Source organism: Lepisosteus platostomus, chromosome 3, assembly GCF_059453375.1.
Source record: "Lepisosteus platostomus isolate fLepPlt1 chromosome 3, fLepPlt1.hap1, whole genome shotgun sequence".
Taxonomy (NCBI): Eukaryota; Metazoa; Chordata; class Actinopteri; order Semionotiformes; family Lepisosteidae; genus Lepisosteus; species Lepisosteus platostomus.
In genome coordinates, this window is record NC_142613.1 from 4,996,380 (window position 1) to 5,068,468 (window position 72,089).

Consider the following 72,089-nt stretch of genomic DNA (forward strand, 5'->3'; position numbering starts at 1 on the left):
GGATCTTGGCCGCCCTGGCCTTGAGAGTTCTCCTTTAGCTCAGCCAGCAAGTTACCTGTTGTGTGACTCCAGAGACCTGGGTTCGAGCCCCAGTGGTGGAGGGCTGACCTGAGGTAGGAGCGGCGAGGGCACATGCCCAGAGAACCCAAATCTGTTACACTACCATACTGTAGATATTCTTTAAAAAGACTCTTTACAACATTACCCACACTAATCACAAGTGTTTGTTTTAGTTTAATCACTGAAAGGATATTACAGTAGTATACTCCTAATTCCTGAAATTCCCAAAATCCTTTCTAAATTATTACTTGTTAGGCTATGACAAAGTGACTAGTCTCCCAAACTGTAGTTTAATGTTTCCCAATCCTGATTCCTGGTGACACATCTGTCTTTTGCTATAGATTTTAACAGTAAAAGGAGTAGAAAAAGTAAACCCAAGGAACTGTAGTATATTAGGCTCTGGTCCAGAGTGATCTGTGTCTCCTTGAGGTTTTGTTCCAGCTGGGTTCTTAATCACAGGCTATTTTATTTCAAGTTTCAATTTGAGTCCTTTTTTAAAATTTGCTTTCCGAACTTTAAAAGCTGAATGAGATTTGGTATGAACCCTGTGCTAGTTTGTCCTGTGAGTTTTGGGACTGCCCTCATTCAGATGCAGTACCAGAAACACAACCAATTAGACTGCAGCAGAAGGAAAAGACACTGACTCACTGTGGGGGAGTCTGATATAGTGTCTGTTCGTTGCTCACCGGTTCATCACCAATTTAGCTGTTTGGTCAGAACTAAGGAGCAAATTCTTAATTAACAAGTTGGGCAGATATTGCATAAAGTTGTGTTTGCTGAAGATTGGAAATAATGCACTTTAGCAAGGTTAACCTTGCAAACAAGCAAAGTCTAAACCAGAAAACAGATCAGTTAAGGGCACCAATCTGTCACACCCTCTACAGCTAGAGGGCGCTCCTACTCTGTCTTGTCCCTAGTTTCCTGTGATTTGCTGTCCTTCCGGTGTGTCTCTGTTTGGGGCTATATATTTCTGGGACATGCTTTCCTCCTCGATCAGCATTGAGGTTTGAATGTCCTGAGACCCGCCTAGCACCAGGTCGCCCCACGTCCGTGGCCAGAGGGCATTGGTTTCTATACAGCATTTCCTGAACAGCTGAGCCTGGGCTGACCCCCGTCCCACCGCCACACATAAGGTCTTTTTTCGCTCTCCTGCCATTCCACGGTTGGTCCCTTCTGACATCTGTGACACAATCAGTACAGATCAAGGACTTAATTGGAACAAAACCAACAGACACTGGAGCCCTCAAGGACCAGGACTTAGAACACCAGCTGTGGTGTACCACCTAGTGTTACAGACTCAAAGTTGTTTTGTTTCTTCAAGCACATTAGAATATGAGAGGGACACTGTCTGCTTACCATCTGATGGATTGACAGTCCAAAGCTCTTCCATATGCTTCAGCAATTTTAGTTTGAGACTATTTATCATGCAGCACCACCTCCTCACCCCTCAGTGCACTGATGCCTTGCATTTACAAACAAAACATTGCGAACCTGACTGCAGACGGGCTGTTCATCTATGTAAAATGCAATGATCACATGAGATTCAACTGTTGAAGTGTTAGTGTTAGTGTTTAATTGTGTTGTGGGATGTGTGTAATAATTACTGGAATATGTTGACTTAGCCATGCATCTTTGTACCAGTTACCAAACTGCTTCATAGCCTGTTAAAGTATGATAAGACCTGACTTTGTGAAGACAACAGTAATTGGTTTGCTCCTAACGAGGATGTCAAGAGAAAGAGTGATCAGCTTCAAAGAACAGGTCAAAAACCAGAGCCTGAAACAAACCAACCTGCCATGAGGCAATAGAGTATAATACGTACTGTAGCTCTAGCAGTTTGTTTGCTCATCGAGGCAGTCCCAATGCTGCGTTGCTGTATGTATTATGCTCAAAAGAAGCTGACTTTGACATGGCTAACACTCCTCTGTTGAAGAATTTCCCTCAACACTGTGCAGAACAGAACTTTCAATTGACAGTAACATGGAATGACAAAATGCCCACCCAAAACCTATGCAATATTTAAAGGAGATAGCCATGTACTTTCAAGTACTTCTTTTACCAATAAATGAACTGTCAAATCATATGACTTGGTGGTGCATAAAGTGTTTTGAAGTCTCTTCTACTGGGTTAATGTAACTGGAGATAGCTTTATAGGCCCTTTGCATGACAGGTATACAATACCCTTGATTTAGCTTTCTTTCTCGTACGGCTAGTGTTCAAAGTACAGTTTTCCAGCATTGGCTCAGAGAATAACAATTAGCTTCTCAGCTATCAATTGAAACATACATTACCTACTGCGACTTGATGAAAATATCCAATGTTTGTTTACTACTTTCACAGCGGTATCAAAATAGCTTTCACCTGCAGTTATCCATTGTTCCATTTATTCCCCCTAAACCTCAAGCTTGTGAAACCGAATATTAGTCTCGACAGCTGAGCATAATTGTGGCTGAAACAAAAACGGCCAAGCCGAAATGCCAACGGTTTAGGATGATGTGAAGAAAAAGTAGTAGATCACAGATCTGCTGTAAGATATTACACATATTATATTATAGATCTCTAAGATATTATATATATATACTGTACTGTATAGATATTATAGATTTTCTTAACCTGTGGCAAGGAGACTTGAGAAATCTTTGCTCATGAAAGCTTCAAGTTCTGACGTGACTTTAATGTCCAGGTGGCAAATGTTATTTCATACATTTAAATGAAAGAGAATAAACAAAAGCAGAACTAAAAGAAAAAAAAAAGAACTAAAGCACTAGAGAGAGTGGCTATAATCTCCCATCATGATCTTCTGCTGCATTAAATTTGCTATTACTGTAGATTTACAGTATGTATTTTCTGGTATGAATACTAATCAATATACTGTATGTACTCAGGTGTTTAATTTACTCGGATGTTAAATTTCAATTAAAATCATAAAATGCATTAATATGAAAGGGTTCAGATTGGTTACTGAGACCCAGTCACTTCTAAATACTGTACATTACCAGTAGCGTTTAGCAGTGTCACAAACCTGATCCTGGAGAAGCACTGTGTTGTCTATCCTTTTTTCTTAAGCCACGTTCTGATTCACAGTAGGAGTAATTTCTACTTTTTAAATTTTATATATATTATATTAAATTTTTCCAAAACATTTTTTGAGGCATATTTCTAAATTTGCTTTCAGCTCTTCAAAGATCAAATGGGATTTGTCATGGGTATCATACCTGTACCAATTTCTGAGTTTCAGAACTGCCTTCCGTTAGGTGTGTTGTCTGAAATGTAACCAACTGGACCTCTGCAGAAAGAAAAAACACTCATCTGTGGCTGATACATTGTCATTCCCACCTCAGGTACTGTAAGTTCAGTTTATTTGTCATATGGACAAGTACAATGAAATGCTTATTTGCATGTATGCTCCAATGCAAAGACATTAAAGGAATCACCAAAAGCATAAACACAGAACAGCAGGAACAACAATAACAACTTAAGGAAAATACAGTTAAAAAAAAAAGTCAGACAAGCAGTACTGTATGAAAAAAACATCAGTGTGAGCCAGTGGTAGGGGTAGAGTTCAGTAATCTGACATCTTGTGGCAAGAGACTGTCTCTGAATCTGGAAGTTTGTGCCTTTATGCATCTATAATGCTTACCAGAGGGAAGGGGGGAGAAAAGTGAGAAACCAGAAATATACTTCCAGCCTTCCTGAGACAGCGAGTTGTAAAAGCCTTCCCGAGACAGCGAGTTGTAAAAACAGCGAGTTGTTCTGTTCATCATCATCTGTGTTTGTTCATCATCAAACATCATCAAACAAAAGGGAGGTATTTATACAGAAATAATGGCCAACAAGTCGAGGAGGGGCTGTATAAAGTTTTGAATAATTATGATGTTAGAAACAATACCTTTGAAGTAGATGCCTGATCTAGTGAAATGCTGCAGCACTTGCAAGCAAGTTGGTTGTACAAGTTTTCTGGAAGAGTCTGATAAATCACCGCAGTAACAGAAACCATATGCTTTACACCAGCATAATGGAGACCCCTGTGTGAAGAGAACAGTCATAAAGGCACTGTGATGGATGTAGCTTTCTTTCTTGTGGGCACCTGATACTCAATCAATCTTGATAAAAACCCTTGGAAGGTGGTCCCTGCAACAACTGTTTTCATCACCCTGTATTTCTTTTTATCAAAAGACCGTGGCAAAGCTGAGCCTCTCAGTCCAAGGTGTAGTGTGAAAATTGAATTATTCTAAATTTTAGACATTAAATGGGGAACAATATCTTCAAACTCCCTTTAACAAGGGGGTGCATCTATTTTTAAAGGGGTCTGCTTTTGAGCAACAAGGGGAAAGGTGTCTGTCTGCCTGCTCATTCTAAGCACTGAATATCCAGAGATCAGTGCAGAACTGAGGGCCACTGGGATGTTGAACCCCTTTCAGCAAAAGCTGATCAGCTATAAGTCTTCATTGCTTTTCTCTGTGTGCATCCCATAGGAATCCTTAAATTGTAACTAACTGAATGGATTCATTAAGACCATGAGAAAATGTCTGAATAAGTCCTGTGAGACCATAGGAATGGTTACAAATGAGGATGCAATTTGGGCCCCCTAGCTCATTTGCTAGTTAGTAGCTAATCCGATGCTTGACATACAGTAAGCAAGTCATCCAGCTGTTTATTGAAAGAAGCCCATTTGACTTTGTCAACATCTTTGAAGATAGTAAATAAGGTACTTTCTACTAGTCTATTTCTCACATACAGCATGATCATAACAACAATTGTTTTGTGCCCAACCCAAAATGTGCTCACAACTGCTTCCTGTGTGGACTTTTCCGAAAAAGTGATTCTCTTTTATCACCTTATAGTCTTTTTTCTCTGTGTTGCAAGCTCCGTAAATTACCAAACAAAGGTGGCCTGTCCACTTTTCATGTGTATTATACATCTACATCAACAGCAGGATTCCTGTGGTTGTTGATAAATGAAAGATTTCCATTTTCTCCTCAGCACCGTGCTGCTTGGTGCTATAGCTTCCATACTTAATTACCACACACAGCCATTCTAGAAGAAGGCAAAACAAGAACAGTGCATGTGAAAGAAAGCGATGATGCCAAATAGCAGGATGGTGTGGTGAAAGTCAGCACTACTTCAGATAAATTCACTGATTCCTTATTTAATGGCATAATGCAAATATGTGATGTCATTACTGCAAGGGAGGGCAATACACCCACCTAACTATGTACCCACATCAAGTAACCCAGACAGCATACTTTTTGAGAAGGAATGCAGTGGTCTTAAAGGACTGGCAAACAATTGACTATTGTTTTTCCAGTGTGGGAGGAGAGTTTTACAGCAAGCAATCAGATACACGGTAGCTTTGTTATTTTTTAGACAATTAAAATTCCAATTTAACATCTTACCCCTCCTCCCCTTGCAAATCAAAACACACAGGCTGTATTTAATGTTCTTTTCTGAAAGCAAGTTTAAAGTATATAGTGCAGAAAACAACACATGGAAGGGATTTGTTGCAGGGAAACAGTTGAGAAAAATGCATCTGTAGTCAAAACGGTGCATCACATTTTACAGAGGGAGAAAAACAGGGCTTGGAAGCCTCCCTGCAAGCAGTTCTCATTTTGCAATTCTGTTTTTTATACCTCCCCAGTGCTCATGTTGTTTCATTCCTGCTGCCTGCAGCATGTATATTTCCATTTCCAATGACAGCTTTTCTTTTTCATTTATCTGCAAATTCAGATGATAAGTCAATCAAGTGTCTCCAAGCCAAGCTCCCAAGTAAGTTATTCAGTTGTATCCTGACAACTGTTTTTTTTTTTAAATATGGCAATCAGTTTTTTATTTATATCAGTGATCATTGCTTTGGGCAGTATTCCAGGAAAAAACGAAATACACCCTGGAAAAAGACAAGAAATGACTTCATTAAAAAGTTTGTGGATTGTGGAAATGACGAACCAGGGATGCAAAAGGTGTTTTCTAAACAGTCAGTTTGTTTCCCTTTCAATTTTGTGAAAGACATCTGAGAGGAACCAACTTCATAAAGACAACATAATCACATCTTAATAGTTATAATACTTAGATTACTGATAGAAAGGGGGGGAAGGTTCAGTGAAGAACAACAAGAGGAATAATTTTACCTGTTTCCACTAGTCTAAATTCCTTTCATAATGTGCTTATGTACTACAAAGTACATAAGCAAACATTTGAGGTAGAAAGGAGAAAAAAGTAACACTACATTCACTTAATCTCTGTACTTGTTCGGGGTATAACTATTTGTTTAAACTGAACAAAGTAAAATTGTATGTATATATCACAAGCCATCAGTTTTTAGTTGCTTTCCTTTTTCTTGATTCCACATTTAAAATGCTGAAATGAATTGTATCCTTCAGAAGTCTTGAAAGAAAATCAAGAATAGCAGCACCAACAATGGCTGAACACTGCTGTGGTTTATAACACTTCAGAAACTCCCTAGACATTAACAAAGGCAATCTGAACTCCAGAATTTATATTAAAATGATCGTGTGGGTGAAGAGATGACTTCCTCGGTGAGAATAAAACTCTGTAATCCTGTCCATTTCAAAATGTTCCATTGAGAGCTCCTTCTTGCAAATCGCAAGGTTAAAACTCCACATGAAAAGCAGAGCTTTTTAAAAGAGAAATAAGCCTTATTGTATTCCTTCTCACACATACTGTAGTCATGTATTTAAAACAAGAAAAAAAAAGATCAATGTGTTTATTGGATACATGTGAATTCACCATATGAGTGAAGATAATATAAGATAATAAAAATAGGAATCAATTCAGATGGTTGTACATTCAAATTCAGGCTTGTTCTTAACATGCTGTTTTTGCAGGATGTGCAGAATTCTGACTAAAACATTTGGCACAGGTTTAAATGAAATTTACGTACAGTACTTGGTTCTCCTGACTTGATATTATGACCAAAATCTTTTTACCCGAAATTATTTTAGCCAAAACCCAATTTGAAGAATGTAATGCATGTTCATCTCATCCAACCTTTCCATGAACTATATCCAGGAGGTATATCTATATCTGAAGTTTAAAGCGGAGGCACATTGTGTTGTAATGACATTATTTTCCATTGGCATTTAATCCTCTGCTGGCCATACACACTAGAGTACCAACCACCACCAAACATTTCAAATGTGTCACCCCTTTCTGTGTAAACTTGTAGATGTTATTTTGTAGCCGCTTGTAGAAGTGACTTTTGAAGTTAAAAGAGTATTATACACAGAAGCTCTTCTGCTTTAACAGTACAATTCATATTATAGTCTGCACCAGTCCAGTTTCTGAGTGAGAGGAGCAAGAGTCAAACAAAGCGATCTCACCTTCTGGACAAAAAGTCCACTTCTATCAGCAAGCGTATCTGTCACACAGCAAGATGTGGGATTACAGCGAATGTTTCAAAGATTAAGCTTTTGATCGTGAGCTTGCAATTGATGCAACAGCATGAGCCTCATATGCGGTCCGATCTCCTTCCTGCTAATGCTAGGCTTCTGCAGGAGCCCACCTCTCTCGTGCATAGCAGGTAACATGTGGATAATGATAATCCGGATGATTCTCCATATCAGACAAAGAAACTACAGTTGAATCTTACTGTAGATGAACAGCAATTTCACTTCAAACTGCCATGAAGTAATGGAAGGGAGGTAGTGTAGACGTGGCTTCGGCTGTTGTTTCATTGCTTATGTTCGGGGCTTTTAAAATAATCTTACAAGACTGCTGATTATGCAACCACACACTTTGCCCTTTATATCTACAGGCCTTCTCCTTTCTCCTGCTTGTTTACATTTTTTTGGCCTTTTTCTTTGGAATTTAAATGTATTTTTTATACAAATGTAATGTTTCTTTTACCAGCTCTCCTTTGTTTTCTTTTTATTTCCTTTTTTAATTAAATCAACTGCCACACAATGCTTGCTTTCGGGAGGCAGCAACAGTCCCCTGAAAGCCTGGCAGCAGACCTTGAGCTTTATTTATTGAGTTAATTTCCCCATACAGCTTGCTTGCAGCTGGCTAGCATTCAACTGCTTAATATTCTCCGCTGCCACTTAATTGTGAACAGATTTGCCCATAACTGAATTAATATATGTTCTCCGCATAAAAGCTGTTCAGTATCACAATGGCAATCAAGGCAGCCTTGTTATGAGGCAATAAAAATAAATTAATTTGTTGGGGTTACTAAAGGCGAGACATGGATGAAGAACAAACACCTCAAAGAAAACCATTGCGAAGCGTCATGGAAGAGCGGATGTACTGTATGTTGCATTGAAATCTCCTCCTCCTAGAAATGGGAGACCAATGTACAGATAGTGAAGAAAGACCAAAGATGACTCCAATGTCTCAGGCAGTTCAGAAAGTTTGGTTGTGTCACAGGGAGCCATTTCTACAGGACAACCACTGAGTGCGTGTTACAGTACCTTGTTCTGTGACGGTCTGGTTTGGAAAGTTGGTTACTCAGGACAGGAAATGGCTGGAGAGATTGGTTCACTCTGTTTCTAAAATAATTGGCCGGGACTGACAATCTGTTGCTTAAGCACTCCCATCCAGCTTTTCCCCCATTAGAGGCTAAACTGCAGCAAATCCAGGACAGAGCTGTTCCAGCAGAGCACCTACCCTGAGGCTATTTGGTATAAAAATATTTATACAGTAGTACTTATTGATACTTTGTTTTCATTTGTGAATGACATGAAGTATTTATTATTTTTCTTTCTCTTGTTGTATCTCTCTCTTTTTTGTATCTATGTTATTTTCAGCACACCACAAAGAATTCCTATCCCTCCAAGGGGTTGGTTTGGCACTAAAGTTGATTTTGACTTTGACTTTAAATGTATTTTTCAGATAAGATGTGGTTGGTTATTTGGTCACCAGTTGAAAAAGTTGAGGTGCTGATCCTGGGAGATTGTTCATCCTGTCCGTCTGTAGTCTGATTTCTCATTTCTTAACCTTGTGCAGCATGAGCCAGAGCTGAAGAAAAGGCAGCTGGGTTACAGAAACACAGGCAGGCGATTAACTCCTATTACCAGAGTTCACTGAGTCATGGATTAGACAGCTGTGGCCCTGATGACATTTATTCACCTTAACCGACTTTTCGATTTGTGCTTGCCTTTGCGTCCGTCAAGTCAGGTCAAGTCTTAACCCCCTCATTCTGAAACCTCTTTTTCCTTTATTTTATATTGCTCTCCTCACGAGTCAGCTATCCTAAATGTATTCAAACATCTTCTCAGCTGCATGTAACGGAGAGGATTGGAGTGGCTATCACTTGGGTAGTGGTGAGAGACAAGCATGCTCATCACGCATCAATACTTGGTATCAAATCTCACCTACTGTACAGACCGAAGAATGATGTACTGTAGCTCATAAAGCCATTCTGCTCTGCTAACAATGTGCATAGCAAATGCATAGCAGGCATTTCACACACTTGACAATGTTCAGTTCTGACTGCTTCACTATAATGGAGTAGACGCTTGGCTACTGTGTTTTCCCCCCAGGCCGAGACATGACTTTCCCATTTCCTGCAATCTGTTATACTTTTTTATTTGTGTTTTTTTTGTCTGATGTCACTACTCTGTATTCTGAGTACAATGCCGTCTGCCATTTCAACAGCGACAGTCATTAAATAAGGTCAGTGTTTCTAGTGTCGTCACTGTTCACTTCTCACCAGCAGGCAACATTAAAGCATTTATTTTTAGAGCTGTGTGCGGGAGAAGTTTGGGAGGACTTTGCAACTTTATGATCTTACACTCCGTTTCATCTGGAATTGAAAAGGAGGAACCACAATTTGTCACGCCTGACATCCCTCCCTAGAGGGCGCTCCACTACTCCTGTTATTGTTCCTGTAATTGTTGCTAAGCTCCCCAGGTGTACCCCCTTATGTGCATTATTATAGTCCTCGGAGCTCATCATTAGGGTATGGATGTCGCGAGGCCCGCCTAGCACCAGGATACCCTATGTCTGTCTCCTGAGGGCACAGGCCTCATTCCCGACACCTCCCTCTTCCTGAGCCCGGGGTCTGGAGGATCTCGCAATGTCACCCTTGGACCTCCATGTTTTGTCTGTTCGTGTGTTCACCCATCCTGGGGATTTTATCCTTGTTGCGTCAGAGGATGGATTAACTGTGGATGGACTCCTGGACTGTGCCCTGACCTGTCTTCAGACCTGCTCGGATTTGTATGCCATTCTTGTCATCCCTGCTCACTGTCACACGGACTGGCACTGTTTTTTGGTGCACTATTAAACCCCTGTGTGTTTTCCCATACCACGCCTCCTGTTTTCTCCAGCTCTTACCGCATCACATAGGGTCTACTACAAGACCTGACACGGATCTCAGTCCGTGTCCGTAACACAATTATATTAAGTGGATTTGTTGTTCTCAGTGTAAACGACACTATTTGCATCATTTTTATGCTGACATAAAAAAGAAGAAACCCAGTATTGTTGGAGAAGCATTTTGGAGTTTATAAAAGAATAAAACATGATGAAATTATTAAAATATGAGTATATTGGATTTCACATAAAAAACAGTAATGCTTTTAATTATGTTTCCACACTGGACATGCACAATTAGGCTTCCCTAAATTCCTTCCTTAATTCAATTGGTGCAACAATTTCTCACTTCTCCACCTGATCTGATTGGGGCTGCTGGTATAGTCTGGCTGTCATGCGTCTCCCAGTTGGAGCTGCACTTCAATGATGGGAAACACTCCCATACAGTAAGTGAAACTCTTTTGAATCCTTTGGGATGAAAAGCACAAGCAAATGCAAGGAATTATTAGTATTGTTATGAAGTGTAATAGTCACACCAGTAGAAATACTGTAAAAGTACGATATGGCATACTACCAGGTACAGCTTTAAAGATCGGTGGCTGTGTGTTTTCAGCAAAGGGACTTGACAGCTGGTACTTTTCTCCAGAAAGCAATTACAAACTATTACACACCGCAGAATGCATCACAAATGTCATTGTATTTAACTATCACAAGACTGTGTAGAGTTGCATAATTTACAACAAGCTCATTTCAAACCCCCCCCCCCAAACGTGCATAAATATTTCAAATAAAGGTTAGCAGACTTTGGAAATGATGAATAGAGATTGGATAACCTATATATCCATCTGAACATCTTCACTTAAATTGTAGGTAACTATAAGCACATCGTTTCTTAGCCTTTTTAAAAAAAATGTGCACTTCATGTAAGCATGGTTTTAAATTTATGCATTAAATACTTGACTAATTGAACAATGACTATGCTTGCTCCACTGACAGATGTGCCTCAGTGTCACTCCAGGGTCTTCCCTGCAGAGATGAAGCTGGATGCTGAGGACTTTCTGGAGATTAATAATCATAATGCATTATTAATAAGGCATCAGCGTTATGTTGTAATTGCAGTAGTGGTAAAAGCTGAAAGTATGATGGCACAGCAACATTTGTAGGCGATAACATACAGCTCATACTAAAATGGAGAGCAGAAAGGAAATCAGGTTAAGTCAGGTGCAACTTGGAGGTGGGGATGAGATGCACAGCAGTTTACGCAATCAGCATACTACCTCCCCAGCCTGTAGCAAAACATCTTAGTCTAGACTTCAGCCTTTTCACTAACCGGACAACCAAAACTAACAGGTGAATGAGAGATTGCCAAAGAATCGTAGAACCATCCCATCAGATAGACAGTATGTTTAATTGGTACTGTAGGGAAATGGAATTGGGCTTGGAAGTCATGCAAGAAAGATATTAGCAATACAAATAACAACTAAATATAGACAGCACAATAAGAAAAACCACTCCCTAGTGCCAGATAGACAGATAACAAAGGAAAATATAGAGTTTGCACACAATACGTATGAACAATTGCAATTACTAACAAATTGCAGCATTTTGCGCAGCCTCCATGATCTTTGACTGTGCAGTTGCCCTCTGAGCTTCTCCCTAGCAGCTTCTACATATCCCCCCTGCACCCTCTCTAAAGGGCAAATCTAGCTTTCCAGTCTTTACACTGCATGGCAAGCTACAGGAAGCTGTTCTCCCCTTTTCAATTCAATTCAATTCAATTCAAGGTGCTTTATTGGTATGACCAATTAGTAAATCAGTGTTGCCAAAGCAAAACAAATACAATTAACATAAAATCTACAGACATTTAGACATTTACAATAAAGACACAATCAGAAGATATTTACATATAGACATATGGAGCATGATTGGGAGACAGGCTCACTGTTCCTCAGGCTATGTCTCCACTGTCCCTTCCTCCTTCTCCCCCCAGGTGAACAGGACACTCCTGTAACCTAAACGCCCTGTCTTGTGAAGCTGCAAACCTGCCTCCTGTCTAGTCTGTGTCACCATCCTCCATCAGACCGGGTTTGGGGTCAATTCACCACAATATTATTCACATATACTGTAAATATTGTAATTAATAAAGGAGAACTGGGAATTAATGCTAATTAATAGCAATGGGAATCTATGACATAAGATGTGTTTCTTCCCTGAAATAATCATCTCAAAATGTCCTCAGATGAGGCTAATACAGCTCTTGTGGCTCTTATAGCAGGGTAAAGAAGATAACAGACTGCTGTTTCTGTACATCCATGCAGAATGTTACTAAACTTTTAATAGCCATGACTGAAGCATAATGAAATGAAGAGGAGTACATGATAATGAAATTTATAATTATAGAGAGTAGTTTAATGTTTTCACTTTCACTTCAGTCCAAAGGCTTATTACTGTAAGAGCTTATTTCAACATGGCTAAATATGCCATTGAACTATAATATCTTTTGCTCTCATCTAAAAGGCCTTTGATCTTTGGATATGGGGAATATGCTCTGTTTCTGTGATTTTCAGTAAAGGAAAGGGATTTTGCAACAGTCCAATTAGAATGATTGAAATGCCTGTAGTGTCAGAAGCACTGAATGAAACCATATCTGTAAGGCAAGCTAGCTGGTTTTCAAGAAACTAGCTTTTCCATATTATACAACAGACCAATGAAGTTATTTCATGGTTCATGAAATATATGGACTCAGGTTTGAATGAGCAATACAGTAAAAAAGAGATGAACCATATACTGCTGTGCAAAAGCATTATACAGTATGCTCAAGACAAGGGGTCCGCAGTCTTGAGGTCACCTAAAATCTAGTGATCTGTTCAATTAGCAGAACTCATAGGGATTCATAGGGACAGAGAGATTACATATAAATTATTAAGACTCTTAACAGAATTAACTCAATTAATTGTTCACACAGAAGTTACTGTAGGCATTTGTTCCAAAACTCTGTTTAGTTGGGACCTACTGTATACAATCTGTTGGACTGGGGCTTTCCAGGATCAAGGTTGGAGACCTCTGCATTAGACACAGGCAGGAGTAACAACAGGTAAATGTTAGAAGTTTCAATAAATTAATCACTCGTATTTTTCTACTACAATAATAACTTTGTTCGTTATGTAGTAACAGATAAATAAGTTCTGGGACCCGAGATGAAATTTTAACAACTGAGTTTATTGCATGTAAAGAACAATAAGACCAAAGTATTGTTCGAAATATAGGAACAAAACTACCAGTTGATATAGCAAATTTTAGCCGCTTCTGACGCAAATTCAAATTGTTACCATGGTATTGGGGGGGGGGGGATACCTGTGTTTGGACATTCCCAAGACCTTGAACACTTTTAATGGTCGGTTTTATCTTTCCTTAGTTAGGGAGTCTCTAACTTGCACTTAGAATTTCATATCAATTAACTCCCATCCCTGCCATGACTCAAAGATGCCTAAGCATGGAATGTCTTGTGCCACAAGAAGTCTTTGTGCAGAAAGAAATAAGTTAACCCCTTTTTCACATCTTATATCTTTCTTCAGTTAGATCAAAGAAACCAAACTTGTGATTGAGCAATCTTTCAAACTTTTATCACAACTGCAGTAGGTGAAGTTTACATTACGTTACCAATGAAATGTACTGAAATTAACTCATTGTGTACTGTACCTCTTTATAAATATTATTTGTTTCTCTTTAAAACCTCCATGAATCTAAAACACCACTTTTTTGTAACAGACATCAGGATTAACTGTTAGCTCACATCAAAATGGCTAACATTTTAATAGAAGTAACTTTGAAACATCATGGAATTGAATTTGTGAAGAAAGAAATAAAAAAACACTGAGTGAAAACTGAAAAAGTGTCCAAGACAGACTTTTGCACAAGAGTTTATATCAAATGTTTTTTGACAGCTTTTTCCCCCACAAAATTGTGTTTAACATACGAGTGAGACACATTTATATGTTTTTGTTTTGATTGTATGCACTCTAATCATGGTTAGACAGAATTTGGAAGTACAGTACATACTGTTTTTGAGAAGATACTTGATATTCTGTGTAGGTACATCACTTTCACTTCACACCCCATATCATAACCAGCACTTCTTGACAAAAAAAGCCTGCAAACTGGAAAAACGACATTTTTAATTGTATTGTATAGTGCTTAAGACACTATGCAAAATTAAACAGATACTGCGTTGGTCTCATTTATCACTCAACAAGTCAGCTGCCTTTATTTGCAATAATGCAGAGCTTTGCAATGCTTTTATTTCTCTTTTTTTCCTGTCTCAGTCAAAGCCTTCATGCTGAAACATTTTGAGAGGTACCATGTGTATTACATAGGCTGACAGGAGGTTACTTCTATAGCCTCAGGATCTTGTGGCAGCTGCAGTTAGAGGGAGGTGTCAGCTGATTTCCTGGATCATACAAACATCTTTACCTGATAATCATCCACAATGTCTCAGAGCTCATTAACTCCAGGTTATGTCTGGACATCCTCCACCACAGTAAACAGCAAGGTGAGTTTGTAGGGCAACACACTTCCTGTGAGCATTGCAGTCTCTGAGGCCAACTGATGAATATCTAACCCTTATCAAGAAAAGCATCCCTTGACAGTAACTTATATTTTATTCTTTTGGAGAATTTTGCTGTTAAGGAAAGAATGATGAAAAAAAACTATTTTTATAAGGTACGATGCAGCCCCACATAGGATCTTAATTTCCTGTACACATCTGCAGTGCCAGCTAGCAGTTGCGATGTTGATTTTCTAGACAGGTATTAAAGTTTTGTCCTAGAACCTACAGTTATGTTTTGTGACATATTAGTCAGAAACGAGTTATCCCAGGGGGTTTGAAAATGAGTCTATAACACTTTTTCACCAACTGTCTCTAGTAAGACTACACAACAGTTTATAGATGACTAGCCTTGTGCACTACTGAGGTGCATAGCTACAGTAGATGGGAGTTCTTGGGCTCGTTCAACATTTGTTGAAATTCATCACCAGCTCACACACCTTATTGGACAAAGAACAAGGCATGGGTGTGAATCCTTTAATAATGTTAGGGTGGAAGTTCAAGGAGAGAACATTCATATTGACAGAATAAAATATGACAGTCGTAATACACACTAATGCTGCTAGTACTAGAGCACAACAAAGACATGTCATCCGTTTGCCGTTGCCATTGCCATTATCCAATACAGGGTTACAGAATCCCATCAAGCAACAAGGACAAGGCAGGCTACACCCTGGAAGAGACACCAGTCCATAGCAGGGCAGACACAGAAATACAGGTACACACTCACACACAGCCACAATCACTACCACACTCACAACAGGAACAATTTTCCCAGAAGCCAATTATCCTGCCAGTTTGTCTTTGGTCTGTGGGAGACAACCTGGGTACCTGGCAGAAATTCAAGCAATCCTGGAGAAAACATACGAACGTCATGCAGATAGCAGCCCAGGACCTACAGTACAGTAAGTGCTGTGAGGCAGCAATGCTAATCATCCACCATGCACCTCTAACAAAGACATTGCTAGAATTCGACTTCCTGGCGTTAGGAAAAAAGGTTGCCCAAATTCGCTTGTAGCAGTTTTACAGAGAAGCAATTTGATTTTAATACTAAACCTTTTGGTATTTACTTTCCTCTAGCTTTTAAATGTCCAACAGGGTGAATAAAAATATGGCAAATGAAAATCGAAATGTTGGTATTTTACTTCTTCAGTAGAATCTCTGTTTGACATAGTAAGTATGTGTTGTCATGATAAGACAACCTGGTGACATTTACAAATGCTTTACTTTGATTTTTTTCTATTATTTTGTAATTGGATTTCCTGCAGTCTGTCCTGTGTTGGGAGATTATTTATACCAATTATGAAGCTTATCAGTCTGGGATTTGCAGTCAGTTAAACTTGTGCATTTGTGAAAAAGCTTAATATCATACTAATGTAATATATTGCAATCTCTAAATGCATCTTCCTCATGTTTTTAAAGGAGAGGAGCAGCATATCTTATTGTTCTTTATGTGATGTACAATTTATGTATAAAAAAAGTGTATGAGCCAGGGTGGAGTTTGTGTATTTGCACATTCTAACATTCTTTTAACCTGGTATAATTAATCAATATGGTGTATAGAGTTTCTGCAATAAGTACCTGCATAAGAAAAATGCAGAATGAAGAAGACAATACTTGCTTTATTGGATATTATCTATTAAAGGCTGACAAGGCAACATGAAAAATTCCCCTTAATATAGGCCCTCAGCATATTATGATCTGCAAAACGTCAGGGGGAACAGAGCAGTTGTATTAAATCTTACAGTTATATTGTACATGTACAGTATATGGCATGCGATCCTAACAACTTTAAAACAACAGGATAAAGACAATATAGCACATCTGTTTTTGAGTCAGAAGAACAAGAAATGATCAGACTTCTTCCCAACCTCACTTCGTCAGGTTCAATCTGAAACTTTGGAGAGTCATTTGTTGGAATTTTATTTAGGATAGGGAAAACAAGGCTGAATAAAAATCTGAAAATACCTAAGACTTCAAGTGACTGAATATGATCTGAAAATGTTAAATTAAGCACAGGAATAAGCAGATAACATAAGGCATGCCTATTTATTTTTTAAGGCTTGACATTTTACCCCTATTTTACCTTTTTAACACTGTGTATAAAACTTCTATGAGGAGTACTGTCAACTGTTAGTTATCTGTATAAAATCATCACTGAAAAAGGTCTTTTCAAAAACAATACTACCTTCTTCCAGTAATATGAAATTTTGAAGCTAAGCTAAAGCCTGTAAAAGCGACTTTCTTCAACATGGGAGAAAAAGTTAAAGTTAAGTTTTACAGTTTAGGTATTGCTCCTACCTGCACTGTGCTATTTTTTCTTTGGATAAGAACATCTACTAAAATAATAATATTAATAATAATAGCATTTTTAACAGACGAGTTGACAAAATTAAAAGGCTTCAATGCATATCTTATTGCTTTGCTCTGTCGATGAATGCATTTCTTTTGACACTTAGGGTAACACAGTCTTTTCTTCTCACTTCTAAGCCATGTTTATCACAATCTTTTTGTAAAATTATGGAAGGGAACAAGGTTTAGCAGGGATCCTGCTAAAGAAGCTTAAAAAGTCTTTAATTTAATTAACAGTAAATGCAACTTAGTGCAGTAACATCTTCAGCTGGAAAGTTCTAAATGTTGAAAAATTTAAGTAGCTTATGTAAATATAAACATTTAATTTACAGTAAGTAGTGCTTTGCTGTATTGTCAAGAAACAGCACATGCTGAACCAAACTGCTGCCATTTTCAGTGAGAATAAATTTTCAGTGTGCACATAAATTGCAAAAGAGAATTAAAAAAGACTCTGCTCAAGTGATCACTATCCAAATGTTCAGGCAAAAACATGAACGTGCCTTGAAAATGTGAGCCTGCAGTATCTTCCAAACAGGGATGCTATTTTAATTTTTTTATGCATCAGTCAATTCAATCCTAAGATCAAAGTAAATGAATGTCATCAACACAGAGTTGACATCCTGTTTCCCATCACACATTGTTTTGTGCATATCAGCTATTATAGGATTTAAATGGTGAAACTGATGGTGAAACTCAAAATTGGGGATGGCCATTTTCATCAGATATACCAGTTCACCTGCTTGGCTCTTTGTCTGATCTATCATACAGTATATCAAGTTTCTTACTCTTGCAGAGGGAGTGACATTTTATTGAATCAGTCCAAATGTTTATTCATAAATACCACACCTTTCCTAAAAGGGGCTACATTGAATTATTGCATTAGATTTATTTTTAAACATAATAAGTGCTAATAAATTTAAATCCGATTTCCACTCAGCTACTAAAATAAGATATTGAAACACTGCATAGGACAGAGAAAATAAAGATAAAAAACAGTTTAAAGAATTAAAATAAAGAAAATGCTATGCTAAAGTTTATAATACACTTTTAATTCCAGAAATGTTGAACAGATGGATGACATCTGACAGAAGGAAGCAGTGCTTTTCACAGAGAAACTATGGTCATCATTTCCCCCTGGAACTATGCGGAAGTCCTTATAATTATTAGAAAGCTTAGTATCAAAAAATGCTAACCTGCTCTTTTTACTTACTTAGTCATTTTTAAAATCAATGCATGCAGTGGGTCATTTATCTCCAGCTATCAAACAGAATTACACTTGGAAAAATGAGATGTCAATTGGTTAAAGTCCCGTCAATGCAGTGTAAGAAAAAAACCCTGATGGCAAACACATTACAGAGAATGGAAAAGGCAATTAAAATAAAAAAGGAAAATATATCCGGGCTGTTTAACCTCATCTCGTGCTCATCTTTCTGGGTCATCTCGTGCACTTGTTTGATATGCTCCTCAGAGAAAGTCTATTACCACATTCAGCATAATTACTCAAATTCCTCATTGTGCCATCAGAGGTACAAGGGTTTGGCGACATTCCTGAAACTGCTTAGCCAGCTGTGAATGCCTGATACAGCGAGAAGCAGCTTTGGTGGGAAGAAGGCGAAAGAAAAAAGGAAGGAAGAAATCTGTGTTCATGTTTCAGCAAGAAATCTTGCTGTTGTGGGAAAAAAAAAGGAATTAAATGACAAAAAGACCAAAGGGAAATGCCCTTTACAATGGCAGGCTGAGTGCTGTGAAAAATGAATTTCTAGGATGGAGGAATGAGAATGAGAATGGCACATGAACACAAGGTAATCTGGGAGATGCTGGGGTGAAGCAGCATCTCTGAGTTTTAATGAACTCTTACAGAAATAGGTCACAGTAACTGACCTAATAACTACTATCTGCTGTTGTAGTTGAGATTCTTTTGTTTTTAAACTAAATTAGGCTCATGGTGGTGCAAGTGTACCTCTCCATATCATTGGTCTTTCTCAAGGATTATGAATAAATTATTCTAGAAACTTTATACTATTCAGAAAGGTTTCCAGTATTTGAAGAGCTTACTATTCTGATTTATACTATTCAGTATGGTGACCTTTTTATTAGGTGATACAGCCTGATTTTCTAGTCTTAAATTGGAAGAACACTGTCTTGTTAATTTGTTTCTCATAGATATGTGTTTTGCTACAGTATATACTGTACTGTAAGAGGGTGGTACTGTAGGTGGAGACAATATGGCGGTTCTTCACTGCATTACCCAGAAAGCATTGAGGGCTGCTCTGCTGTCCTAGGTCACCTGACTAATTGGTTGATGACAATTGGTTAAGTGACAATCAAAAACCTCCTTGGTTACCTGTATTGTTATCTTTCTGCTGTCTGAAGAAAGAGGGCAAATCTTCTTTAGTGCATGGTTCTAGGAAGAAGGAGATGAGTTAACAAACAACAAATACGTGGATTTGTCCTTGGGTATTTTTGGAAGCTTCAAAAAGAGACTGGCATTTGAAAGCCGGTAAACAGCTTAGCTGCCCAGTGTGTTTACAGAGAGGGTTTTACAGTGAAGAACCACAATTTTTTTGAATTTGATAGCATGATATTAATAATAATAATAATAATAATTGCTTACACTTATATAGCGCTTTTCTGGACACTCCCCTCAAAGTGCTTTACAGGTAATGGGGATCCCCTCCACCACCACCAATGTGCAGCATCTACAGTACCTGGATGATGCGACGGCAGCCATAGTGCGCCAGTACCCTCACCACATATCAGCTATCAGTGGGGAAGAGAGCAGAGTAACGAAGCCAATTCATGGATGGGAATTATTAGCATGAGACTGCACCGTAAAAAAAGAACACTCTTTTTTGCCTTACAACTGTGTTTCTGTGCGTGTCCTGCCTTGAATTGCCTAGGTAAGTATGAGCATCTCACCACCACCTACTTGGATCTTAATGCTAATTTTCGCCATTAAATATTGATGGATTACATTAATTTGCTCAAATTTGTCAGAACCTTAAATTTCTGTCCAAACCTATTTTTCCCTTTTCACATGTTTTCTGCTGCCTGTGTGTACTCCATCTTAAATGATGTATATTCTTAGTCCCAACCTCCTGCTAATGCACTTTTTGCTTTAATCCCTGCCTTGAAAATATGACATTTCCACACTAGCAGAGAGGTTTCATTATGAGTGTGATTCTGACAGAATGTAATGCAGTTTGAAAGGCAATGCAGTGCTTCCAAATGAAAAGGTACCTGTAAACCTTTCCATTTTTTTAAATTACATGCCAGAGCCAAAGTACTGATGGCAAGTCAAGCATTTATTCAGGAGGCTCGCAAGACTATCAAATCACACACACACAGTCCACACCCAAGCACAGAAGCTCAAAAGGCCAGAGTTTCTCCTTGTTTCAATGTTGTGAAGTGGACAGAGAGTATTTCAATGTACTATCAATGTCAAAATGATTGCGTTACATTTCCTACAGTATGTCCTTCCAAACTTCCATATTGGTAATACTGTACGTGAACACAGAGAAAATAGGCCATGCAAATAATGATCCATTGTCTAACAGTCCTTGATTATGCTTTTTTTTATTTTCTGAGAGTGTAAAAAAGTATTATTTAATACATAATCTGTTAAATTAGCCAGATCTGAGGAATAATTAGAAAGTAATTATTTATTAGCAGAATGTTAAATAGTATTTATTAATATACTAATCATTGGGCATTCATCAAACCATATGCAGATAATAAAGGGGAAAATGTCTGAAAAATGATTAAATCATATGATACTTAAGTACAACTTAACAAAGGTTTATACAGTATGTCAAAAACATAATAAAGGACCTCTGAGAAATAAAATAACTTTTTCAGTGTTAATATTTCCAGAAACAAAAAACACACCTCTATGAATTCTACAGACATATACAATTTGTTTTTTGTTCAGCATCTGAATTGTACGACTGTTCTACTATGGCTTGATGCATATTTACGAACTCCCCAGCTTTAACTCTTTGAACAAAGTTTATACTAATGTTAAGATTGAACAGGTCTGTGCTCCTTACTAGCTAGTTTAGCAAAAAAAAAAATGTAACTAATTTAAAACTGGTTTATCATGATTAAGAGATGCCAAGAGGCAGACCTACTGTCATATCAACACTATGCAGCATTCATTATTTTTTCTGCCAAATATTTAGAAGAGATTTCTTTATTTCCTAGAATATCCATCAGTTTTTATGTTATTAAAAAGCACTCTGTCAATAACTGTGCAATAAATGCCACAATATATCATGATGTATGTGGTGATTTAATCATGAGATGTGTAATTTCCGAAGCTATGTGGAACTGGGTGGTTCACTTGATTAGATCGTACATGCCTGGAGAGTTAAATGCTGGAAACAGATAGATTATGAAATCTGATTTGACGGCACGATTAAACACCAAAATTTCATTTGAGAGGAGGCTGTGTAAATTCCTGGGTCTACAAGCCAAAAGAAACATATAATTAACAAGAAATCGCTGTTCCTTGAGTTATTATTTCTTTAACAACCTCTCTATCTTTAAGAACATTTTTGAAAGCCTTCTTCAGAAAGGCTTTTACTTAATGGGTTCTGTGTCTGCCCCCTTACATCTTCTTCTGCATTCTAAACCCTTGGTTTTATTGTGCTCCTTTTATTACCTCCTCTCCTTGTTAACTTCTTTCTTACTGTAAAGCACTGCTAATGGGCCCATATCAATTATTATTACTATTATTATTATTTGCTGTGCTCCAATCTGACAGGGATCACCGTATCTGGTCAACTATGTGTGAGGTCATCAGATTTGGAGGCTGAGCAATCTCCTCCGCACAGCATCAATGGCTCCTTATACAAATTGGGTGCATTGCCCCACTAGAAGTATCTATTGCATACTGCTATTTACAGTAGCAACCCTTTGAAAATCCCACTGTCTTCAAAATAAGTTTATAATGCAATTTCAGTTTTTAGGTGGGCTATGAAAACAACAAAATTATGTTAATTTTGTTGCCCTAAAAGAAACATGTATTCTCATATAAGCCTCTGGTACCAATGAGAGTCCTCTTTATCAAAAAAGCAGTGTGAATACAAGGAACTCTATACAGTATGTGCATATTTAACATGTATTAAAACATTCTACATTTGAAAAATGGAGCTTGACCTTTTAAAATCCACTGTGTCAGAATGTTTCATCTGCATTCCCTTAAGCCACGGTGTATGATCTTCGTACCATATAGTATTAGTCATAAGGATTTTGTGCCACTTGTTCCGGACTGAATTTGTATTATATCACTAGACACATCTCTAAGAAAGCAGCAAGGTAAGATTATATACTGTAGCGTGTCCTATGCAGCATTTGAGCCTGTAGATGACAGCTTTTTTAATGAAAAGCTAAATAATGATATACTTGCAAGACATTATTGATTTTTACAAGATAATTATCCTAATCACGATTTGTAAGGGAAAAAATAAAGATGCATCAGACACAGCACTGAAGAAGTGATGTGACTACAGTAGGTCTCTTCACAGACCCACCACAGCACTGAAAATTAAATCTCAATAAAATCACAATGTAACTTTATAATAAAGATAATATATGCACACAGTATACATGGAGTAAATGCAAATGTACTATACAAACAACACAATATATTATAAAATATATTTTGTATACAAAATATACAATATACCTACAAATACAGTACATAAAAAAACGTTAAACCCCATGTTACATCCTACTGCAGGTTGAAGGTCTCCTCAAAACATGACAATGCCAGACCAATCAGGCTGCTAAGCTGGTTTCAGTGAGACTGATATTGTATGCCATACCAGTGTATTATATAGTAAATATTCAGAAAAGCTAAATCTTTTTTGACACAGGTGGGTGCCACACTTCACTGGGTACCCTTCTTACCGTCTTCTTATAAAGAACCTTGGTATCCTATAGGATTGAAAACATTATTTTAAGTGCAAGAAATGGCTATTGTTATTACTTGAGTTGTTCTCCTTGAAGTAATTCAAGAAACCATGTGACCGACAGAATTGCTCTTTGGTTACCGATGGCCCTATGTGTAAATAGAAAAGATTTCTTCCTTCTACTGTATTTTCATTTTCCTTGCCGCTTTTGTAAAATATTGTGTTGGGAGAGCAGGATTGGATGGAAATGTACTATTAGCATTGCTAATGAGAGGTGGGACACATCATGTGCCGCAGTCTGAGTGCTATTCCACTAATTCTGTCCTGATGCTCACTAAAGCATTTGCCATGTTTACAGCTCAATTGAAATTGCACAATACACAGACCACCGTATGTACCTTATTATCTCTGTCTTATGCTTTAATTCAGAACTGTGTTAAGCTCATGTGCCGGTCATCTGCTTTTTGAGTTTCTGCTGCACATTTTGTAAAGATAAAGAAATGTTTGCCCTGTTAAGTCAGAGACAGTGGTCCAGTTAACCAGGCCAGCATGTCTTAAGAAGGAGAGAAGAAACTGAAGCACCCAGGGAAACTCCATGTAAGCATGAGTAGAACATGCAAGCCAGTCTCCATACAGAAGGTGCTCCAGGCCAAACCTGAACACAAAACTGGAAATCTGCAAGTGGCACTAACTGCCATGTGGACCAACATAACAATATATTGCTTTGCACTCATAAAAATTCGGATTTTACAGTATACTTCCATTTATTTGGAGCTGATAACCACATGTCTAACTTGAGTGAAACTCTTCATTACTGTTCAGGTCATGTTTTGTGTAACTCAATTGGCATTGACACAAACACTATGTCCCTTGCTGGGAGAACTTAGCCCACAGTAGTAGCAGACAATACATCTTTAACAGTGTCAAAATAACCCTCACACCTGTGTGAAAGTGACACAGACATTGATGGAAAGGCAGGGCTCCACTCAACAGTGGATTAATAAAATCTGAAGATGAGAAGTAAACAGACAGACAGATAACGTAAATACAAGGATGGGCAGATAGAAAGGATTGGAATTGTGTGGTGATTCTTCAGTGTTTTTTTATCAATATTTATTGATATCTGCACTGTACAATGCAACCACATTAGTTATTCACTCTTGTAGGTTTTGGAATATGATTAATACTGATGTGTAAAGATGTGAATTTAATGGAAAATCAAATTCTTTTAAGATGCAAGGACAGAATTTTGATATTCGATGTGAGCTCTCAGTTTTGTACTGCACGACATTCGCTCTAAATCCAGTTCAGTGTTGTGATGCACTAGCTCCTAGCTATGCTTAATGAAGACAGTAATCTGCTTAGGCTTCTTGGTGCATCAAAGCTCAGTGCCCCGAGACATACTGAACCTTCCCAAGAAATATTTTTGATATGACCTTTAATGTTACACATATCTGAAAATTACTTTGCTCTAAAATTTCATAGGAAAACTGAAATTGTAGGACTAATAAATACATTTGAATTGGATCCTGGGTGCTTCTGGCATTTTGTACAACCAAAGACATATGAGCTAATGTAGCCCTAACTATAACAAAGATCCTATTGTTAAAGCATTTCTAGACAAAATGACATTCAAATTTCAAATTTAATTTGAGAAGGGCAGCACTGTGGTGCAGTGGTTAGCAGTGTCAGGGCTCTGGGTTCAATTCCAGACCTGGGATGCCACCTGCATGGAGTTTGTATGCTCTTCTTGTATGTGTTTGTATTAGTTCCCTCCAGGTGCCCTGGTTTCCTCCCACAGTTCAAAAATATACTGTTAGGTTAACTTGCTTCTGGAAAAACTGGGCCTGGTGTGAGTGTGTACAGTGTGTCTGTGCCCCGCAATGGACTGGCATCCCATCCAGGGTGTATCCTGCCTTGTGCCCATTGCTTCCTGGGATAGGCTCCAGAATTGGAAGAAGTGATAAGAAAATGGATGTATGGAAATATTTGGGGATACAGACTTTGAAAATATTCAGAATTCTAAAGCAAAACTTCAAGTCTTCACATAATCTGAAATACAACTAAAAACATACAGTACATGAACCGCAATTCTTTTATTCATTGGTTATCCGTTATGGTCAAGGATGATTTTCATTTGTGAGCCCAAAGGGAACTCATATGATCAATACAGGATCTAAAAACTCTCTGGCAGGTTATGTATTTTCTGGCTTGGGAAATATCTGATCATATACTGCACATTCCAGTCATGGTGAGATCTCTTCAGCATAGTCAGGAGCCAAATCAATTACGTCCTTAGAGCTGAGCAGCAGTATTTGGAATTGTATTCTGACATCCACAGGGAGCAACAGGAAAGAAGCTTAAACACGTAGGAGATGCTCTGGTATTTTCATTACAGGTAATATCTGAGTAACTGAACAAGTCACATCACAACTGTCTGACAAGAGATACTATTGGATATTCAATGTGCTGAATGTTGTTACTGCATTATCAGTAGACACCAAAGTAATATTTTTCATTAGGCTGCAAATCTCTAAGTGATTTGTGAATTTAATCTCAGCAATTAGCACCTTTAATGACTGTTATCTCTAAGATACATTTGGTGGATGTGTAGATATTTGTGGAGTACACATCGGTCCTGTAAACAGAGGTCAATCAGACATGGTTTCTCTTTGGTAGCTAAACTATAACTATGCCTCAACAGATGTTAGCAAACATGAATTCTGCACTGTTTTTCAGTAAATAGTTGCTAAGTCATTTTAATTACCTAACTGAAATCTGTGCTTAATTTGTATGTTTGTTTCCCTTTTATTTGCTTAGTCCTACTATTGAAACTGTCTGTATGTGCATTATGCTCTTCAATTACATTTTAGGAGCAAAGATAAGCTTAATTTATTCATGATTCCCCTCCATTCGCTCCGCTTCTTTTATCTTTTCATTATCACACAGAGCCACTCTCAAATATTAATTTATTTTGTTGCTCACGTCTGCTGTCTTTTTTATAAGTGCTGCTTTTCAGATTATTAATGTTTTTTAAATTACATTTCTCCTTTGTTTTTTGCAGCACAAGGAATGGCATGGAGCTAAATGAAAAGCACGCACTGGACAATAAATAATGATTTTTTTAATCAGCACTATTTTGAAAGGCTCATACCTAGGTGACTTGTGCAAATCTTTTCTTTATGCAGAACAAAGCTGGGAATTTACAAATCTTCTCCATACAAATTCTTTCCAAGCACATATTTGGTTCCACGAAGAGCTCATGTGACTCTTCACCTTGAGATGTTCATGTACTGTAAGACATTTTGGGCTTTTACCTTGTTCTGCAGCAGACTTTCTAACACTTCTGTTGACATTGAGGGATGATTCAGAGAGCTATTCAATTGTAAATAAACATTATGTTTGTCATGCCAATTCCCCAATTACAGAGCTTGCAATTCCCCTGTCTGTCTTTTTTCCATTTTTCTGAGGTGGAGCTAAGGTACCACCCAGAAGCTGCATGCAGAAATAAACCTGCCAGCTCCTCATTTTCCACCTTCCTCAGTCCGTCATGCATTTCATTTAAAGACTTCACCCCCCCTTTTTTAATTATGCAGTGCAGAACATCACTACATTTTCCTCATCTTCAAAATTTTTCATTTTCTTACCTTTGATAAGGTAGGTTTGCCAATTTTTGGTCACATTTAAGGTAAGTTCAATGTCAGAATTTTTAGGATTTGTAACGCCATGACTAGTTGAAACTGACAGCTATGGTAACTGACAGACAGGAATCCAATTGCAGTGACTCGGAGGCGAGAATTGTGGAAACTGCTGACTTGCTGGTGCTGGTTGTCAGGGTTGCAGGCAGGTTTCAGGTTCCAAGTTTCAAGTCTCAGAAGTTGGGGATTTTTCAGGTTTTCAGGCTGACTTGACTCTCAGAACAGCGTGGGGTGCAGCACTTGGGGGTGGTGAGGTGGCTCTGTGGCTAAGGATCTGCACCTGTTGCTGGTTCGTATCCTGCGGCTGGCAGAGAAAACCTACTCTGTTGGACCCCTGAGCAAGGCCCTTCACCCCAAGTGATCCAGGGGCGCCACATAAATGGCTGACCCTTTGCTCTGACCCCCAGCTTTTCTCCCTGTCTGTGTGTCTCATGGAGAGCAAGTTGGGGTATGTGAAAAGACAAATTCCTAATACAAGAAATTGCATATGGCCAATAAAGTGATCTCTCTCTTAATCTCTTACTTCCTAAGGAATCTCAATGTCAGAGCATTGATTCAGTGGTGTACAGTAACAGGTTTTAAATAGGAAGAAATCAACTGGATGATTAATTGGATGATTGATAGAGGGGAACACTGACAGATAGCCAGAGTGTGTTGTGATGCCCCTGGGACAAACAAGATCACTAATAGGAATGTTATGAGGCAACTGTGGCCCGCATGGGCAAGACATGCTACAATTACAATGTTATGCTGCCATTCCCAAATTGCTTTAGATCCTAATGCCACTTCTTCCCCCCCAGGTCATGCTCATTCCAATTCTTTAGAACAGTGTTGCTCCATGGACATGTGATTCCGAATAACCTGTAGTAGAATAGTGAAAACATTATTTTTAAGGAAGCTTATGAAGTGTGTCACAACGGCACTACAGAAACCTAGTAATTTGAAACAAAATATAAGTCGAAGAAAAAGATCAATGCCCATCACCCTGGTGAGTAGCAAATCATTTATGCTAGTACTCACTGCAGGACTTAATTTGCATTAAAGCATGCCATGACCAACTTTTATAAATGGGTAACAAAACAAGTAAATTACTTATCGGAGAGCTATACAGTCATAAACTAATACTCATGTACATTAGAACCCATTAATGTTCAACCTAAGATATTACCATTACCTCCTCAAAATGCACAACTCTTGATCATCTCCCAGTGGGAGGCAGTTTAATATGTTTTATAAATGGCTTTCCTGTATGGCAAAGTGCGAGAGCGTTCTAGTTGTAATATATATTGCGATTAATGGAATTTCAAAACCAAGAGTTGTATCAGCATGCTGTACATAATCGAGATGAAGCCTTATAATCTTAGACACTTTAATTTTATACATTGGAAGAATTATATTTATATAGCTTCCACTCAAAATTCTACACTGCTCAAAGCATTAAAAAGTGGTCCTTATCATAAATTTCAACTAAGGTTCTATTCAGTTTATTAACCCCAACTTTGACGAAGAATTGAAGTGTTGCACTAATTGCCCTGACATATTGTAAGAAGCGAGAAATTTATTGTGACCATTCTCTTCTCTTCCATTCCTCACAGAACCGTATTCAAAGCTCATTTTATTTCAGCGGTTCGAAGGGCTATTAAATTGATCAATGGGTCAATATGAAAGGTTTCTGTATTTGCCATAGACCCTCTGGAAGGTATTTTCAGGAACAGGCATTTCCAAGAACTGCAGACCTGAAGAAGGACTCATAATCCACAAATTCCAAATAAAAGATGAGGCACTGTAGTTCGAATACAAGAAACTTAATTCCGAGGTCAATTAGAAAAGTTTCATACAAATATTCATAGGTGTCTTTATACAGTACACTGCTGTATGTCATGTCAGTCATGTCAAGGCTTTGATATGTTTTTTATTACTTTTTTAACTCAGCGTTTTCTCTTCTCAATGCAGAAACACAATTCTATCGTGATCATCTGGAATTGGAGCCATTTTGTCATTTTACAAAGTACGAAAAGAAGCCTTTTTCGCTTTATGGGTGTGTAGAGAGGAGTAAAGGATGGTAATGACAAGGAACTCAGGGATGTCACTGGTAAATACTGGTTAATTGGATTGGCTAGTTCCAAAACATGTCATATGACCTGGTTGGCCTCCTTTGTTTAGATTACATCAAACTGATGATAATGTTTTTGAAGACACTGATGAATGTGAATCAAAAATCAACAATTAACAGTCTATAGTATTACATAAAAGATGTTAATAAAAAACACGAATGGCCTAATTAAATTGCTGATACCTAATTTATATTGTACTGTACATACTGTATATTGCAAATGATAGATGTGTCTTTGACACCTAAGACATGCAAAACAGTATATATACTGTATACAGTACAGTATTCTCACTCATATTGACATTGTTTCCATCCATTAATAGCAATGATATAAGGACAATAAATGTTGTTTGACTAAACAATTACAGTACAACCTCTAAGTGTCTTCAATGCTCATTCTTTCTAGCAAGTGGTGGTTAAGACTTCTCATGAATAATCTAATTAAAGGTATGTCAAATGTTATTTTAGATGTTGACATAGTTGAAAAAATAATAGCATTCAGAACCTGTGAACTGAACTGCTTGTAGTAAAGTTGGCGCACAGGTTATAAAGGTTGCAACAAAGTTTGAGTCACTTAATTACAAAACAATGACGAAACATCTCAGTGGTGGCAAGATAAAAAGTTTGCAGTGCGATATGCAGAGTTGCAAGAGCAATTTTCTTTGTGATTGCTTTTTTAGGGGAGTTTCAGTTCCCTGCAGGCTAGCACACTTTTACGAAAAGAAAAAAAAACTCCTAGCTACCTATATGTAGGTTATTGAGGATACTTTGACACTCTCCATTTTTTCGTAAGTGTTTTTTAACATTGAGCCTCTTCTTCACTGAAGCTGTAGGGGAAAGAGGAAGAGAGATGTCTGTGATGGGAATGTGTTCATTACAGCCTTTAACTTTTATAGTTTTTTTCAAGTTTATAAGCTTTTCAATAATGAGTTTTGAAGTGGTGAGGGGGTGGGGGTGGAGAGAACCATTATACTGATTATCTTCCTTAGATCTTTTAATCTGTCTCGGTTTATTATGTAAAACCAAACTCTTTTGATCAGTGATTCTTTGTTATAATTTTACCATTCAACATATTAATTAAAGTGGCACCCATAAGTTGATAACAAAAATGCCACATTTAAAGCTGTGCTACAGTATATAATGTGTGGCTTTACTTTTATTTGGTCAATTTAAGTAAGCACTCTTAATAAACTGAGGCCCAGTGGAAATCTGAATATTGCTAGTTCTCTGCAGTGCTGCACTGGCAATGTGCATAATAATGGCTTCAGAGCAATTTTATGCTAATCTGTTAATTAGGCTGAGCTTTCAGGGGAAGCAGAAGGTCTCATTCATAATGAGGGTCTTGACAGTTGTTCTAATGGTTTTGTTCTACGGTGTCATCAAAAAAAAACATTAGAAGGTAACTCCTGATGCAAGCAACAACTTTTTTTTGTTATCTACAGTAGTCAACTTCCTTCAGAGGCAGAACATATCACATAGCATTTACTGGTATGCTTAATTTCCTTTCTGATGTTTATATCACAAGGCTCATAAAAACAGCACAGGTTTAGATTAAAAGCTAATATGTGTTGTTTGTTTTTCTCAAGCTTTACATAATGAAAAGTAGTTACAAACTTGCATGGTGCAGTCTACCAACTGTGAATGCCAAAATCTGCAGTGGTATTTATAAATGGCTTAATGTTCCCTGATGTTTAACTCCAGACCAAAGCAATTTTGATCTCAGTAAATTCTATCTCCTCACCCTCCTTATTATCCTTTTTATTTTTAGTTATTGGAATTTATTTCTTAAAGAAAGCACCAAGGTTTGACATTTACATCATCCAGAAAAGGGCAGACTAGCTGCACTGAAGAAATATTGGAATTTTTCAGGACAGTGATGCAGTACAAAGTGAGACTGAATTACTGAATTTAAGAGAGAATAACCCCGGTCATATTGGGTAGGTGGCACCACACGACCCCCTACTATTACACCCCAACTTTGCTTGAGTTTAGGAAATTATGGGTACAGAACTGGGCACACCCACTTATCCCATACAGCAGAAGCGGAAAACCAAAGTATTCCAAGAGGTGTTGCAACTTGTTTCAGAGTCCTACAATCCTTATGTAAAGAACTGTACCTCTTGTCATGAGCTACAAAGGCACTTTCCCATTATCATGATGTCCTCTGGTGTGTGTTTCATTGTGAATTCTAAAGAAATCCATTTGGATGACCTTGACAATACCTTTGAGGCTTTTGAACACTTGAATCAGGTCACCTTATAGTCTTGTCTCTTTAAGCCTGAAAATATATATTTTTTAGCTTGTCAGAGTAAGACAATCCTTTGAGCCTCAGAATGCATCTACAGTAGTCACCGATTCCAGAGCAGGAACCTCTTTCTAACACATGATGATTAAAATAATACACAATATTTTAAATAAGGACCTACAGTAAAAGTGCATCAAACAGTTTTAGCATAACATCCCTTTTAATAATTTGACAACAAAGAAACCTAAGTCTTTTTCATGAGCAGCTGCTTCAAGTTCAGTTTTCATCACCTTATATTATGCATAAACTAAAAAATATAAGATGGAACTTTTACATTTAATGTTTATATTACGTGTAGTGATCTTCATTAAATATTAGCTACAATTAAATATTAGCTGCGGTGGGTAGTCTTGAATTATATCTAAATCTTTTTTTTTTATTTTCCTTTGTAGCCTACAGTGTTTGTTAACTCTACCACTTGGCATCCTCTGAAAATGTGATTAAGTAACTATAGCAAAACCTAGATAAATGATAAATCTGGAAGGTCCTAATAAGCAGTACAGTATCATGTACAGTACTTTGTTTGAATCAAATTATGTTTAAAGAACTCTAACAGGTAAATTAAGAGAGATCCACCTTTTCTGCATTCTTGATGACTAACTAAAAACCTATTATTGCCTTATGTTAAGTTCTAATGATCATTTCTATAACCTTATAAATACTGTAATATAAATAATTCTGTAATTACCAGGTTTGGTTGTATCACCCTTTTCTGAATGAGAGTTATAATAGCAATTTGCCAGTCAGTAATTGCTGGAAGAGGTGTGTTTCCTAATGTTAAACATGAGTTTCAAAAAAGGAATAAAGTTAAATGAGCAGTCGTGGACCATGGCCATGTGTTACCGTCTCTTTAAGTAATGACTTATGAGGTGACATTGTGCTAAAAGGCATCTAAAACTGCCACTCTTCTAACGTTTTACACTTGAAGCAAAAAATGAAAAAAAAAAGTGAAAGAGTTTGTAGATCTCTAGGGTTTGTAGGCAGACATGAGTGAGATTTATTTTTCTCCATACTTTGCCAGAATCCATAATAGTGTTACCAAACTCTCATATACCAACCGTCAAGGACTGCTTGAAGGTTTTTCAGAACATTTCTCATGGTATACCCACAAAATCCAGAGTCATTTTTCTACATCTCAGGTCTTGAGAATGACGTTGCATGAAGGGAGCGAGAGCATAAGACAGGTTCTAAAAGAGGGGAGGCCACCTGGCCCGCCTGGCCATTTAATGGTTAATTCACCCCAGGATCTCATCATTGAAAGAAGCAAGGTTATCAGCTTCAACTACATGGCTGGGAAACTTGTCCCACGATCCAACAACACTTTGCATAAAGACACGCTCTTTGTTCTGTGCTCTTCCACATATCGTACAGTATTTACCATTTGTGCCCTCTGGTTTGTGTTTTGCTGCTTATTCTGAGAAAGCCTGGCTCCCGTCAGTGTCTCCTCTCTTCAAGCCTACAAAGCAGCAGTCCCTCCAGCCTGTCAGTTTGGACATTTCCTTAAACTCAGGAATGTACAGCATCTGGCTGCTCTTCTCTGGACAGATTCCGGTGCAACAATATCTTTTCTATGACATGGTGACACAAGTTTTACACTGTATTCTAAGTGAGGCATTACTGTTACACAATTGTAATATTACTGTATATCCCTGGATTTAAATAAAATTCATTTAACTATATATATATATCCCCCAACATTTTGTTTGGCTTTTTCATTGCTTCCCCTGGAAGGTGTAAATAACAAGTCTTTTTTATCAGCAAGAATGTGAATGAGGATGGACAGACAGGCTCCTCCCATACTCCCCACCCATACAGCCATCAACTCTTTGAAGATATCTTTAAATGCATGTAGAGACATCATCGAATCAATTACAGATAGCTATATTAAGCCCTTTTAGAGATATCTTTAAATCATTTTGAGAAATAGAGCAGCTGACTGGAAAGCACTTCAGCACTTCTCTCACAGACCCTACTATAGGCAACTGGGAAAGTTGCAGAAATGGTTGTTTAGCCCAGATCCCTGCAAAGCTCATCCCAGCTCTACAGCTAACGCCATCAGCGCTGTCACTACACGTCCCAGGTTAAACCTTTTCCATAGATACTGAGGGAAAGAGGCAGTTTTTTCTATGTGAAATCATGTTATCCTTTTTGAAAGCCTATAGTTATTTTAGGTGGCTTCACCTTACTTTAAGGCATTCTGTCAGCTTCTGTAAGAGTCATATTTTATCACAAATTAGGAAACGTAATTTAATATCCATTGAGAATGGCCTCTTGAATAACATTACAAATTATTCAAAAGTTAAACAAATGTATTATGATATTTTCTTCTTAGGATTCTGCTAATTTATGTTAGTCAGCTTGCACTTATTAATGAGACTCCAATCAGCCATTCCTAGCACAGGATATATGACAAGGAAGATGCTATACCGCTGACCCATAAGTATAAATGAGTTTGACATGTAACCAGCACAAAGGTGTGCAATGAATGATTAAGCTTCTAAGATAATTAAGCTTTGAACAGCTCATAAAGGCATTCACAGACGGTTAGAACTGCAATGGTTCTAAGAGTGTCAGGAGGTGCTGTTAATTACTGTATGCATACAGTACAGTTTTTGTATTAGTGTATGTACTGTACTGCATGTTAACAACCATACTAATGAAGAAAATGTATACTTATCTCTATACTTAAAACATTAACTTATGCAAAACATACAGTATGATTCCATGGAGAAAGTTAGGAGGAATAAAATAAAATCCAAACAGTTTAAATTATAAATTCCACTACTACATTGTTTATATACAGTATACTGTATATACTGTATAATTGGTGTCCCCTTATTTTAGGACAATTGTTATTGAACATCCTTCGTTATGCTACCGAAAATGGCATATCTCCTACATTTCTCCAGTTACTATTTCTGTATCAGGGCACATTGCATGTCTCTGGAAATCACTATTAAAAGAGTTTGCTTTGTGTATACCCAATTTTTTGCTCAGTGCATTACTGTACCTTTCAATGGAACCTGAAACCTGACAGATCTGATAAAGTTCTACTGTAAGTCTTAACTTGTTCTGTACACAAAGTTAGAAAATAATTCCTGCCCCATAAATATTTAACTTAAAGTATAAATATTATATAAATGTTGTGACTTGGACAGGGCTCCTGCATGCAAATGAGACTAGCAGTTTGTACTAATTCGATTACTTAAATCCTTTTTACCTTGATATACAGTATGACAAAATGTATTGTAGAACTGATGTTTGAAAAGTATGTAAGAAACACTAATTGCAACCTGTACATCCAAAACCGTGCCACACTGTGAAAATGCATCACTACTTTTATTGTTTATTCATTGGTGTCCAGTTGTTCATGTAAGGTTTTCTCGCTTTTTTTGTTCAAGAAATCCCAAATTGCATGCACAACATTTCTATCCTTTTATATTATGAAGATAATATAAAATACGAAGATGGAGACACTACTGGTGCAACAGAGTACAGGAAAACAGCATAGATGCAAAGGAAATTAAAGATTCCAAAAGTATAATATGGCAAGTGAGAAGAGAAAAAAAACCGCTGTCACTGACAATTTTCAGGATTATACTTAATTCCTGCAAGTTCTCAGTTCTTAATGAGCTGATCAAACATGCTGAGTAAGGAAAAAGGTGTTAGGAGTCATGGAATCTCTTGAGGTTTCAATTATCTCTTGCCTGTTAATATGTATTCAAGCATACATCTCCAGGTAAAAAAAGGCTTGATTCACCGATTTTTCAGACCCAGCTCGCTCATCTCTCAAAAAAAGAGAGTTACAGTATTTGACCGTATTTTAGGAGCACGATGAAGAACACTCGTTGTACCCCAGCATTCCAACTGGACCCCACCCTTTGATTGTACTGACAGTAAACCACACTCACGTTCATGTTGTGAAGCCAAGGAGCAAATTTAACACAGTGTGCAAGACTGTGAGCAGGGCACAGTATGTGATGGCTAAGATGCAACTGAGAGTTTTTATTAAACAATAGAAACCCCTGGAAAACCAGAAGCAAAGAAAGTGTATTATCATTCTCATCTGAAAGCGAATAAATAATACTCTGCCCTGGGGATCACCCAAGATAAACCCAAACATGCGTATTTTACCTCTTAGTTTCCAATATATTCACATTCCCCTATTTTAATATATTATTTAAGCACATGCAGCGTGTTTATCCCTGTTTTTTCCACCATGATCATTTCTTTATATTTATGATGCAGCTATAAATCACTTTTAACATCTAAGCATTCTGTTAAATCGTTTTTTGTTTGTTTTTAATGGAAGTATTGTTCTATACTGTTGATATTGATATCGGTATAATAAATGAGTGCTGACTCCCACATTTATTGCATTCAAAGATTAAGCTGTTCCTTCTCCTTCATGAACTAATCAAGATAAGGAACAGAGCAAGGCATAGAAAGAAAAACAAATCTCAATTTCTTCTTTAACCCATGTTGACTTGGAGGGTTAATCAATCCATCCAGGATACTTCTTCCAATTCAATGTCATGGGGCAGCCAGAGTCCACACCAGCAAGCTTCGGACTCAAGGCAGGGCACACCCTGGAAGGGACGCCAGTCCGTTGCACGGCAGATAGACACAAAGACAGACATGCACACATTCAGGAGGGTTTTCCCAGACACCAATGAACCGATCAGTATGTTTTTGGACAGCGGGACTAAAATAGATCACCCAGAGGAAACCCATGTGAACCTGCGGAGAACATCCAGATTCCATGCAGACAGTTACCCAGGTCAATAATTTTATCCAGGAACCCAGCGCTGCGTGGTAACAGTGCTAACCACTTTGCCACTGAGTTTCCCTAGGAGGGTAAAGTGCTTTCATTTTTTTATGAAACAACTGTACTGTACTGTAGTGTACTGTAGGTGCTATAACAATACAAATTTAAAATCACTAGTCAAAATGGCATTTTGATAATTAGATGGTCTTAAAATAGAACCTGTAATAAGAAAAAAGTCTTAGAAATATAAATTACAATGGTCATGCTTTAGACAAAGTTGGGTAAATATGGGTATAATCTATATCCTGTTAATAATGGATTTGCTATAAGCTGAGTTTCTAGAGAATGTTAATAAAGCATCTATAGCCTTTCAGTAGTAATGATTTAATGGTAAGATTAGCATAAAGTGTTAAGGTTAATATGAACACAACTGTGTAGCAATAAATAGATTGTTGACATTCTATTGAACCTCAGATCACAGTAAATTGATTTTAATTGAATTAGAATATTTATTTAGATTTATAGATGATTGATTTAGCCCTTGCTTGTCCTTCCTACTATAAAGTTTTACCAGTATATTTGCAATGAAAATTGTGAAAATTAGTTCACCATGTTTGCAATTGGGTGAAGAGCACATCATATTATACACTTTGCCTGGATTCTTCTTGTAAATAAAAATATTTTTCTTTTCAGCATACATCTAAACAAAAACTCACAGACTCAGGTATGAGGTGGACTTGTTCTTCTTTAAAGAAAGTATTTGTGGGAACAAAACAGTTATCTTTAAAGTTCAGCATTGTGAAGACGCAATTTCCTGACAGAGGGCATCTCTCCTGAGTTGTGTCTGGTCTATAATTTCTATAGAAATAGTGTCTTTTAAAGAAAAGCCAGATGCCGGATTCTTCTCACCTTGTTTTTATGCAAAGTAAATGCAAAAAGTACTTTTTTCATATGAAAATATAGTCATTTCCCTTTTATTTTTCACTCTTGAAGAGTGGGCTTTATCGTGCTGTTTAACATACTAGTTTCATAATATCTGTGATCTTCCTATTAATGAAGACACTTGTAAAGCCAAATGAGCCTACCTGTGACTCCTGCTGTGGAGTATTTCCTGAGGTTTGCTATCAAGTTCACAGCATGAGATTTCATTGTTTTTTAATAAGTGCTTTATGGCCTAATGTGACTCTGGTTAATCAAAAATCTCTGTAAAAACACTGTTACATCATCAGGATCAGGAAATAACAGTGCATTATAGAACACTGTGTGCCTTTTTGTCCTCTGGCACAACTGTAAAACAAAGTTATACTTGAGGCCCCCAAAATGATAAAGCAAGAAAACATTTATTAACAATAAATAACACAACTATATAAAACACAACATACATCAGTTATACAATAACACTTGTACATCCTGTGCAATACAGTACTTCTTTCTATCAGACATTTGCCCCGTATTCCAAATACTTGACTACAAAACCCTAATCACACCCTAATTAACTTAATTAACTCTTAGGTTAAGAGTCCAAAGGGAGAAACAAACTGCTTCCTAATGAGAATTATAAATATTACTCAGAACTAAAATTCCTTTAATACTGTACAATGTAGGTATCCTAAAGTGAATGGAAATCAATATTCCTAGCATTTCTAACAATACTGTACAGTATATCACCAAACTAAGGCAGACCAGATAAATAATGGCCACTGTAGCACTTATGTATTCATGTTCAGATTAGCTGGCCAGAATCCGGTCTCCGATCAGAGCAAGACTTTCTGACTTCCGGCTCAAGCTTTGGAGGAAGAGGAGGGAGATGGATGATGATAATGATGATGATTTTCCTTTTTCTCTCTTTCTTATTTTCCATGTATTCTGATTTTCTTCATCCTGTCTTCCCTGTACTTATGATGTTGAATGTTTATTTTTTATTATAGTGGCCCTAATGATTTATTAATTTACCAGAATTTATTATTAGGAGCACCCTTTGATCTGTATCATCTGTATCTTGCCAAAATACAGTACTTCAAAATCATATGAAAATGCAAACACAGCTAATCTTTGCTACACTCTATCCTAGTCAAAACAATATCCAGATGCATTATAGTTTTTACATAGCATCATTAGTATTTAGGAAATTCATAAAAAATAATCCATCATTTCGAAGAGTTTTTATCCTCAGTGACTGACAGAAAACTAGGACTTGAAATTCCTTAAAGCAACCTTTAAACCTTAATTTGTGGCCTGTTGAATCACTATCCAATTAGGGTTCACTTTATATATAAAACAAAGTTCCAAATTTTATATACCACGCTTACCAGTATTGTATGGCTGGTATTGCTGCTAGCTCTGACATTTTTTGTTTTAATTATATGATCCTGGAATTCAAACATCTGTGATTCTGTTCTTGTTTAGATCCTCAGAGACTTGTTGACTTGTTAAAGACATCTGCTAAGGGTTTCAGCTCAGCTCTAAATCTTGCTGGTAGCTGTCTTAATTGGAGTATCCTAGAAAATATACTGCTGGATCTGGCAGCAAATGGAAATTGACTGTTGCACTTGTCCGTTCTAAAGGAATGGACAATAAGAACATGCAAAGGGAATGTATCTGAGAATGCACAGAAAGGGAATTTCAAAACAAAAAGGTTCCTTCCCTGTTCAAAAAATCAAAATAATGTTTCTTCTAAGCTTTGGAAGAAATATCATTATTTATACACTTTTCCTAATTTAATTAAGCTTTGCAATTAACATGTACGTCAATGTACTGTACTGTATGGTTTCAAAAACACAAAGTGAAAAGCAGTAGCCTCAACTGATTTCACTGCAGATTCGGCTGTGTAATTGAAGAAGTAGTTGTTTTCCTTGGGAAATTTTAATTAAAATCTGTCAGGTAGATTATTTGTAAAGAAACAGCTGAGGTGATCAGAACTGCCTGAGAATAACAACATCAGTGAAACAGAATGATCAATCAACTTCAGATTCAGACTAATAAAATCTTTAATCTTCCGTATGAGGTGAAACATTGAATTGCTAACAGGGAGAGAAAACATCTGGGAAAATAAATATTTTAGCTTGCAACTCTTGTTTATAAAAACAACTGTGAAGAGCTACAGTATGTGATACAAGCTGTTAGCAATTTTAAGAATAAGAATGCATTGCTTTTCAAGTTATCTTTAAAATCAATGAAAAAATTGAACATCACCTTAAATTAGCTTCAGGTATGCAGGACCTTGTTAAGCTGTTTGAAAAATGCAGCTGCTTTCAAAATCATTGTGAAAGGCTGCAACAATGTGCTACATACGGTACGTTTATATATTCAAATTGCAAACAGGTACTCCTTTGTATGAAGTACCAAATGAGCCATTTGAAGAAAACTCAGATAAATCAACATCTAAAAACATAAATCTATAATCATTTCACAGGCCAGAGATGGTTAATGCCTGCACAGAGGCTACGAAAGCCAACCAACCAAATTTTTTACTAAATTCTGTCAGCAACACCTTCCATGATAGAGCTATTAATTTTAGATTTTCCATTTATATAGTTAAATTTAACTCCCTGTGCTCATTATGGCACTGTTATATTTTTAAATATCACCCAGAAGAGGCAATTAGCAACCATCAGGCACAGTTTGGAATAACGCTCAGATTGAATGTGATTAGCAAGAAAGATCAAACAGTGTCAAAAGAGAATTAAGAGAAAAAACCTGGTGTGCTCTGATCAAATACACTGTTCAGATTAAATATCTGTGGGAAAGTCACTCAGAGGGAACTTTATAAAAAAGCCGTATTCACATTACAGTGACTCAAACTGTGAGGTGTTCTTGACATATTTAGAGTCACTGGAGCAATTAGTCATTAGCATTTGCCTATGTAAGATAGCTGCCACGAGAGCTGTATAGAGGACACATGGAAAACTGTGATAAAACAGCTGCATAAATTCCTTGCCTTACTGTTATTTCCTTCTTTTAATTCTTGCAAAAACAATATTTCCCTTTTCATGCTTTGCAAACTGAAACCCAAACTATAGTTCCTTGCTTGTTAAGATCAGATGGCCATAGAGCGCACCTAAGGCAGCATGACTCCATGCAATGGAAGATAACATTTATTCAACCAAGTTGGAAAGCTAACTGCATTCTTGACTATTTCAGACATACTGTACACCTTGGTTTCATTTTCTCCCTAGAAAAGCTGAACAAGAAACTGGTTTATGTAGATGGTAAGTTTTAGACACATGTGGATAGTGACAAATGTCAGCTGTGTATTAGTGAGATCAAAAGGCATTGTAGACAGTTACTGTATTAGAGAGAAAATGTGAATAACTACAGTATGACTTCTGTTGATCTAAAGTATGATGTGTTCCTCGAGGCTACGCTGTGGTCATGCATGTATATTGGATTCAGAATCCTTTGAGTAGTTCTGACCAAAGTTTATAAATGTTGAAATCAACTCCTATATCAAATTCACTGATCCAATTCTAATGCTAAAGCTATTTTTTCACCTGAGCCTTGATGTCTTTCAAACGTTCTACAGTTATGATAGTTGGTCAAGCAAGGCTAGTCCAGATTGCATACAGCTCATCATGACAAAGCTCATTAATTTTTTTAATTTCTTTTTTTTTTCTGAACTCCATACTATCACCCAAATACATTAAAGCCTTTAATTTCTATTGTAATATTACTTTCACTCACTGGCGGACTACAGGACAAAGTCATATGGTACAACATACAGTATACACTTCTTTTTGGTGGGTATTTTTTCATAATACAAAACATTTCATTCACTCTTCTTACTGTACCTTTGTAAAAGAGCTAAAAAAATGATGTCCGATTTGGGATGATGTTTCATGCCAAACATTCTGCACATGAACACAGGTCCTATTCTTTTCTGGCTAATGAATGGTCTCCAGAAATGAAGCATTTTTATTGGTCCGACAAGCAGTTTCAGAACCTTGTTTTTTTATTGTTTCTTTGCTAATTTTTCCTTTACATCCTTTACATTTTTCTTTTCCCCTGTGGGCCTTGGCCAATGGCCTTCATGTATGGCCTTACAGGACTGATTCTGTGTGATTTCTGTCTGAAATGACAAATGCCCCTAGTGAGGTGATCTTAGAAAACGAGGGACCAGTGTGGTAAGGGTAGGTGAATTTTCATAGAGAATTTTGCAGCTAATGAAAGCATAATATTTGTTGGTAAGATAAATGCTCTTTCAAAAACAAAAACAGTTTGGTGTAATAAGACTTTGGATGCATCTAATATATCACTTCACTCAAAACTCAAAAGGGTTATCTTATCATGTGCCTAAGAATACAATACTGAAATGTAATCTAATTTCTAGTCTAACAGACTTACAGTATCTTCCCTGAAAAGTTCATTTAACTGCCCATAAATATATAGGTTGGATGAAAAATAGCATTTCAACATGAAGTATGATTTCATTGACATTTCAAATGAAATCCATACATTACTTGATGGCATGTGTTTCTCCGTTGTCGATATTACTGTTAAAAACATGAAGCCAACATGATGTTTTGGGCCACAAGTCACTTCTAAATTATAATAGAAGTAGATTTTCTTGGTTTGAACTACGGAAGGCTTAGTTACTCACAGAATGTGTGCACCAGATTGCCAGAATAGAAAGTCAGACAGACTGTCTGACAGCTCTAAATTGAGATTCAGGAACTGGAGCCAGATCCAGGGACCTACAATATCTGTGCAGGATTTAAAATGTTTTCTTTCTCTGCTTTTTGTATGCTGAAATTTAGCTTGCTTGAAAACAGTCCATGAAGTTTGCATTTGCATATCAAAAATCTCTTGGATGATAATTTTAAAGTGAGCTGGGCAGTTGCCAAAAGATAATCAAGTTGTGACAAGTTCAGTATCCAGGATCAATTGCAGGCAATTACTTTCCTATTGGTTTTACATTGCTAATAATGTCAGTTTAGTTAATGTGAATATTGTAGCGCTTTGGGGTTCACGTGTGTATGCGCCCTCGCCGCTGCCGCCTCAGGTCAGCCCCCCAGTGTTGGGGACTCGAACCTGGGCCTCTGAAGTCACTCAACAGGGACCCAGCCACTTGAGCCAAAGGGAAATCTCCCATCAGCCTGGAAGCTGCAGTACCTGCTATTCACAGGGAAGGGCGGTGACGTCACCGCACTGGTAAGCCGGCTCTCACAACCAATGGTGGCCGTATGCGTTACAATATTTTGGAATAACGGATCTGAGAGCAAATTGATGATTTTTGCATATTCAGCTAATGAAAAGTGAAAAGACAGGTATTCACTTGATTTCCAACTATTGATTCCTCCTGGGACAGCAGTCTCAAAGAGACTTTGCAACTTTAAAATGTTTATACTGTAGGTTTGCAGGCTGTTGGCTTTGAAAGCCCAGAGCTACACAGAAGGGCATTCTTTGGTTTGTTTTGTTATGCATTTCTTAATAAAACATGTAATCATCAAATTTGTGCTGTGTGGCACAAATTCGTAAGCTTAACAAATCGTGATCCTTTATGTGCTTAGTAACTGGAAACCTCAGTATGTGGGCGTCTTTATGAATTCTCATGCTTCTTTCACAGCACCTTGTTAAACCTGGTTGTTCATGGAGCAGCACAAATAAATGGCGGTGGGTGAGAGCCCAGCAGCCTGGCAGACAAACATGAGCAGCAGTCGTGCCTGCAGCACCTGCACGAACGCCAGCGCAGCGTCTTAAATTAGGACCAGGAAGGTATTCACGATGGAGCATGTGTGTGTCTTCTGGTTGAGACACAGATGAACAAGTTGCTTAGCACCCTGCTTCTGAAAACATGAAGAGAAATCAAAAAAGTCATTTTACTCCTCGCTACATCAAAGCCCTCTCCCATACTAAAGCACATCACACTGCCCATCTCTCAATAAGCACGGCTGGTAAGCAGACTTCCCAAAGGAAATGTAACGACTTCTGTTAAAAGAACTAAAGAGCTGCTTTAAAGCCATGAGTTTTAACACTCCTCTTCTTACATAAAACGCCACAATGTCAAATCTAAAATGTTTAAGGTGCGATCAGCATAAATATTGAAAGAATAAATTCTCAAGCCCTATTTAATCAGTTTTTTTTTTCCTTTGGAATACACATTGACAAAATAGATGAGATCAAAGAATGTAAAGAAAAGTTCCATAGAGAGAAACAGGATGTTTCCCTTCCATAGCCTTGTACCTAATAAAGACAAAACACACATGTTATCGGAAACTACTGAAAAGAAAGAGTAATTGATTTTTTTGTCTCCTGGACTATTTAAATGAGGTGAATTGTGTTTTGACAGATGCTGATGGTTTAACGGCACTTCTATGATGCCTAATGACCTTTTAAGTAGCATAGATTAGTTTATCATCAATTAGACCTGTGTAAGGTTATGAGACCAGCAGTCGTTACTGTGTTTTTCCAAACGGACTCTGTTTAATTGCGGTCAGCTTGGCTATTAACACTGTCATTTTTAAAGCCTTTATTTCAATGATGTCTCTGAGCTCTTATCAATGACTTGCATATGTTGAAAGTGATCTGCCTGTAGAGGGCTAAGAGTAAATGTCTGAGCTCATAGCACGTGTCCCTGTCAGTCTGTTTGAATGTGTATTTGGATTGCATAATGGAGGCAAGGGGAATACCCATTCTGTGTCCCTAGATGCACACAAATACCTGAGCAGTCTCCATATTAAATTCCAGTATGAGCAAAAGAAAAAAGAAAACTGGGAAATACAGTATTTCTCATTCACTTTCTGCATTTTCAGTACATTTTTGTAATGGATAAATAAAACCACATAAAACAAATTCACAAGTGAATAAATAAATCTCAATCTCGTTTACATAAATGTAAAAGTAAATTCTGTAGTCAAGCTTCAAGTCCCATCAGGTTGAAGCCTATCTTGTTCCTTTAGAGTCGTGGAAACTGAGAGTGACTCCTGATTACTCTCAGAAGTTATTGTACCCATTTGTACATCTAGGTGTGTCCTGGAGCAACTGGGGTAAATGTTGAGGTAAAATTCTAGGATGCAAACAGTAGGATCAGCGGCAGGGATCTGAAGCCCTGTCTAGCTGTAATGAGCCAAGAGCCCTTAACGCTACTCAACCCTGCCCTCTTGCTTACAATGAAACACAACAGATTTTCAGTCTGATGCACGGGCCTTCACCTCTCTTATCAACCTAGCTCCACCGAAATGTTGTCGGATGAGCTTTAGAGGAAAGAAAAAAAGAACAGCTCAACAAGTATACATGTAAACATGTTCTTGAAGATTATTATGAACAGCTGTAATGTGCCTGTGAAAAAAGGGTACACAGCTGTGAAGCCTGATGAGAGTAGATATGTATTTATAAAATGCAACACAATAGGGAAAGATCTGCTGGTGCATTTTCTTCTGAAACAAAAAAATGACTTGTGAGTGTGAGGCCTTAGGTGACTCCATAATGTTGACCAGTAGTGACTGTAGCAGTGCACCTGTGGAATAAGATATTAAGGACTGGAATGACCCATTTGGCAGTTTACATACTGTACAGTACTTTCCACCTGCAAATCGTTTTTTGGGGAGCAGACTGGGGAGTTCAGCGAACTGGGGAGTTCTGCTCAGAATGGTGTTCAATTTTCTTCTCAAAACAGTCTGTTGTCTATCTCTGTTGTTTCCCATACAATGCTGATATCTCCTTACAGCACTGTACTGTATGTTATTCATGTGCAAAGTTCTTGTATGGCTGCCCCAAAGTGAAGATCCTTCACAGTATGTGCTGTATGTGAAAAACAAACAAACCAATGGCCATCCAATTTATACTGTGTGTGGCTTAGCTTGTACAAAATGGTACAATGACAGCATGGACAGAATTTTCCAGCCAGTATCATTGCATCTACTCACAATGACCTCATTTCATCATGCTGCTATGCCTGAGAGGCTATACTTTAGCTCATGCATAATAACATTGTAAACCTACAGTGGGCAGGATACTGACTGATAACTTTGATCCAATAGAATCACTTTGGGTGTTCTAGAACATAGCCTGAAGAGCCTATTACGAGATACAGTACCACCCCCCTCTCACCCCTAAAAGACAATGCAATATTAAAACTTAGAGAAATGAGAGTTCAAGCTGTGCTTTCTGGCACAACCAGCGTTCTGCACACTGTGATGCCTTGCATGTGGTATGGCGGCAGATTTTCTGGCTTTCTGTGGATTTTGAAACAGATGTACTTGCAAAAATGAAATGATTTTCTGAGCTCGGTTCTGCAAATACATTGTAATACGAGGGGCAGATGTCAAGAATTGTGAGCCAAATTGTAATACACACCAGTATTTCCAGGCAGCTCTGTAACTGGTAATGGCCTGTGTCAGCCCTGTCAAGGCAAACTAATGAGCTGACGGTTATCAGGTTTTTCATTCTCCTTTTTTCTCCTCTTTTTGGAAGAAAACAAAAACTTAAAGTAGCCCTGAGGGGGAAAGTCTAGCAAAGAGCTATAAAAGCACTCCGCTGTCCAAAGTGGCTGTGAAGGCGGCATTTTGAAATTGTGTTTCTATTACAAGCAGTCCACAAAACCTGCTCCATGCTTGCTGATTGGATGCTTAAAGGAGTTGATGAGCAGGCTTTGTGCTATGGTTAATGACATTTAATGTATTATGGTGTGCTGCCATAATAAAATCAGCATCTCCTAAAAATAAACTGCAACTGTCTAGATGTTCTACAGCCCAGTGCAGCACTCAAGGTCTTCTTTATCATCTGGGTTGGTTTGTGCAAGACAAAGAAGGCCAAGCTACCAGATATGTTTTGCCTGTGACATGTTGCTCTTAGTGATTTATAGCAGCTGCATTTGCTTTATAACACCCTTTGACTGGATTTTAAAAACTTTTGCATTTGGGAACACAGGCACTCAACAGCCATTAAAGGGCTTTGGGCTCCAAAGGACATGCGACAAATACCAGATGTACGGAGTTTAAATTCAGCTCACTTGCTTCTAAAACCTACTGAATGGTGTGGTCTGCCAGCCGGCCCAATGGTTGTATATTGAGGAGGGGGAGCTGTAGTACAGGCCCAAGGGGAAGCAGGAGTCCCTGACCTTCATCAAAGCTGTTGAGTTACACATTGATAGCAAACCAGGATGCCAGCAGTTATAAAAACCAGAAGTAAAACAGCACTGCCTCTAAGTAAACTGAGCAAAGGAGACCATTATCTCAATATAGAAATCAATACAGACTGCTTTTTGCTATGAAAATAAGAATGCAGTACAATTTTACTCTGTCTTCTGCAACACTGCAAATATTTCTTGGTTTCCTGCCTTTCCACTGTGGTGATAACAGATTCATTTGACCTGGATGGAAGGGAAAGTTTGTGAAATATCAGCAGTATTAAGGACTGTACTGACACTGCAGCTGTGACCTATGATGAACACAACTTCTAGAAAGGTAGTGTATTCATAGGTTTGCAGGTGTTGTTCCAGCTGGGACATTAGGGCAATTCAGTACTGCATGGATTTTCCTGACCTTATGTGGATGTAAAAATATACACTATGGACAATGAACTGAGGCTTCTGCAGTGAAGAAGAAGAATATAAGCCATTTAAATGACACACATGGAAATGGAATTCAGAGCAAAACTTCAGTCTCCTTCAGCTGACACCCCTCCAAGCACAAGTCATAGATAAAACGGTACGTGTTTTTCCCATACAAAAAACTGACACCTACTGTATTTCCCACTATGGAGTTTTGACTACTAATCGATCATACAGACAAATTGATGATACTGTATATGAGCATGTTACAATGAGTCAAACACATCTCTACAGTATGCAGCATGTTCTAATATACAGGAAGGCATTTTGCATATGTATTATGGATTCATGGATTTCCAGTCAATACTTTTTTTTTCCCTTAGGGATCTTTCCTGGATAATTATTTCTGGATAGTTCTTTCTAACTGGTCTCTGTTTCACAACAGTGAAGTAAATTTCTGTGAGGGGCTAACATACAATACTGTACATGCAGACATAATGTGGTCAATTTCCAAGGTGACTTAGGGAAGTGCTGTCCTATTACAAGCAAATGCAATAAACTGTTCTGGGATCTACTGTACGTACATACATGAAGCAATTGATAGTGGAATTAATTCCTGAAGGATCTTAGAATATTCTGTTTACTTTCATTGTGGTAATTGTTGTCTTCAGTAAGTTTTCCTTTAGCTACTTTGCCTTGAGCCTTTATTTTCATAATACATTTGTTCTTGTTCATTTATTCTTTATTTTATTTATACAGTATATTCAATTTTTAATCTGGATTCCCAGAAGCATATAATACTTCTCTAAATCAATATGGTGGACTGTGTTAGGCCAGTGGATGTTGTGTGTGAAATACCTTTGTCTTTGCAGCGCACTGCTCCTGTGCAAAGAAACATATACTGTACAATTCAAAATAAATGACACCTGTGTGCCCCAATTGACTCAGTGGGATTCTGCTGAATTACACTGCATTTATACTACTGTATGTAAGCACAATTCATCAATGCAAACAATACAGGGTTTACTGAAACCTGACAGCAGTACAGTAAGTTTCTGTGTAAGGTAGGTTGTGCTTCAGCTGTATGGCAGGAAGCAAGAGCAAACTTTACTTTCTCTGGCTTCATCAGAAATCTCTGTGACAGATGTCAGGAGGTAGTGTCAATTTTTGGAAACATCACTGTAGTCAAGGGGAAGATGAGGCTCATAAAGATTCACACCAGGTTTATGTGCTGTAACTTTTCCATGTCAAACTATTTCAGCCTTTTCTCTTGTTTCTGTGCCAAGACTCCAAAGAATGCTGAGCAACCAAGATAAATGAGAAAGTTGTGAAGCCAGCATCAAAGAAATTTCAGCTCTTTTCATCTGCTCTCCAGACTTTGAATGAGGGCTAGGATGTGAGTAATGAAATTCAACCTTGATCAAAAGATGCTTGACTAGGTTCTTGCATAGTGTAAAAATGTGCAGGGGCAGTAAAAAAAGAAATGGTGAGGTGAAAATCCCCTTAGGAAGTGAAAAAATGATGACACTATCGAGATGTGCTTTTTACAGTGAAGTGCTGTTGGATGTCCCTTGGAGACTTCTTTTGCTTGGAAATTAGAAACAACAGTGCAAGTACCAACAATATTCACATTGACTTACTGGACTGTAAAGCACATGACACCATAGTTGATTTACAAGGTGCTGATGAACCTAAGAACAACTGAGGTGTGGCCAAAGCTGTGCTGTTTGGCTTTGGAGGGTTTTTTTTCTGATCTAAAAACAGAAAGCCCAATGTTTCCTTTTTTTGTGTTTTGTTTTATTTTTAAATAGGCTGTCTTAGGGAGCATTAAGCTGAGTTTAACTTAAGGAAATAACATTCTGCAATTGCAAGGTCTTGCCTAGTGTGTAAAGCTCTTTGAATTTAACTGACCATTCAAGAAAAAGAATGAAAATACACTGACTAAGATATAATGAAAAGAAACTAAATTATTATCACTTGGCAGAGTAAGATAAGGTATTATTGAACTTAATGCAGTATTGAAAACACATATAGCAATTGTTGCCAGAGACACAATGTAGGGTACACCTTCACAGCAGCTCTCCGTCAGCTAGATCCAATATGAGTAAGAATTTCTACAGGAACGCTGTAGCAGATCTACGGTACAACTACAGCGGTGCTTACTTTCCCACCCCACAGTATCCATACAGGTCTGGTAAAGACTAATTCAGCATTAAAAGTGCATTATGTCACCACAGTATGTGATTTACTCCCTTCGTTCTCTTCCTCATGTTCTGCAATTAAAGTTCAATGTGCAAAAGTGCAAAACAATCTATTTAAAGAGTTTAGACATACTGTACAGCTTTGTGGTTCTTCACAGGTCATTACATCTTGCAGAATCTCATGCTAAACTAAAACTATACAGTGGACATTAACAGATGAAAAAAGCACCAATCTTATTTTTCAACCTGATTTTTGATTAGGTCTTTCATCTAACAAATTGTGCCATGGAAGTCCCCTGGGGAACAGAGATGTGAAGATTGAAAAGCAGATAAGGTGTGTATGCTGGAGGGTTGATGACAAAATTTGCTTGTAAGGCATACTTAAGCACACAGGTAACCCTAAGTCATCAATAGATCCTGATTTAGTGTATCGAAAAGCTGAACTTAAGCAATATTGTTGAAAAGTAGAAATAATAAAAAACAAACATTAACAACAATGGACATTCAGCACAGAAATTTCATGTTGTATAAGCTGTATAAAATTTGAAATAAACAGCACAGAGATCCTGATATCACTAAGTGCACTGCAGAAACATTATCCACATGTACCAAGAACTTTCTCCTCTGGCAGTATATGGATGGCTGTTAAAAGCAGAAGATCTCATGATCTTAGGTACTGTAGGTGAAAGCAATAACTCAATCTTCTGCCAATACTAATTTTAAGGGAAACCTCTCTTTGTTGGGCAACAGATGTTCTCTCAGAAAGCAGTGATGAGAAATATTTCTCTGCCACAGGGGAAACTCAGATTCCTGGTGGCTCCCGAGTGGTTTATTTGGTGAAAACCTGTCCCTGGAATGCAGAATGAGCTGGAAAGCAACAAGATTGCACACTGGCTGAGCACCACCAGTACTGAAGAGGTGAGAGACAGTTGGAGGAATCATAGCTCACAGTACAAGAGAGACCCCTGTTGCTTGCAGGGTGCTGTGCTTGTGCTCCAGTGGGCCTGTCTACCATCTGCTAGATCCATCCTTTAAGCACATTCCCAAAAAAAAAGGTATCGGCATTATAAAAAGCATCCTGGAATACCTACAGTGCTGTAATGGAATAGGGCTGTGCTGAAGAGAATAGCAATTGTTGTTTCAGAATTAGAGGGTAATATTGAACATAAAAAACAATGCATTCTTGCAGCCAAGTGATTTAGTGTCTGTAGTTTAATAACATATGCTACATTTATTGTCTCGGGTTTCCTTGAAGGTAATTAAGTGACACTTAATAAATAAGAATAACTAACAAATCTTTACAAAATTAATGTCTTTTTCATTTTTTTCTTCTCTTGTGCTGTGCACAATTAGACTTGTTCATTCTGGCTTTTAATCCCAAATGATGCCTTCTTGAAAACCAATTTGGTAAATAAAACAAGGCTATGCTAATTGCTTTTATCATCCATTTCCCCTGCCAAATTAACCCGCTTTATGTTGCCAGACATACGTTCTACTTCAGCAGTGTATTGCTCATCATATACAATTGCTTTTTCACAGGGGAATAACTCTGAATATGAAACACATTTGTTTACAGATGGTGTTTTGGATTTCATTGTATTTCATTTTTATTATCACACATTAGGAAAAGCAATACACACCATAAAAATACTTAGACATTAAAACACACAAAAATGTCCACTCGAATGAGCTCTGATGATAAAAGGAATGACCTTACAGACATCCTATGTCTTAAACAAGTTAAATAATTAAGTATAATACTTATGGTATATAATTTTGTTAAACTTTGTTTTTGTTTGTGATTCCTCTTCTAAGTTAACCAAACCCTTGCAATTAGTAATTAAGTATATTGATTAGTCTCCTACCAAATCCAAGTCTAGGCTAGGTTATTATTCTTCAGTGTCACTGATTGAGTTTAATCAGCCTAGAATTGCCAAGTTTGATGGACTTGAGGTGAGCAGGACATTTTCAGCTAGTCACATATCAGAGACCCCTGTGGCCCTGAGCACCAGCTGTGTAGTTGTGTTGAAACTCTGTTTTTTATCGAAGTGACACCTCCTGCAGGTACTGTGGTTCTCCACAGGTACTGTGGCACAGAAATCAAAGGTGGCTCTCAAAAACCTTTCTTGAAGACCTTTGCTACTGATCCTCATCCCTCTGTGCTGACGTAGGAGCACACACTTACAGTGCTCGGAGAGGACAGCAGTCTCAGAACTGTAGGGTTAATCCACTCGCTGGGCCTTGAGAAGTCAACTAACAGAATGGCAAGGGGTGGCTCAGTCTCGACGGTCCACAGCCAGATAGACACAGGGAGTTAACTAGCCGAGGGGAATCTCAGAGAGAAGTTGAGGACAAAAGCAAAAGTCAGAGCACAACAAGCCAAAACCTGGTGTAAAGCTAGAGATGTGTAGCACTGTGGTGTCCGTGTGTTGGTGTTAAGCATACTGTAGGCCTATTAATTAGAGGCAGGAGGTACTGATAATGGCCTATAATGAGTTTGTACAGCACCAGTAAATGATTCAGCCCTCATGGAAACGCGGATGGTTGCCTTAGCGACCTACTGTAGGAGTGCAAGCCTGCATTCACACGAGTATTACAGCTGGCACATGAGAACATGAGAACTGTTACAAACAGGAGGAGGCCACCTAACCCATTTGGTAGTTAGTACTTAATTGATTCAAGGATCTCACCTAGCTGTTTCTTGAAAGAGGCAGGGTAGCTTCTTCAACACGACAAAGACATTGTGGGTTAAAAAGTGTGTCCTATACTCGGTTTGTAATGCACTTCTATAAACTTTCCACTTGTGTCCTCTGGCTTGTCTTTCACTGTTTATTCTGAAGAAATCAACTGGGTTGACTTTCTCAAAGCCTTTGATGATTTTGAACACTTGTATCAGGTGCCCACATTTTTGTTCATTCTTTGTTCAAGATGAAAAAGGTTCAGTTTCTAAGGCCTGTCAGTGAAGAACATTCCTTTAAGCCCTGGAAAATTTCTGATTGCTCTTCATTGTTCAAGAGCAACAATAACTTTTCCATAATGGGTGTGTTAAACATGTTTAAACATGGGTCATGGCATTTAAACCAATCTGATTAACAATATGCTATATGAAAATATTCCCAATAAGATAAATCCTAACAAAATTCACTAATTTAAGATGCAAGTTGAGAATATTTCCTATACATGCCTATAAATTGGATGTATTTTTTTTTCACGTGATCACCTTTTCTTTTCGTTTTCTTCAGTTTTTTACACTGTTACAAACAGGTCCGGCTGAAGAAGAAAAAAAAAACTTAATGTCAAGCAGTGAGACAGCTTCTCTGAGTTTCCTGTGCAGAGCCTCAACATATGAGCCCTATAGTAGTGCTTCACCATGTGAACCATCACACGCTTGTTGCACTAACAAATGCAAACAGAACTGTTACAGCAGAAGTCACAACACTCAAAGACAGGGAAATAAATCTAGCAAGTAAATGTCGACTTATTACTGTGAAGGTTCCGGGGGATGAGTTGTCACAATATGTTGAGGGTGGTTTAGACAGTAGGTAACATATCCAGCTAGAATCTCTAGTGCTGTCATTTGACAGCTACACTTCTTATATCAGAAGAGTCCTGGATTGCTGTCATAATCCCATAGATCACAGCACAATCCCTGTGTAATAAGCTTATAAGACCATTAGCAAACCTGCCACGCAGAACAATGCAACATTAGGAGTTAGCAAGGTGGCATATCCACAGGATGCATCTGCCACTTTATGGGAAATGCTACATTACAAAGGGTGTCCTTTTGACGTGACAGTGAAAAGGTCATATTAATAGAGCAAGCATACAGGATAGTAGGCTACATACTTTATCTTCTTGCCACCGAAGGACCTCTTTGGCTCAACATTGTCTTTAAGTGATGAGAGGATGCAATTGTATCAGCAGAAATTTGTGGATGTACTGGGACGTTTTCATATTTGGCTATATTTAGCTGACGCAGAAGCTTTTTGCATAGGGTTATGTATTCAGCAGTGCTCTAATTTTGTACAGCTGGGCTCCCTAATGATTCATAAAGGTTTATGTGCATCAGGTACAGCCGTGTTTTGTTATTGCAGAACAATGTTTTCTCCTCTCAAAATTAATAATGTATCTGAACCAACCAGCACATGCTAATTATTGCAGTAGGCGATGCAGCATGTGAAGAGAATAGCCATCCACAGAACATCTCCCCAGAGCACAAGTGCAAATTAGTTGTTTAAAACCACTCTCAAACCAATAAATACGCCTGAAGAGTGGAAGAGCAAAGTTAAACTCCACTGTTGTGATGACTAGCTTATCCCAATATGAAATTATTTAGCAGTGATCAAAAAGATTGGTGAAGGGGGGTCTGTTGCTATAAGACACATTTCTCAGGACATCAGAGAGTTCACCTGTGTCTCTGTTCTTGATGCAGGTCATGTCATTCATCAGTGCTATGATACTCATGAATCTCTGAATAAGTCATTCCTCTGCTCTAATGTCCATGCCCAATCATCTCCCGACCTTCTCTCACTCCATTTTCACCCCCTACTTGTTGTGAATGATACCTTGTCTGTTTTAGCAGCCAATGGCTCATTCTGGTTCACTTTGTCTGGGCCCAGATTTCCATCTGTGTTATCCAGCTGTGTGGCAATCTGTTCAAGCACCAGGCAGTGATCCTTCAACCCGCTCTCTCTGGTGAACTGTGCCCTTTGTCAAAGTGCAAGGCCGCTTTGGTACCCTGCAACAACATGCATCTTATTAGCGGACAAGACATGGCAGTCCCTGGAGAGAATGCAAACCGCCAAAAGGATGAGAACCAACTCTTGAGCCTCTGTATTTAGTCATTCCTTCTTACCTTCTCATATGATCTTAGAGAGAACCAGTTAGCCATATAATTTAATAGCTACCAAGTATGAAAGGAAAATGAAAATCCTGTAAATTCAAACTATTTGTTGCTCCTTTGACACATCAGAGAATTTTCTTTTCTTACTTTTAATTCTCTCTCCTTAGATTTTTATCTTTCATTTCTGAGTTCTTGTACTCTGTATTTGGTATTTGATTCCTTCCTTACAACAGTCTGGTATACATTCTGTATTTATTATTTCATCTAGTGCCTGCTGTTTTGGCAATCAAATTCACAGGAGAAGTCTTAGCAGATGTGAAAAGGAAGAGTCAATGCATCAGTTTTCCCTCTCTAGAAAGTCACTTTCTGTTGTAATAGCTAAATATCCTGCGCTTGCTTCCAGGGCTGAAAATGTCTGACTATGATGGAGCCTAACTTTCCCGTGAGTGAAAAAGCAGCATTTAACAACTGACTGAAATGAGTCTGAGGACATACTCATGTCAGTGACTCTCTTAGAGAACAATAACAGTCCATTGAATTTAATATAATCCTTTTCATCCCAAAGGATCATGATTCACTTTACTTCACTTGAGCGCGGTACTTCTTCAGGTGGCATGTGGCAGTTAACGAGCTCCATCAGTTCAAGCACACAAGCAGATAAGCAGATAAGGAGGAATTTCTATGCCAATTAAACCAACGCTGTGATCTGCGATGTTGAAATTTCTTGTGCAGGAAGAAAAATGCCGCCAGATGATTTGACACCACTTCGCAAAGCAACCTGACTTTCCATACAGAAGATCTCTCCTCTCGAAACATCCAACATAAAGAACCCCGCATCCTTATTTTTGCTTTAGAGCCATTGTTCTGAGGAGGACAGGTAAAATATTAAAGAAGAACCTTGTGGAAAGGCAGAGCTTTGGCAACCCACAACTGGCACAGCATACAGGTTCAAAATTACAGTAGGCCAAATAAATAGATGTTCGTTATCCTTAGATAAAGCCATGCTACATTGTTTGTATAGTGCTTTTAAGTTAAGGATGATATAACAACAGGGTGGCATGGTGGCACAGTGGGTGGCACTGCTGCTTTTAGTGCAGTTGAACTGGGTTCAATTCCGCTTTTTGAATGGAATTTGCACTGTATGTTCTACCCATATTAGCATGGATTTTGTCCCACAGTCCAAAGACATACTGATACTGTAGGTTCATTTGCTTCTAGGAAAATTGCCCCTGGTGTGTGTGTATGCATGTCCATGTCTGTATGTGCCCTGTAATGGACTGTTGTCTAATCCAAGGTGTATCCTGCATTTATGCCTGTTACTTGCATTTGTGTGTGTGCGGATTTATGGTATACATTTGTGTTTAGCTAACATGCAGTGCAAGTGTAAATTAGTGAACTGCTGAGATTTACATGACACAGACTCCCGAGCTTCAAATGAACTGTGTGGAGTTAACAGCTTCAGTTTTGTTTCATTGCATTAGCCTTGTTAGCTCTCGTTGTCTTTGCTGATTCTGCAGGAATGCAAATGCCTGAACATTTTTGAAGTGGAAACTACTGTACAACCACCATCGTTTCAGAAACTCATTAAAGAGCACTGCTTTGAACGAAGGAGCAAACTCCTGTTTTTTTTTTTTTGTTTTTTTTTTAAAGATGTAACCCCAAATTCGTTTGAGTCAATTTACAAGATTTGTGAAGGAATTTAATTAGAAGACAAATTATTGAGCTGTTTGGGAATTCGGATTTCAAATTTTTCATTTATTTTCTAATACTGTCTCAAGAGAGCACAAGCTAGGTTTTGCAAGGGAAATGAAAACGTTTTTTTTTTTGCTGAATTTATACTACTTCCAAGATGAGAGCACTCTTACTCTCCATACTCAAATGAACAAACTTATTTTAAATCCCAATACCCACACTTAATCTGCACTGTGAAAGAGATTCTCCGTGGCTGAAGTAAATGAGGTGGAAAATAGTAGCTGGCTGCTACTCTCTCCCATTGGAGTTAATAGCCCTCCTTGTTTGAAGACAACAACCTGCTTGAAAGTCTCTGTATATCATCAAATGTCCTCCACCAGTTAATTCATCCACCTTTCTTTTTGACTGCCTATTATTACTGTCTTCATTTTGTTGTAGTTGTGTTGTGAGTCAGTAAAGCTGTTAAGGATTACTTGTAACGGACCATTTTGGAGCAATGCATTAATAATAAGAGAACGGTTTATTGTTTATGATGGATTTTGTTACAGGTCCAACCATCTTGCCACCAGAGGGCACCCCAACCTCTAGTGCCTGCTCCAGCTGCAAGCAGAGGCGCAGACCAAGCAGACGTCAGTAGCCAATCCCTGCTTGCCAGGTTCCTTAGCTCACCACGCCTCAAGCCTGCTTAAACCCTGCTCAGCGTTAAAACAGAGCTTGGTACTGTTTTCTTCCCTTGTTCCTGCATTTGTCTCCTGCTCCTGATTACTTCCTTGTTCATCATTTGCCTTGTCTTTATTCCCGAGTTTTGTCTGCTTTTCGTTTCTTGGTTTGGTTTTCTTCAGTTTGGTGTTCTCAGCTCTTGGTCTTTTGTTTTTCTTCCCGGATGCTTTACCTGTTTCCTTGGGGGACTTTGACTATTGGATTGTGTTCCTGGTCCCTGATTTTAGATTTATCTTTCTGGCTTTGGACTTTCGCTCAACTCCAGACCCTGGCCTTGGATTTTTTATCATCTTGGAACCTGCATAGGATCCAATCCCTAAGTACTGAGCTGTGGACCAGCCTTAGAGATTTGCCAGGAGGTAGCACATTTGTAATTAAGAGGGTACACCCTGGTACATCCAAAGGCCCTGGTTAAAACAAATCAATGAGATTCCCACTCAACTAAATAAATATATGCTTTGCACACTGCACATTTCCTTTTGGCACAGCTGTACCTCCTTGGCATTCAAAAAGGCTGTGCTCAAGACATTGAGTAGTTTTTTTCACTGTGTTTAATTAATAATCTGCAATGATAAATGTGTCTCTTAGTAATTCAGGACACAAAATGTATCCCAAACAATACAGTTAATTGAACATACCTCCTTAGTACAAAATGCTCCTGAATTCTTGCAATGTACTGATTTCAATTCAGTGCTATTTTTTACCCTCTTCTTTGTTAAGCTTTTAAACAATTATCAGATATATGATTGGGATTGTAATGCCACTGCATATGTTTATAGTACATGCTTTGAGGAAAATGTTTTGCTTTATGTTCTGTTATTTTATTATTACAGTTTAGAATTAAGGGTGAATATGGGGATGAAAACACTTTCTACAGTAGGTGCCATTCACTGTTTTTTTCTTAAAATTCCCTAAAAAACTCTTCAAACTATCTTGGGGGTATAGGTGCCTGTGCCTCACCATACCTATAAAACACTATAAAGCTTGGCTCAGGGCTTGCTGGGAAATGCAGGACCTATGCTTTCCCATGACATCCCTGTTGTGTGTATGAGGTACAGTATGCCTAGCCACAGCTATGGCTGCCTAAATGGTAAGACTCATGTCATTGGACAGGTGTTGTATACTCCAGTTTCCTTATACAGGTTCATTGTTCCTTCAGTGATTTTGCATTGGATGACTTCATTCAAAACATAAGAAGCTCAGCTTTCTAGCAAAACCAAACATTCCCATACACACAAGGTCAAAGAGCAAATCCTGCAGCCAGAATGCAAGAGCTCAGTGCTCTCAGATAGATGTGTGAGATCTGTGAGTGCCCCCCAGTGTCTGTCACTCAGAGCTTCACGTAAACCAATGGGAACAGTGATAAACAGGCAAAGACAACGTAAAGGGTTTAAATAATCAATGAACCAATCAATCACAAAGAAAGAGTTTGGAAGAAGGACTGCTTTCCTGCATAGCTCATGTTCTCAGGTAACAGCAGCCCTTCCAGCTCTATGTTTTGTCAATCCAAGTATAGTATCTACGGACCCCTTTTTTGGATTTAGCCCAGAAATTAAGATCTGAATCTGCAATGTTCAGGGTGTAGAATCACCTTGTGCCCAGTGTTTCCAGTGTAGGCTTTGAACTGCCATGACCCTTACTGGGAAAAAGTGGCTTTTTTCTGACATGATAATGGGTGGAAGGTGGATGGATGAAGAGATTATTATTATTGTTGTTTGTGATGAAAAAAGAAAAAAAGGCTAAAATTATATTCTAATGCTGCTTCTGTACTTAAATTATTAATTGTATTTTTGCAGCACTATTTATTCTACAGGATCCCAAATTATGACCTACTTTTATCTGCTTATTCCAAAGGGTTTAGTTATTATTGATTACATTAATAATTTCATCTTAAGCCTGCAATAAAATACATTAATTGGGGCACACAGCTCTTTGACATTGTGACTCATAGTCAGTATTTTAACCTCATTTTAATTAATGTCTTGATAAGTGCTGCTCTTTCATCTGATTGCTCCTGCAGGTGAAAGTAAAAGGTTATACCCAGTGAATATGTGTAGAATAACAAGAATTGAACATTGTGCTGTTAGCTACAGGATGTAACTTTACATTGTGCTTTGAGACAATTGCATTTCAAAGTGCTCTATAAGAACAGTTGTTGTTATTATAAGCATTCTAGTTATAATGAGGGAAATCAAAAACACAGGGCTCTCTGTACAGTATATGCTAGAGGTATGGGTTGGGCCCTATGACACCTATGTCAACTGAGAACAATTAACAGATATACTGTAAGTTAACCTAGGCAGAATGTCTTTGGACTGTGGAGGAATAATTAAGAATCAGTGCATGTGAAACAATATGTGAATCTCTAGTTTACTCAGCACAGTTAAAGGGGAAATTAGAATAAGGTGTTTATTTTGGCAGCTCTGTTCTATTCACTACTGTATATTAGTTGAAACATTTTTTCATGATCAAAAGTGATTTCAGAGGACCATGGAAAAAGAGTAACTGATCTCCAAAGCCTGGAGGGGCTTGAAAAACTATTTCTAAATATTTGGGGATTAATCCATCTACTGTGAAAGTCTAGAAATTGAAACTATTCAAGACCCAGTCATCCTGCCAAGATCAATCCAGAACATTATTCAGGAAGACACAAAGAACCCCAGAGTAACATATTGTATAAGGATCCCTCTCCCTGCAACCCTCTCTTGCTGTGGCCTCGAGCATTAGGAAAAAACTGTATTGGAATTGTTTTCATGGGAGGAAACCAGTAAGAAACTATTGCTCTCTGAAAAGAATTTTGCTGCCTGTCTCAGGTTTTTCAAAGGGCACCCAAATGATCGTACAGTACATGACTAGTGGTAGAATGTTGTCTGGGCAGACAAGTCAAAAGTTGAACTGCTTGTGTTTTGTGTCAAAAACCAAACACTGACTTCCAACAGAAAAACTTCTGTCAAGCATGGTGTTGAGAGTATCATAGTTTGGGGCTGTTTACTGCCTCAGGACCCAGACTAACACTGACAGAACCATGAATTTGACATTATACCAGCAGTCTGGAGGCAAATGTCAGTCCTGAGGCTGAGGTGAAACTGGGTCATGCAGTAAAACAATAACATATAACAGGAAGTTAGTAAAGTTGTTTGTGTTTATGTTGAGGTGAAAAAATGCTTCTTCTACTGCTTTTTACAATAGTCATGGTGCTGCTTCTGAGATTAGTGACTTTAAGCATTAACAGGGTCTCAGAAAATGGGCAGCAGAAAAATAAGAGTGAACAATCAGTCTGTCAGTTTCCTTTTAACAATCGTAATTGGGGATAAAATAAAGGCTCTCATGCCTGAATTCTGTCACAATAGATGCTTTATTTCTGCCTTTATTTTAGTGATATTCCTTTAAATTTACAGGTCAGTCAGTTTTACAATGATGGCATAGAGAACCAATTACACAACCCTTTGAAGTCCAGAGCCCTACCCACTTGCATATGCTGTATGAACTACATCATTATATACTGTACCCCTACTTTTCTTTCTTGGTAAAAGCCTTTTTTACTTTTCTAAAATAATTAGTATAGCCTGTAGGTTTGTATACCAGTAGAATATGACCCATTGATACCAGTTTCTCTTAAAACTTCAATGTTTGCAACAATATTTCAAAGGCTGTGTATCAGGTGCCCACTGCATATGCTGAAGATGTGAAACACAGCCAAAAAGAATATCAGATAATTTAATAAACAAGGATAATTTACATTCAGTGTAAGGTTTTAAATACCAGCACAACCAGCTGTCAATGCTGGTAAAATAAGTAAGAAAATAAGAGCTTATGCATGCTCAGTCAAATGGTAGATTTTTTTTTTCAGAAAGTACTTCACTTCCATTGAAAGTCTTGTCTTTCTTCACTGGAGCATGTAATTAGTCTTCTTACATAGTGTCAGGCGGTTGCCTTTTCCACTCTGGTCACCATACTGTCTTAAAAAGCATACAATGACCATGAGTTTCAGCTGAAACATTTGAGATCTTTCCAATGAAGAAAACCAATTCACCAACTGCACCACTCCTGCAGAGCTGCATTTCTGTCCCTTCCTGATGCACAAATACTCTTTCCAAGCAAAAACAAAAGACCATTAAATGCATTTAAAAACATACATATGCCATGTGATGTCCAAACATTTAATATGCAAAATTGTGTAGCATCAGTTTTTATGTTGTCTTGTTGCCCTTCAAAATATTATATTTTATCATCATATTCAAACTGTTTTTTTCATACACGTTTTGCATTCACCCACGAATGTTGGCATTGTTGTTTTATATGCCAGAATGAAGTTGCATAATAAAGGCACAATGCCTACTTTATATTTTAAAAAAAACTGCTAAACAGACAGGTCACATAAAATTCCAGATCACCAGAGAGAAAACTAGAAGCTAATACAAACCACAGTGTCGCAGGACAGAGGAGCTGCATTTTGTATACGCACAGCAACATGTGCATTACAGTGATAAGAGACATAGCTTCACAGACTCATTAATCTTCTGTGTATTGCAACCTGGCAATTCTTTTTTTTCCCTCCTCTCTTTCTTGGTGATTTCATATTTTCTGAAAGATCACAACACTCTGGACTTCAATGGTAGAGTCAAGGTGTTTCCAGCACATTGCTTACATTTGAATGCAGACGCACACATGCGCATGCACACACATGTAAAAATATATTCACTCGAAAATACAAAGCAAATGAAAATGCAGCAGGTTTGGGAGGGTGGGGGGAGGGGATAGGGTTAGCAGACATTTCTGAAACTTGTGCTAATTTAATTTGTCTAATTAGTTGCAAATTTCAGTTCTTCTATCAAAATGGTAGGCAGTGTGCTGGAATGCTGAAAGACTTAAGTGTCTGTTTTGACTGAAGGCATCAAAAGGGGTGAGATGTACCAGACAAATACTCATCTCAGAACTGCACTGAAAGCAATGATTACAAAAAGGCAACAGAACATCAATGTGACACCACTGAAAAAGTAGTAAATTGAAGCTTATATGCACAATATAACACAGTACAACAAGTACAGCAAGTAGTGCACAATGTAGTGAGACTATTATGACAGCACTGTAAACCATATCAGTAGCATACAGTATACGGGAAATAAGTACTGTACCATGCCAATCATTCACCAGATAAGACCTCTTCATCTGTGAAGAATCGAGGAAAAAATGTCACAGCCTAGGTATGCACAGCCATACCTACAACTTTCCCAGTTGTCATGTAACTAATGATGGAAACAGTAGAATTAATTCAGCATCTTACAGAAACATTTCCATCTTACTGTGCAATGCTTTGTGATGCAGTATGGCCCAAATATATAGTAGCCCGTGTACCAGGGAATTCATCAGGAGAAAAAAGTGGAAAATCTTTTACTGGCCAAGGTAACCTCCAGATTTAAATCCATTTGAACATGAATATTACCTGCTGAAGAAAATATTTTAGTCAGAACACACCCAAGAACAGGCCAGAACTGTTCTGTGCCACTGATCAAATGTAACTGTGATCAAATGATTACACCATTTAACTAACTATTGATTTGCACACCTGAATATTTATCTAAAATGAATGTGTTCCAAACCTAACAGTCACCTCAACTCTATTGAACAGAAAATGTTTGTGTTCTATTTTTATTGCATTTGAATGAATGTACCCTAAAATAAAACAGAATTTACTTGTTGAAGTGTGGAAGTACCACTCCAACCACAGCTTAATTAAAACTTTCTGCTGTTGATTTGTTTGTCATTCAAAATTGAGATGTACTGTACTTACACATTAAGGCAGTTAATCTGCACTGTATTCTGTAATTCTGGAACATACATTTTTAGAGTAAAACTATAAGCACAGGGGCCATTAAAACATCTTCTCTAGATGCTTGTAAATCAGTAGTTTTCAGCCCTGGTCCTGGAGTGCCCCACTGTCTGCTGGTTTTTGTTCAAACAGATTCTTAATCACCAGTGCTGATTGCTGCCTGTAAGTGATCTGTTTGCTGATGAAGACTTTTCTGCACTCTGTCCTTGAGTCCAAAAATACCCTGAAGTACATTCTTTCAAACAACTTCAGCACACAGAACTTTATGCAGTCTTTATTCAACCAGATAATTAAGAATGTGCTTTTTTATTTCTGTCCAAACAGCTCTTAATAGGTGATTAAGTGGCAGCAGACAGACACAGGTGGGAGTGACACAGTATCAGACAACTCTTATTAGCTTAGGTCTAATGGGTTACATTTCAGCTACCACACCTGAATAAGGGCAATCCTGGAATGTTCTTATTAGCACAGGGTTCATACCAATTAAAAATCTCATTAAGCTTTTTAAGAGGTAAAAGCAAATTTTAAATAAGGCCTCAAACAGAAAATTGAAATTAGCATGGTATTAAGATCTCATCTTTAGGAAAGCCACACACACAAGACACAGGGGTTACCCAAGACTTGGATTTACTAGAATCCTTTAAAAGCTAAAGAATGAATGCAGAAAAAAGACTGACAGAAAGGAATATGACAAAAAATCTTTTAAGTGCGATGTTCGTTACCATATTCTAATTTGCATTTTGTGGATTGTCTAGGATTTCTTTAGGCAGTCTTCATTAAAAGTTTATTGTATAGTTGCAATTTAATTTCCGTTCTCTATGCTGTGCATTAATCAGCTACCTCCATTTCTCTCTCCAGTGGGCTGATTCTGAGCAGCAATTTAAGAAGCTGTTCAGACAACAGGTGTTAGAACTCCACTTTAAAAATCTCTGGAGGGAATAGCCACTAGTTCCCCCTGAAGTCTTTTCAATAAAGCACATTCACTGCCATAGCTCCCTAGCAATTGCTTAGCACAGTAGGGCTAATCTGAAAATTTAGATGACCACACAGTCTTCTGTTTTCTCTGTTGAATTTCTTATCCATGAAACCACCTTTACAAATAAACACCACAAAAGGAAATGAGGCACATAGACGGACATAAAACATGCTAAAAATACACTCATTAAACAAATCCAAATATCATTTTCTAAATTGGCATTTTTTTTCCTTTAGATGAAGGCATATTCCTGCAATTTTGCTTTGTGAATATTTTTCTTCACAAAAACCTGACATTTACCAAATTGTATTGTATACTTAGAAAAAACAGGATCAGTAGCACTATTACTGTACAGTATGTGTAAAGTATAATTATTTTCCAAGAAAGGAGATAAGACAGTATGACAGTTTAGTACTGCTTTGAGTTTTTCAACATTCCAGCTCTTGCACAAATAACTACCACAGCAAAAATGCCTTATTGTAACACCACTGATCTGTCTATATAAGCTTTCTATAAATAAAATAATGAGGGAAGGCAAAGTGGAGAGTGCTGTTGCCTCTCAGATCCCAGTCCTGGAATCAGTAACAGTAAAAGAAGGCACGCACTCCTTACATTCAAGAGACTTTTAACTACAAGTTCTGGATTTCTCCCATCTCCCATAGACGTAAAGTCTACGTTAATCTGCATTTCTACTGTATGTTGTCCCCCTGTGTGTGCTTGTGTGTCCTTTGATAATGACTTTATTGTCCCAGATTGGAAATTGGCTTTGCAGGCTGGTACAGTAAAAGAAAAACAGTGACAAACATACGATACATTTAACACAACATAATTTCAGGGCACATTAACAAATAAGAGACATACTGTACATATATGATGAGAAAGAAAATATAAATGAAGTCAAATAAATGGTCTAAATTAATCAGGTTTAACTTGTTTCTATTGCACTTGAATCTGGGTCTAAATCGATGCCTAGATGTAAGGAGCTCAGATTCAATGTGCAGGGGGTGGTCATGACAGTCAGTGATTATATTGGTCTTCTGCTTTTATATCTTTTATATCATTTATATGCTTTTATGTCTGACAGCTGTAGTTGTGTGCACCAATAATTAATAATGAAAGACTGCTGTCCCATTCAGGGTGTAGATCTGCCTAGCGCCATATACTTCGGAAATGGACTCCTGGTTACCACCACCAGGAAAAAACAGCTTTCTGATAAAGGATGGGAATGAAGTCCTTGAAACACCTGATGCTGCCCATATAGTGTAATTCCTACCAAAGGGGAGTCTTATCTCTATCCTGGTGTGCAACTTCAGGGCTTGCCCTCCAGTGCAGTTTTCTTCAAACAACCATCGATCCTTGGCATTTGGCCTTTACAATGTCCATAAAACACACTCATGACCTCATTGAAGCTAAATTTACCACAACTTCATACACAGTTTTAAGTAATATAGAGTCCTAGCTCTGCCAAAAATCTAGCAGTGTTGGGGGGGTACCCGAGACAGGGTTTGCTGAATGCTATTTTCATGTTTTTCTAAATTCAGCAAAGTAATAAAATATTTGAAATTATTTATGGGAGCTATACTACCATATACAATAGTTTTGACACAGTCTTACATTCTGAAAAGTGATGCTTAACTTTACAATGTCTATAGCTACATACCACTCACAAGCCATACTTATTTCCCTCCATATTTTGTATAAAATTAAAAATTCTCCTGGGCAATTTTAATCAAACTCAGCAGATCCTTCAGTGTTCTATCAGACGCAATCTGAATCTTTCCTACATGTGATATTTCATTATGAATGAACCTAAAAAATGTATATCAAGAGTATATTGACAGAGAGAAAACTGAATTCAAGCTTTTTTGCAAGCACAGGTGAAATAATATAAAATTAAACACTTTGAAGATTAATGTCCAGAGTAATAAAGCAGACAAATAAAAGGAGACAGGTCATGGCATATTTTATTTCAGGAGGCGAGACAAATATATCTTTTGAAATTGTAGCATGCTATTCCTATGACCTTTTAATTAAGGGAATAAAGCTTTCATGCTCAGTGAATGTATTCCTCATGATCAAATCTCATGTCTCTGCCAACATCTATAAAGAGCCTGAAGGTCAGTTGGATAATACATAGTGAACGGCTTTGCTATGAAGTACATGTGCTAGTAATAAGGTCTCACACTGCATGCAATCTTACAAGATCGATTAAACTTATTGTGCTTAAGGAGCCAGTGGCTTAAACATACAGTATACAGTATACAAGCTAACAGCTTCAGTTCACGGAAGAGAAGAATTGTCAAAAAATATTATTATTTAATAGCTGTAGCAAATAAACTGTTTTAAATGCATGGTCCTATCAATTACTCCTTTGGTGTTCTTCACATAATATACTAATGTGTTGGCCAAAAATGGACTAACATTGATGCTGTACATCAGCAAAAGCTGACACAGGTGTTTTGGCAGCCAAACTGTATTTTCACTTAAACCAAATATCCCTTCAGTATGTCTGAGCTGTGTTAAGGTCGGACACTCCAATTATCTATTTAAATTTCATGAAAAAGAAAGCATTCAGTCCTAACTATTCATTTACAGTAGATACAACAGCAGCAATTGATTTAAACCTCAATATAATAAGCAAAGCTCCTGTGTGAACCAGAATATTCTTCACAGTGAGAACTAAATACCTACAATCTTCTGATAGTGATTTCTATCAAATGAGCTTGATGGGTGGAAAAGACTATGCTCATTTGCAACCTTGTGTTCTTATGTTCTTAATTTGCTCAAATATTAATTTATCCAGGGCAGCACAGTGCCCTGCAGTGGTTAGGATTGCTGCCTTGCAGTATGGAGCCACGGGTTCAAATCTGAACTGGGGTTGCTTTCTGCATCGAGTTTGTTTGTGGGGGTTTCTTCCGGATTCTCCAGTTTCCTTCCACAGTCGAAAGACATATCGGTAGGTTAGTTGGCTTCTGGGACAATTGATCCTAGTGTGAGTGTGTGTGACTGTGTCTGTCTAACCTACGATGGACTGGCATCCCAGCCTGGGTGTATCCTGCCTTGAACCCGTTGCGTGCTGGGATAGGCCCTGGCTCCCCCAGGTCCAGTGCTTCTTCAAGTTGAAAAAGTGGTTAGAAAACGGGTGATGGATGAATTAATTTGCCCAAAGTTTCTAATGAAAATGCTATTGTGATATTGTGAAAATACATGCAGCTGGGGTAAGAGTCCGAACCAAAGACGTTTGTTTATGTAAACTTAGTATAAGGTTTAAGGTGCATGTCCGGCACTATGATTGCCTTTGGGTAAACCAACTTTTCAATCAAGTTTATTTAACCCCTGTTTATTAAATTAGTAAATACCTTTCACCAAAAGAGATCCCCTTGGAATTTGTGGCAGCTATGCCAAAGGCACTCTTAATGACTGTTTAACTTTAATTAGTATTAACACAAAGCATGTTCATTGTTTAGCTGCAATAACCTTTTTCTGTGAAGTTATTTAAAAAAGGAAGGTTATTCAATTAAGGGATTAATTAGTAATTCATACTTTGCCCTCTTTCATACTTTGCATAAGAGGTTAATTGAAATGACTCCAACAACTATGTTCTGTAGCATTAACAGTCTACCAATAAATATTTCATTAATCCCCAATTAACAACTTGTTCAAGTGTCTTCGTCTGTGGTGGATCAGACCAGCGTGCACCTACAGTATGTCTGGAGCTGAATTTTGGTGTATTAAACAGGAAAGGATCAGACAATACTGGTTAGGAGCTGGCGAACAAATTAATTGAGGACTTTTTCTCTATTTGCAGAAACATCAGAAAAAGAATAAGTAAATAAAACAAGGGCACATAGTTGTCCTGAATTTAAACTAGAGCTGGATTGTTAACATGTTAATACAGTATAAAAGAAGTCCTAGAACATCTGTGAATCACCTGCTGAATGTAGTTTTCTCATCGTTCCCCCTATCGGTTTAGACCCTTACTGTAATGTGCATAGAATCTGATTTTTCTTTTTTCTCAACACCCCTAGCCGCAACATCTCCGAGGAAGCTTATGGGTTACAAAAAAAGACAAGTAATATTTTTCAAGCTCATGGGCTACTTTCATTGAGTGGCATCACATCCAGGGTGTATCCTGCCTTGTGTCCATTGCTTAATAGGATAGGCTCCAGCTCCCCTGTGAGTCTGTATTGGATTAAGTGGTTAGAAAATGGATGGATGTCCTACTCTCCTATTTTTTTTCTTATTTTCTTAAGAAATCAGAGTTGAACTCATCCCACTCTCTACACCAATAGTCACTTTCTGAAACTCTCAATGACTTGCCGTGAGCATTTCATTTTGGAGGGCAGGGATAACCCATCCCGAAACTTGAGACATCCATTTCAAGGCATTTATTTAATAAATACATAGATAAAAAATACTCATGTTTTTCGGAGTACCAATTTCCAAAGCAGGGCATTCATGGATCAGTGTCCCACCTATTATTTGACTCTCGCAGTACAGAATCTGGAACCCTTACTACTCCTAATGGTACAGCTCATATTTAAACCAGTGATTACCAACCCCCAGATAGAAATATTTTCTAACAAAGACTTTACCTGTTGACCCACATAGGAGCTGCTTTTCCAATAGATTACCCTCGATTGAGCACTGGAATGTATCTCGTCGTGAAGCTGGAATGAGTTAAAGGTAGAAGAAAATACACAAGAGGTTAGATACATTCACTTTTTAATACTTGCTCTGTGCTGAACTGAAGTTCAAAAGCACACAAATGTGAGCAAAAGCACAGCTGAATTTAGTTCCAGTCAGTTGTTTTCCAATGGTAAGTAGAATTTACTGTATAACCCACGGAAAATTGAGCTTCCTTGACAATTGTGCCCCAAAAAGATTAATTAGGGAAGAAGAGGAAAACATACTGTACTTTTGTAGACTGCATTTTCATACACATCTGTGAACTTCACTTGCATAAATGAACTTGGTACTAAGTGTGACTGGATCATGATTGTATTTTCTTTTTACAGTAAGCCTTTGATTCCACTATTCGTCTGCAGGGTATATTTTAATTGGCTGTGGAAATAAGAGAAGAGACTGTAATGCCTTGTTTGCTATACTTTGTAACTGTGTTCAAAGGCACTGCTGTCCACAACTCTTATTTGTACTGTATTTATGATATTAAAAAAGGGGCAGGTTATGAAGATCTTTCTTTACACCTGGATAATGTTTTCTATTTCACTTGTTTTTACAAAATATGCTAATGTGCAACACATAATGTTCCCAAAATAATTACATTTTCATATTGCAAGTGTAATACAATTATTCCCAATACATTTAAATCATGTGAAGGTGTTGTGTTATAGAGCAACTACAAGAAGAAACAGTTTAACACGATACATTCTTAATTTTGCCATTAAAGCTAAAAATATACACCAGCTGATCTCAGAATAGCTGTTAATTGATTTCAGAATAGATATTCACTTTAAATTGCTAGAAGATTGTAGTGTCGGCAACTTGATTTCAATTATATACACTTACTGTACGACTGCATTTGAAATTGTTCTAGAGTGTTAAGATTTCCATTGTGGTTTAAGCCACAGTATACAGTACAAGACTGCTTGCTAGAAAAGGAACATAAGACTGACATTCACTCAATAAGAGCTAGCCCCATGGCATGTACTGTACTTTGTATACATTATTCACAAATCTTCAGAATACTGCAACAAATTAAGTACTTGTTTTATGAGTTTGCAAAAAGAAATGATTTACTTTCGACCAGGAGGGTTTCTGGAGGGTATCAACAGTCAGTCAATTAATCAATCAATCATTTGTGATGAGATATATTTTGTATCTGTTAATAAAAATCAAGCTGTGTACTTCAGTTGATCTTTAGCCAAAACAGAATCTTCTAATTGTATTGTAAAGTTAAAATTGGAGGTACTGTACTTAGTTAAAAAGAAACTTGTTTTAGTTTTCTGCTAGTAGCCATTTATGCTTGTACTTCAAGAGTATTCCATCATAGATGGGAAAATAAGGGCTTTTTACTACAAGAACTTGTTTTGTTAATTTATGAACAGTAAATCTGCTCATAAAAGTAATCCCTCAAAAGGAGGGATAAATGAAATTCCCAAACGTATTACTCTAATTTAGTCCTGAAGATAGCAATTTTCCAGGGTGTGTCTCACAATAAAACCGCTGCTGCAAATTAGACTATTGCACTATTGCAACAGGTCAGATAAACTGAGTCAAAGTGTTAAACTAACTTGCCAGTGGATCATTTAGGAAAACGGTTTGGAAGATCAGAAATGTGTCAGAAGTATGATCTTCAAATTTAGGCAGTTTACATGTAAAATATGTAACATGTTAACCATAATGTTAAATGATGATGATTGAATACTGAAGACCTAGATTGTAATTGATCGGTTAATGTTCTGTACTATTTAAAAAGCAAACACTAGCAAAGAACAGAGACAGGTATAACAGCAGAGCTACCCAGTAATAATCGTTATGATATGCCTGCTTCACATACAGTAAAAATCATTATTCAAAATTATTATTAAGATACATTATTTTAACAAGAGTCATCCTGGCAGTTCACATATGGAATGTAACCAGATAACAAGTTTTGCTTAAAATATCCATATTTAAAATAAAGAAAAATAGAAATCAGATGGCAATAATAAGTATTCTGGTAATTAGGATACAGAGGCAACATAACAGCTATTGATTCATGTTTGTGCAGAGCCAGAGGGATGTACTGTAAAATAAAGAGTGAGAAATTCAAATCAAAGTTCAATTCATGTTCAGATGCAACAAACCGACAGCCAAGCTAGTAAACATCTTTCAGACACTCTGCCTGAAATCTATATGATTTCTGAAAAGAGGGAGGCATTTTTTTTCTGCTCAATCTCCTGCCTCATTTTTCACGCTGACAGACACAGACGTCCTGACAGGTCCATAGGCTTTGCTCATGTTTACGGAGATCATCCTAGAGGGAGATGGCAGTTTCCATCAAATAAAATGAAGCTGTAAAAGCACTGCCTTTCTGATAGGTGGGTGTGTTTTCATTACTCTTCACAAGCAAATGCAGGTTCCGGAAACCCTTTATATGTGAAAGGATTGAGGACATTTGAATTGAATCCACACGCCTGGCGATAAACCACTTATTTCAAGGCCTGCCTATGTCATGATTTTGTGTGAACTGATGCAAAGGTGGTGTTTTACTTTATTGCACACTTGGAAATTCAGAACATAAATGCTTCTGGGCATGGTGAGTTGCAGCTTTGACAAAGCTGTTCATTTTAGTTGGGTAATTTTTACAGTTGCATCAATTGTGTGAGTAGGAGGTGCATCTACTGAATGTGCATACTCACATAAAGTCAAAATCCAGTTAAATCAAGTCCACCAGTTTGCACTTGACTGTTGTACTGTTCATCAAGGGCAGTGGAATATCTCAATATTAAAATTTGCACAATGTTTGTGTTCTACTTACTGTAGAAAGCATTCAGTTGTATTCCAAAGAGAAGGTAGGAAAATCAAGAAGGAATTTTTAATAAATCTCCTTTGATACCAATATTTTCCGACAAACAGCTAAATGATGAAGAGGACCACAGAGAGAGGATGTCCACTTTCCCGAAGAAAATCACATGGTGGTAAGAGATGGTGAAGAGATGGTCAAGCAGTGTGGTGACTGAGGACAGAACACGTTTCCGTTGGTTACACTTAATATGCAGTAGATGGATAAGAGTAATTAGCAGAACTAAGCATGTTACAGAAGTAACACCTAAAATGAAGACAGTGACAAGGACCCAGTTGGGAGTTTTGCACTGACAAAGGGGCATTGTAAGCCCACAAGTGACTGGGATTGAATCCTGACAGGGAAAGAGCAGGGATTCTCACACATGCAATGACATGTTCCTCCTGTACATCATTTGAAGTAGCTTACAGCTGTATTAACTTAACTGTATTAACTCCTCTGTTATTTGGGATATATAAGGTCTTATGGTAAAAGAAACGATTTCTAACACTAATCTGTAGTTGCTGGAATCAGAGAAGAATCGCATCCAAGACAAGACTCGTGATTTTTTGTATATTCAAGACTTCAGTGTAAATGGGGAAACTGCACCAAAGACAAATCTTTGCAGTTGCTTCCACGGAGCTCAACACAGAAACACTTTGATATCATGGAGAAAACTTCAGTACTCTTCTGAAGCAAATGAGCCTGCTTCCAGAGCACACACAAGCTCAAATTCAATTGCCAAGCCAACATGTAGATTGGTTAATGTGTTCTGCTCTGGTGAGTCAAGATTGAAATGCCTTCAAGGGTCTCTGGGGCATCATTTATTAAAATGATGGTAGTGTTTTGAAGCCGATCCCTCACTTCAGCAATGTTCAAGCAGAAGACCAACTGACCATAGCATCTTGTGTGGCTTCTAAATGTTAATGTTTTCTTTGACAACAATATACTAACAAGAAATCTTTAAAAAGGAGCCATTAGTCAATATTTAGTCATCTGAACAAATTTATGTCTATGCATCACAATCCTGAGCTAATTAAATTTGTCTTTACATTGCTTCTTTGCTGTGCAGGAAGTCAATTGTATTTCTGGTTGTGTGCTAATCGATCAGTTTAGGATCACAAATTTCATGTTTTTTTGTTCAATAAAGCAAAAGAAATCATCTGATTGTTTTGGCTATATTAAAATACTGTATATTCTCAGAAAAATAAAATGAATTTGGAAAATGACATAGACATTGTTACAGCAGTAAAGCACAACACAACATTTGTCTAATGCAACACACTTCCTTAATTCTTTTTTTACTTTAAGCCAAAGAAGCTATAATAATATCAGTAATTCAATCATCCTTTAAAGCAGCAGTACTGCATGTCACCAGAGCTTTACTTGGTGAGTGTCTTCTTGAGAACAGTTCCTATGGATTAAGAAAGGGATCCTCGAGAGTATATGTTCATCGACCAACAGATGAAGGCTTCTTTCTACAAAAAAAAGTCACTCAAACTTTTAGAATGAGAGTCTGTCTTTTCTATTGAATGAATCCAAAGTTATTTAACCGACTGAAGAGGTCCTCTAATCCTCTTTCCATTCATTAAGAGATGTGGGAGTTGTGTTCAGCTTGTTTATCACACTGTGCACGCAAAGCCACTCATCTTGAAGTGATCGGCAAGAATAAAGTCAGTTTTTCATTAACCCCTACAATCCACAGCTGTAAGGCCTGCTACAGATGGTACTTGACTGTTCAGCAATAC

At 37.7% G+C, this 72,089-nt stretch overlaps 1 long non-coding RNA gene across 2 annotated transcripts; it reads left to right on the top strand.

The window, feature by feature from the left end:
• The first annotated feature begins 18,823 nt into the window (after positions 1-18,823).
• LOC148674164 (uncharacterized) lies at positions 18,824-32,998 on the top strand. Of its 2 annotated transcripts, none has more exons than XR_015935049.1 (3): positions 18,824-19,089; positions 19,912-20,187; positions 26,267-32,998. It is a non-coding gene; the product is annotated as an uncharacterized LOC148674164 (long non-coding RNA). The 2 variants fall into 2 exon arrangements; XR_015935055.1 differs by having other exon boundaries at positions 19,938-20,187.
• Positions 32,999-72,089: the final 39,091 nt, after the last annotated feature.